The 71,163-nt window shown below is 52.8% G+C and overlaps 1 pseudogene; it reads left to right on the top strand.

Moving 5' to 3' along the window:
• Positions 1-57,789: 57,789 nt before the first annotated feature.
• On the top strand, positions 57,790-64,597 carry LOC116570874 (annotated as a pseudogene).
• Positions 64,598-71,163: the final 6,566 nt, after the last annotated feature.

Here is a 71,163-nt window from a genome sequence, read left to right as displayed (position 1 = left end):
CCACATCACCCATGTGGGGACCTCTCCACGCAGTTCCCCAGGAGGCAGCATGGTGAGGTCCTTAAAGCGGGGGGCAGGCTCTGGACTCAGACATTTCTGTGCGCCAGCTCCGCCGCCTACTAGTGGGACCAGTTGCCTCAGTTTCCCCATCGGTACATGGGACTGATAGCACCACCTCCTGCCCATGTTTGCTGAGAAGGTCACATGCGAGATGTCTGTTCAGCGCGCTCTGTCTGCCAACGTTATCAGCAACAGCACAGGAGAGCCAGGCTGGGTGAGACTGCGGATGGACAGCCAGGCCCTGGGCTCTGGTCCCAAGGTGCCACCGACTTATAGGTTGATTCTGGACAAGGCTCAGCCTCTCACCAGGCCTCAGTTTCCCCATTGGTATAGTCAGGCCCTTCTGATCCTGGCAGCCTTGGCCTTTCCCCAAGCCCAGGCCAGACCTGCACACACAGTGTCCTCTCCCCAGACCTGCACACAGCCCCGGGGGTTGCCCAGAGACACGCAGGCACATATATACACACAGGCGCCCAGAGTGCACACATGCCCACGTGTACAGGCCCGTAAGTGGGCACACAGACACACGCATAAGCACGCACTCATGCAGGCACATTCACGCTCACACAAGCAGACACACAGGCAAACACGCACGCACATTTACACACATACCTCACAGGCACATCCCACACTAAGCACCGCCCCCGCCCCCATGCCCTTGCCCTTGCCCAGGCAGCCACAGCGGCTCACCCTCATGCTCACCCTCACTGGCCCCCCTTCCCCCCCAGATCTGCTGTGCACCAACTGTTGGTGAGGGAGGGGCTGGGAGTGGGAAGGAACAAAACCCACGACTCAGCCGGGGAAGAGGGGTGCGGGGTGGGGGGGGGTGGTGCGCGGGCGAGGGAAATGACAGCCCGCGGTCCCCCTCGAGTCCCGGCTCATGAATATTAATGCCGCGGTAATTAAAATGCAGGGACGCAGCAGGATGGATGCGGCTGCCTCCGGAGCGCTGGGGAGCGCCGCGTCTTCGCAAGCGCGTGGAGCCCGCTTCTCGCTGGCGAACGCGGGATCGGGGGCCGGGGGCCGGGGTTCGGGGTTCGGGGCTGGGGGAGGTGGTTGGCGGCGCCCCCCCCCCGCTCCCCCTACTCCCACCAGCGGCACCCCTCCGCGCTCTGCCCCAGGCCGGGCCGCCCGCCAGGCCTCCCTTTCCCGGAGCCGGCCCCCTCCCGCCCTCGCGGCCCGGTGATGTCATCCGCACAAAACTTTCCGCTTCCCGGCCGGTCTCGGGGCCCTGAGTCATAGCCGCTACCAGCCCGGGCCGCGCCGTCTGCTTGAGCAGAGCTGGGCCCCGCTGGCCCCGGCCTGACGTCAGACTGGCGGGGCCTGGGACCGCGTGGGGCCAGTCAGCCCGGAGCTGCGGGCCTCTGGGGCCGTGGACGGCAGTCCTAGGGCGGGGAAGTAGGCCCGTATGAAGGGCACGGCCTGGGCTGGTGGAGTCTGAACCCCGCACCCCGGGTCACCTTATGCAGATTACTCCATCTTAGGCAGGTCCTTCGAGCTCTGGGAACTTCAGTCTCCTTATCTGCTAAATTGCAGATGCCAAGTCTTCACCGCCTGGGAGAATGAACTGTGCAACTGGATGAACCCACACTCAGAGATGGAAAGGGACTTGGCCAAGGTCACACAGCAGGCAGGCTGCAGGGCTGGGTTCCTGGGCCCCAAGTTCCAAGTTTTTTTCTGCTGTGCCACATGCTGTTTCGGTTAAGGCTTAGGGCAGGTGCAAAGAACCGCCCCCCGACCGACCAGAGGTGGCGGAGTTCCATTTTCCTGGGGGAGTGTGTCCTCCAGCAGTTTCCACCCCCCCACAACACACGCACACCAGCACTCTCCCAGTGCCCCGCCGCAGGCCACACCACATACAGGCACAGACCCAAAGGCGCGTGCGCGCGCACACACACACACACACACACACGTGCTCTCACACACACTCCAGATGCCATGGACTGCAGACACACATCCCCCATGCACGCCACACAGACGGCTCGTGTACACACACCTTACATCCTGTGACCACACAGCACGCACACTCATTCACATGCAGACTGTATGACACGCATCAAGGCTGTATCTGCCCGCCCCCCAGACTCCTTTAGCCTCTAGTTTTGACCCCCGAGTCCCATCATGGTATTTATGCCCCCAGTGAGGGCCAGGACCCACCCTTTTCTTCTCTTCCCTTCCACACAGAGCCTTCATCAAGTCTCTTGCCATCAGTGGCTGGACCTCTGATCCCTCGCCTGGTCACAGTCCCACCTCCATGGAGGCCCCCTCAAATAGGTATGCATCCTGTGTCTGCCGGGGGTGGGGGGCTCTCCTTACTCCTTGGAGAGCTGCTCCAGGCCCCAGGCCCTCCTAACCCACAGGGCACACTCACCTGGGTTTTGGTCAGCCCCCCTCCCAACTCAGGCAACAGCTACTCGAGAGGAAGGACTGTGTCCAGCCGCCCCTTGTCCCCACACTTGCACCCCCACCAGCCCCAGCCCAGGGCCTCAGGAATATTTGGTGACTTGAAATGGGCCAGAGCTTTAAAAGTCACTTCTCTCTGGGGCCTCAACTTTCCCATCCGTAAAATGGAGTCACACTGAAAGCACCTTGCAGAAACTCAGAAATGTCACGGTGACTGTCATTAGTACAGCCATCGGGTCCCTGCTGGGCTGAATCTGTAGCTGACCCGAGCTTTGGTGGGTGCGACTCATGGCCTAGGTGAATCCCTTCTTCAGGTGAGTGTCCTGGTCATGCCCTTCCTGCAGCCTGGGTCCCTATGGCACTCGGTAATAAGCCCCAGAGATGGGATGTTTAGCTGGGGTCCCTGATAGATAACGGGGTGGGGGGTGTCATCTGTTTCAAGGACCACCCCTCAAGGGCAGCAGTCCCTCTTCAGGCTGAGTCTTTCAGGATGACAGCTGGCCTCCCCAGGCCTTGGGGGAGAGGGAACTGGGTTGGAGCCTCAAGTCTCCTTCTCCAGCCAGCAGAGCACCACCCCCGCGCCTGGCCCTGTTGGGTTGGGAGACACTTGTCCAGTAGGAGGGTGAGCCTCTCCTGGGGGAGGACCTGAGTCAGGAGAACAGGGAGGGCAGATGAGTGGCGTGGGGAAGGAGCAGAGTTACCTGCTTTCGCCAAGGCGGAGGCATTTCTGGGAGATGGACGAAGATGAGTCGTCCGACATCCACACATGCCCCCTTCATCTTTGCTGCTCCTGGGGTCCTGGGGGCCCTCCCTTGGCCCAGCAGGATCCCAGCAGCTCACTGGACCTCTCCCCCTCCCCGTATGCAGAGATGGAGACCCATAGGCCAGGGTGGGGAGGGGACAGGCCAGCCCCACAGAAGGGCAGGGTGGAGCTGCCATCTGCTGCTTGAAGGCCTTCATTCACAGGTGTTCACCAGAACCTTCCATGCGCTGGGTGTATGCTGAGGGACGAAACAGCTGATTCTCCAGGCCTTAGCGGCAGGCAGAGTCAGAGGGCCACAAGACGCCAGTTTAAAAAAAAGGGAAAAAAATGGCAGCAGGACAGTCAGCAATAGCGGGGGTGGGGTAGGTGCTGGGAGGAGAGGGGAGGGGCCCCCACGCTCCTTTACAAACATTTCCATACCTAGGCCCATGTGTGTGTCCCAGGGTTTCTCCCAGAAGGTTTCTTAGTTCACTCAGCCTTGTCCATGCTTGCAGTTGGAACACCTTTGTCTGAAGCAGGGGGCAGAGTAATTATGAGAGAGGTCCAGACTCCTCTTTCTGGCTGTGTGATTTGGGGCAAGTCACTGTCCCTCTCTGAGCCTCCATAGCATGACGTCCGCTACAACATGGGTGCATATCCTGCAAGACTGTTGTGAAGGCTCCTCGAAATGATGTGTGCCAAACTCTTGGCATGGGGACCCAGGCTTGACTCTCTGCTGCAAGCACCCTTGCCCCCCTGATGGCCCTGCTTAGGCCCTCTAGGCCTCTAGTCCCTGCCTGAGCCCCAGTACCTGACAGCCCAGCTCTGGAGGGTGTGAGCAGTCCCTGTGAGATGGAGGCCCAGCGCCAGGTGGCTGGGACGGCGAGACTGCCAGGGACAGTTTGGTTACCCAGCTGTGTACTCGGGGGCTCCTGCCTCTCCAGGGTGGAAAGTTTCAAATGGAGAGGAGTTCTAGAAACACAAAGGCAGTTGGCTGGGGGGAGCCCGGGGCCCCAACTCCTGCCTGCTGGGATGTCCTGGTTAAAAAAGGGAAACTGAGGGGTGCCTGGGGGGCTCAGTGGGCTGAGCGTCTGACTCTTGATTTCAGCTCAGGGTCCTGGGATTGAGCCCCATGTGGGGCTCCCTGGTCAGCGGGGAGTCTGCTTCTCCCTCTCCCTCTGCTTTCCCCCTCAGCTTGCAGTACTCTCTCTCTGTCTCTCTCCCTCCCCCTCTCTCAAATAAAGAAATAAAATCTTTTCTTAAAAAAAAGGAAAATTGACCACAGCCTCCAAATACTGATCCCCCCCCAGAGATGTGGGCCAGGTGCTGTGAGGCATTCCCACAGCCCCCTCCAGGCTTCTGCAACTCAGATGAGGCACAAAAGATAAGGAAACTGAGGCTGGGAGAGGGAAGGTCCATGCCTCTGGCCATGTGATTGCTGCGTGTGGAAAAGCCAGAATTTACCCTCTTCTGAGCCTGAAGCCTGACCTCCTACCCACTAGACTGCCCCCTGCTTTTTCTTTCTTTCTTTTTTTTTTCTTTTTTTAAGATTTTATTTATTTATTGACAGAGAGAGGTCACAGGTAGGCAGGGAGCCAGGCAGAGTGAGAGGAGGAAGCAGGCTCGCCGCTGAGCAGAGAGCCCGATGTGGGGCTGGATCCCACCCTGGGATCATGGCCCGAGCCCAAGGCAGAGGCTTTAACCCACTGAGCCACGCAGGCGCCCCTGCCCCCTGCTTTTGTCTCGTCAGCACAGAAACGGGTTTGTCCAGCACCCACCTTGCCTAATTCATACCCAACTGTTCTCCATCTGCCCAGCTCCTGGGCATTGCCCTTAGGACTTCAGAGAGCCTTGGCCATGAGACCTGGGAGGGGGACTGAGAAAAGACACTCACAAAGGGCAGATCATCAGGAGGAACTTCCTGGGAAGGGTCCCGAGACCCCAGGATGTCACCACTGGAAGGGACCTCGAGGATCATCACTTTGGCAACTTTTCTGTATACTGTGCATATAGAAAAGCTTCTACTCAGAGAGGGGGAGACACTGGCCTGGGGACCCACAGCAACATACTGACCCAGCTGGGGCTAGACGGGAACTAGATTTAGGAACTAGATGGGGGCTAGATTTGGAACTCAACTTCCCAGGTTGAAACCTGGGTCGGTTGCTTGCTATGCTGTTAGCCTGAGTCTCTGAACCCTGGCGCCTCAGTGTCCTCCTTCTGCAAAATGAGGAGAATAGTAAGTCCTATTTCAGAGGTAGCTGTGAGAAATAAATGAATGAACACACGTACCATGCTTACAAACCGGGCTGGTACTCAGTAAGCATGCAATAGACACAAACGGTCATCTGTCATTGTCAGTTTCCGGTTTCTAGTCTAGTACAGACCCATCTGCCCAGTGCACCTTCAGTGAAACGGGTTCTGTCAGCACCAAAGACCTCTCCTGGTGCTCACAGTCCAGCTCGGAAACACCTGAGACCTGCAGTTGGCAGGATGAGGGGCGCAAAGCACAGTCCTGGGCAGAGGGAATAACATGCATGAAGACCTGGGGCAGAAAGGACATGAAGCTGCCCAGACTGGAGAGAAGGTCCGCACGGCTGGAGCTGGGGACCAAGGGTGAACTTCACGCGAGGGGAGGAGTGGTGGAGGGGGTCAGACATCCGGCGCCTGGGAACAACAGAGAGCCTGGAGAGCCAGGGATGGTTAGAAGGGAAGGAAGTGGTCAGGCCCACATTTTGGAAAGATCCACTGGCTTGACCTAGAGGGCACGTGGCGGGGGGAGAGGGGGCAGAGACAGAGCTGGAGTCCCACCTGGACAGGGGCCGGGAGGCTGTGGGGTCAGGATGAAGGGATCTGATTCCTTTGGATGGGGAGCTCCTTGGGTCTGAGTAAGCACTGAGCTAGCGGTTGGGGACAAGGGATCCAGGATGGACTTGGGATCTGGCCAGGGTCCAAGTGCATGGCTGGAAGTGATGGTCAGGAGTTAAATTCAAGGAAGAGGAACGACCTTGCATCCAGCTTGGGCTACTCCAAGTGCAACAGCACCCAGGGACCTTGGTGGCTTGAGATCCAGGCTTTAGGGAGTGGCATCCCTAGCCTTTCTCTCAATATGCCCTTTCTCGTGGGGCAAGGAATCCTTGTGACCAAGATCCATGATCTGGGCACCTGAGATCCCCAAACTCCCTGCTCAGTGGCCCCCAGTGTACGTCCTGGGTCCATCCTCCTGAGGATGGTGTGAGCTGGCCATTTGGACACCCTTGATCTCTGGAGGTGGCCAGGAGGTGGCTCTTTGCAGGGGGTTGTGGACAGATTTATGTACACAGGCTGAAGTGTCCGTGCCTCACAGAAAAGGGCGAGACCTGGGCAGGGAGAGCCTGAAAGAAAAGGCAGGCCCAGTGGGCAGCTGCTGGCCAGGGCTGCCTCTCCCCATGCTGTTACTTCTTGCAGGAACCCCAGGAGTCTGAGAATTCTGACTACAAACCCAGCCTTCCAGGTGTATTTGTCCTCAGAAAGGCGTATTTGTCAAGGAAGGAGGATGAGACATATTTTATTTAGCAGTTTGTTACCTTGATTTATAACTTCTAAATACCTAGACCTGAGGTATGTGGGCCTCTGCTTGTACTCCTGCCCCCCAGGACTGCCCAGAGAAGAGCAACCTTCCTGGCCCCTGCGCAGGCATCCAGTGGCTGACCTTGACCAGCAGGTTGACTCCTGGGGATCCTTCAGGCTTCGCTCCCAGCTTCCAGACCCCATGGGGCTCCATCCAGTCCTCTGCATTAGTCTGCCTTGCCCTTCTAAAGCTCACCTCCAGCCCTTCCTCCTCCAGGAAGCCTTCCCTCCCTGGAGGCCCTGGTTTTCCAGTTTGGGGGCTAGGGTTTTGGTCACGTGGTGTGTGGTGGTATAACTGGCTAGGACTTGAGTCCTCACCCTCCCACAGGACCAGGAAGGTCCTAGAAGCTCCTAGAAGCAGCTGTTCCTAGAAGCAGCCCCTCCCAGCAGAGGCAGTATCTCGTGGAGGGTAGGAGTCTAGCTCAGAACACACACAGACTTGAGGTCAAATCCTAGCTCTTTTTTTTTTTTTTTAAAGATTTTATTTATTTATTTGACAGAGAGAGACGCAGTGAGAGAAGGAACGTAAGCAGGGGGAGTGGGAGAGGGAGAAGCAGGCTTCCCACCAAGCGGGGAGACCGAGGTGGGGCTGGATTCCAGGACCCAGATACCATGACCTGAGCCAAAGGCAGATGCTTAACGACTGAACCACCCGGGCGCCTCTCAAATCCCAGCTCTGCCTCTCAAATCTTTCTTGCTGTGTGACCTTGGGAGGCGGCTTCGCTGCTCTGAGCTGGTTTCCACTTCTGAAAACCCATAATCATAACTGTACCTCTCGCAGTGAGGAGGCAATGTGGAACGCAGAGCCCACGTGTGCCCAGCATTTGGCAAGTACTCGGGGAAGGAATCAGGAAAGGCAGGAGTTACATCATTCACTCCTTTTCACAGCTGAGAAAACAAGCAGAGGAGGTTCAGCGAGGTGGGGGCGGTGGCCCAAGGTCACATAGCCTGTATGGGGACAGGGGCTCAGGCCTGGCTGTCCGACCTGCGCTCTAATCACTGAGCCCGCGGGCCCGGGCCTGCCCCACGTTACCTTTCCCCGGTCTCCGTGGACCTTGGGCGCCGGAAGGCCGCGTGGGGCCGCGGAGAGCAGGGCAAGGCCAGGGCCTAGCTCGCGGGGCGGGAGGGGTTAACGGGCTCCGCCGCATTGGGCCGGCCTCCGGGCGAACCAGCCAATGAGCGCGCGCCGCGATGAGGTAATGCCGGTACCGCGAGGAGTGGGCGGGACCCTTGCCTTGCTCCTGTTCCTTCTCTCCCCTCCTACCCCTCACCTTTGACCCAGATGTCCCCTCGTCAGCCTTACACCCGCGTTAACCCGGGTGCTGGAGCCGAGGGTCTGGGGCGGAGGATGGAGAGGGGGCTGGGTCCCTTAAGGTCTTCGGCAAGAACGCGGAGACGGACTTGCCTCATCTGAGCCTCAGTTTCCCATTTTGCAAGATGGGAGCCGCTGATGGCTAAAGGCTAGACCAGAGCTGAACGTCCTTGGATTCCAAGGCAGTTTCCAGCCCCTCCCAGCCCTTGGCCCAGAAGTCCCCGGGGCCCAGCGGAGGGAGCCTCGAGGGCCCAGTCACACCCTCCACGTGGCCCTGACCAGTCAGCTACGCCCTCTACCTTGGGTATCCGCGCCTGACAACCCTCCCCAACCCCACCCCGTCCCCATGTCCCTTCGCTGCCACTGGGCCCCGAGTTCGCGGCACAAGCAGCTGGACCTGGCGGGTTCATAGTCAGGGGTCAAAGTTCAGTATTAATGGAGCGCCGGCTACCTGCGGCTCAGAGCCTGGGGCTGGGAGGCGGCCCCGCCCACCTGCAGGGCTGCGGGGCGACCCGGCTCCTTCCCCGGCCGGCCGAGCGCCCTTCGCCGTCGGCCGTCCGGGCACGAAGCGGTTAAAGCCTTTCTAGCCGAGCTGGCACTGCTGCCGCGGCCCGGGCTTATTAGTCAGCTCGCGGGGAGGGGGCGGTGGGGGAGAGGAGGGGCTGGAGTTGAGAACCGCAGAAAGCTATTCTCAGGGGCTCCCAAGTGTGGGGAGGGCGGCTCAGCAGGAGCTGCTGCTTCCCAGAAAGTTGATTATTTTTAACCCAGGAAGAAGAAAGGAAGGAGGCGAGGGAGAAGGACTCAGAAAAAAGAGAGGATTGCAGAGAGGAGAGGAGAGGCTGGGGAAAGGGAATGGGGAGGGGGAGGGGAGAGGATGGAGCAGAAGAGCCGGCCGGGAGGGGAGGGACGGAGAGGGGCTGGCAGGGGGTGCTGGAGGGGAGTGGAAGGAGGGGCAGGGCCCGTCCAGTGGAGGCGGCCAGCTGGCCGGGGTCTCTGGGAGGGGAATGGATGTAGAGGGGGCTCTGGGGGGCTCTCCTGCTGGCCCCACCCCGGGCGGCTGAGCTGAGAGCGATGGTCTGTGGGGTATCACCAACCCAGGGCTGTGCAAGGCACCAGGCTGGGAGAGTGGGGGGCCTGAGGCCACCGCAGCCATGCCCTAGGGGGCCGTCCAGCTGATGCGCAGCAGAGGGACGAGTCCTTGCCTGTGCGGTGACCACTGGGGGAGGGGTAGGAGCGCGGCCCTGAAAAGCCCAATGTCTCCGAAAGGAGAGGTTTCTGGAGGAGAGGGCAGAAGGCACCTAGGGCTCCTTTTCTCCAGCCTTGGGGTGGAGCCGGACTGAAAATCGAGCCCAGCAAGAGGCCTCAGGGAGGGTGTTGGGACACAATGACAAACAAGACAAGGCTCACAGTCCCCCCGGAAGAGCAGAGGCTGCACTAGCCATTAGGGATAACGCATTAAATAACAAGAGGGCAGTGGGCTGGGTGGGAGGGAACAAGCAAGGAGCTGAGACGGTTGGTCCCAGGGGCCTGATCTCCGCTGGGAGCGGGGCAGGGTATAGGAGGGCCCCCTGAGGACCAGGAGTGGCTAACTAGGTGAAGAGTGACCGGTGGAGGGGGTGTGGATGGGGTCCGGGGGCACAGACCTGAGAGCCTCAGAGAGGATCAGTGTGACCCGAGACCATGGCCCTTGTCCCAGAAGTGGCCAGATGTTTGGGGAGTTCCACAGAGCAGAGGGAGGAGTCCAGCTCGGCTGGAGGAGGGGGTGTGTAGACTGATGCAGGTCTGGGGCCCCCTGCAGATGTGAGCGAGTGAGCGTGTATCCCTTGCACTGAGTGTCCTGCCCTCCACTTGAGGCAAGACCCAGGGGATACATCCAGCCCCTCTAGAACCAGGAGATGATGGATGAGGACCACCTCCCTCTCCGCTAGAAATCCAGCACTACCCCCTTGATCCCTTGTGTTACTCTAGAACCCAGGACCAGCCTCTGAGGTTCTCCCCTTGGAGCAGGAAGGGGTTCCTGGGCTGTTGGCTGGAGGAAAATTACTGTAGGTGCCGAAGAGGCCTCGTGGCATCATAGAATCACCTGCACCCACTTCCCTCTCGGATCCCTGTCTGTCCTCTCTCAAGATGGGAGGACAAGTCTGCTCAGCCTGTGGGGTGAGTGGCTCAGCCAAAACCTGATTCCAGGCCCCACCTGGGGGCAGAGCTTGGCCACCTGCCGCTCTGACCCTCCCTGCACACCCTAGGTCACGGGGCCTGTGGCTTTCCCATCAGCCCTGCCACCCATCATTAGCACCCCCTCCCCCAGGTTGGGGGACATCCTAAAGTCATGATCAAGATGAAGGGAAAGAGCTGAATCCAAACCCATTGCTGACTGCCTGTGAGCTCTGGCAAGGGGCTCTGGCTTCTGTGTGCCTCAGTTTTTTCATCTGCAAAGTGGGGATAATAATGACAATGGCAGAGAAGCAACGGAGGTCAGGCTCTTAGCAAAGAAGTAGCCCCCCGTCACTTGCAGCCCTGAAGTCTCTGTGTCGGCGTAATGAGGGGCATGGGCGGCAGACCTCCCAAGCGGGACCAGGCAGTGGTAGGACTCCTCTTTAGCAGATGAGAACCCTGGGGTTCAGAGCGGTGAGGACCTGGTCTAGTGCTGCACAGCAGGAAGGTGGGGAGATGTGAGTTTGCATTCCCTGCCTGCTTCTCCTGGGGGGTTGGAGGCGGACTCCGTTCCCACTGCCACTGCCCTCCAAATAAACAAGCGTAAAATGCATCCCCCATCCAGGACACGGTCCTCTCCCTCCCCAAAAGCCACACAGTGACCCTGGGCTGGCCCTCTGGGCCCAGGAGGAGCCGCGTGTCCCCGTCGGGCATCTCTGAGCCGTGCTTTCTCGGTGGTGGCGCACAAAGGAGCGTAGCCGGGCAGAGAAAGAGGCCGACAGGCGAGGAGCCGGCTCCGCGGGCGCTTTTCTCCCCGCTTTCTTCCTCTCCTGGCTCTTTGTTAAGCTCCCTTTCAGCTGAGCCGGCAGAGCCTGGGTGTTCGGAGCTGACAATAATTGCTGCGTCTAGACAGTGTCTGGTATGAGGCCTCCCTCTCCCGCGCCTCCCCGGCCTCCCCGAGGCTCCCTTTCCCAGGCAGTACTGCCCGGCTCCACGCCCTCCGTTTCCCACACCCTTCCCCTCTCTGGCTGCCCCCCGCCACTCCTGCCTCCCTCCTGCTCAGGCCTCCACGGGCTCCCTCTCCCCATCCCACCTTGGGGCAGGCACACACTCACCCCCTTCCTTCCTCAAGGCCTGCAATCCTGGGGGACAAATGGGGTTTTGCTTTTGGCTCTGGCTGGGAGACTCTGGAGGAGGCTGTAGGCCCCCAGGACTAGGAGGCCACTCACCTTGCTGGACTTGGGGCTGAGCCGGGCAGCTCTGGGACCCCTCCTGCTCCTGTACTCATCTCTCCATGGGGACCTGGGTGGGAACCCGTAGGAATCAGCATAGGAGGGATTTAGGGTAGGTACAAGGAAGAACTTCTTGGCACCTCTGACCACCAGACTGGGATGGGGTGGTTGCAGGAGGTGTAGGGAGTGGGAAGTCACATTTCACAAGTCCTAAGGCCTGTTCCCGCCCCAGCTCTGATCAGCAACTCAGGATGATTTCCCCAGGAGCTTCCTCAAGGTTTTCCTCCTCGTGGTGTCAGAACGGACGCCCTCGGGCTGTCGAGACAGTGATAATCAGGGTTTGCTCAGCCCTTTCCCTGCTCCAACCACTGAGCAAACTCTACAAACATTCATTTACTTAACCTCCCACAGGTTATTTAATCTCATACACTATGAGAGACAGAGAGAAAGGGAATGAGCCTGTGATTTGTCCCATTTTACAGATGCGGAAACTGAGAACTAGAGAAGCTTAAGTAATTTGCCCATGGTCGCAGAGCCAGCAAGTGGAGGAGCCTGGATTTGGAGACACAGACTCCAGCCCTATTAATTACCAATAGTACAAATATTAAACGCTTAGTGAATACCTGGGGCTGTGATCAGCACTTTACATGTATTGTTTTCTTTAGCCTCGTGACAATGTTAGACAGGACCCAAGGTTATATCCATTATACAGACTAAAAGAGCATGGCCGAGGGCTGTTGGGTGTGGCCAGGTGGTGACCTAGCTCCATGTCAGAGAGGCCTAGGAACCCAGAACCCTTCCATGGCCATCGCGCTGCATGTAAAAACTCGACATGAAGTAGAAGTTTCTGTGCCATTTCTTACTTCTTCTCTCTGGGCTTTCTCAAACACCTCCTGGGCACACAGCCTTGGCCAGCCTGGGGCAGACAGAGGCCAAGGTTGGGCTCTGTCTTCACCAGACCATGGCCTAGAGGAGGCTGGCTAGTTAGTCAGTTTCTGCCCCGAATTGGAATTATGATGATGCTCGAGGGCCATGGGGCCTCTGGGAGTCCAGGGGAGGGGCCTAAAGCCAAGAGGGCTTCCTGGAGAAGGTGGAATCAACACTGCCCCGGAAGATGAGTAAGAGTTAGGCCTAGAAGGGAGAGAGAGGTGTTCTTGGGAGAGGGACTCACACATAAGAAGGTCCCAGAGTGAGAGAAACATAGGGTAATCTCAGAGGACCCAGGAACCCTGAGCAGCTTTGTCAGGCTGAACAGGAGTGAGGGCCAAGGAGGGAGGTGGGGGGGCGGAGCCACGAGGCTGGAGTCCACCTGATAGGAGGGGCCTCGATTGCCAGGCTGGCCGGGAGCTGGCATTTATCCCACGCAGGCAGGCAGGGCTGGGATAAGCAGGGGGACGGTGTAGGGGGCAGGCTGGGTGGTTTGGAGGGGCCCGACGTGTTGTACAAAGATGGCCTTCTCCAATGTCGGGGACTGGCCTCCGAGTGTGTCAATGCTCTTCCAGAAGCAGCGTGGGCAAGGGCCCGGAGGCGAGGGTAGCCTGGCGCGCTCCCGAAGGCAACAGAGCCATGCACTGGATGACCGGCGGAAGCAAGCAAGGGATAGGGAGCCGCGAAGGTCTGGTGGCTCCGGAAGAGGATGAATTGGGAAGATTAACCTGGAACCTTCGCAGGATGGCTCAGAAGGGCAAACCCGAAGGCGGCGAGGCTGGAAGGAGGCCACCGCTGAGGGGGTTTTCCTACCCGTCCAGGCAGCTCTGTCCTCTTCAGCCCCTCCTCCCTTCTGTAGAGTCATTTTGATTCCGTACCTACTCCCTCCGCGTGGGCTGCCACCAGCTCCCTGCCCCCACCCCCAAGCCGGAGAGGGACAGAGGATGCTGGCCATTCATTCCTCCTCCAGGCCATCGACGGTAATGTCGGACCTTGTAACCGAACCTGTGCCCGAACACCTCCCGTGGCCACGGGGAGCTGACGCTGGCCCATCCACTGATGAGCTTGGCACCCGCCACCACTGGGTCTGCCCCAGAGCGATGCGGCCACAGGCGTGGGTGGTGGCTTCTCCAGACCCAACCCCGAGGGCACAGCATGGGCCTAATAGGGAGCTGGGGGCAGGCGGACACAGGACCTCCTGCCTGCAGGCAGCCACGGCGTGGTGCTGTGCACTGTTGATGTGATGCTCGGGGATCGCGGGCTGGTGGAAGAGGAAAACAGGATCAGGCAGCGGATGTAAACCAGAGAGGGGGATGCTATGGGGGGGCTGGTGGCAGAGACCTGGGTGGCACCGGCCTATCGTCTCTGACCCCAAATCCCTGGACAGTTGGTTTGAGAACACGGACTTTTTCCAGTGCTGGAAAGATGATCTGACACAGATACCGCCCATTTCCTAACGCCCCCCCAACAAGGTGTGGGGCCACCCCTGTAATCAAACACACTCACATGTCTGCCCAGAGCACACGAACAAAGGTGATGACACCTCGCCGAATCCCAGGTCCTCGTCTCGCCACCGGGGCCATGGTGCCAGGCTCCCAGGGTGGTCCTGAGAATTTGATGCCTCCCACGATACATGCCTGCCTGCAGCGCCCCAGACACGGGTGTCCCGCCCCCGCCCCTCGTACTTGCTGCTCCTTTCCAGAATATTCCTTTCCAGGATGGCTGTTTCACTTCCACGTGGGCTCTGCTCGAAAGCCACCTCCTCAGGGAAGCGCCCCCTGGCCATGCTCATCTTCTCCTGCCACCCCTGCACTCTTCCTCCTCTTCCTTCTCAGCGTCTACCACCTGACCTACAACTTAGTCAATAACTCGTTTATCAATTGCCTGCTCTCCCTCCGTGGAGTCTGAGCTCCTCGAGGGCATGGCTCCTCGAGGGCACGGCTCCTTTCTGCCGCCTGCTATGCCCGCAGCACCCAGGACAGTACCGCATGGGCAGGGGTGGGGGCGGCGGGGGCCCTGCCAGTCTCATTAACGTCTGTTCGAGCACCCGGTACATCAGAAAGGCTCAATAAGGCTGAGCTGGTACCATCCTCATTACTGACGTTACTGATGCTTCTGTTCTTTCTATTATTATTATTATTATTATATTGTGATGTTCCTGAGCTGATCCCGGACCTTGGTTCTCCAGCCTGTGAAATGGGCATCCTGAGGAATGGGGCACCAGAAGCCGCCCCGGGGCCGCTGCAGCAGAGACAAAGAAAGCCACCCACCCACCTGGGGGAGCCTGCGCCCCTCACTGGAGAGACAGGCCCAGGAGAAGCTTGGAGAACGCCAGCCCCAGCGAGCAGGGCTGCCAGAAGGCCATACATAATTCATTGCCAAATGGGGCTGCGGGCGGCTCTCGGCGCCGTGCGCTGGGGGCTCACTCTGCGCCTGGCACTTTGCTGACTGCTCCTCACACGTCCCCTCATTGCATCTTCGCGGGTTTGCCGGGTGCGATCCCGCCCCTCCCCCGGCTCACCGAGGGGGAACCTGAGGTTCAGAGGATGCGGTGACCGCCGGAGTCACAGAGCTTGTCAGGGGCCAAGCTGGGCCTCAAGTCATCAGACTGGATTGCGATCCAGCAGCCCCGGTCCCCGCCTCTCTGTGGAGGGAAGAGGCAGCCCTGGGGAGGGCCTGGGGGGACAGAGGCGGACATCCGCGTGCAGGGCAGGTGAGGAGAGGGGGGAACAGGCTGGATAACAGCAGGGTCTGCCATCCAGGGGCAGGCATTGTGTCCCCAACCGGCAGCCCACCTCCCCGTGCCCTCCTCCCCTTCTGCGGCCATCAAGAGCACTGGCTCTGAAGTTTCAAGGGCTCAGTTTGCTCAGCTGTACAATGGGAATAGTAAGACCTACCCTTGGGGGGGCAGCAGAGGGACGGACAGACGGGAGCCGGCTCCAAAAGCAACATCTGCCGAGGGGAAAAGCCAGTCCCCAAAAGTTACATACTCTGCAATTCTGTTTAGGTTGCATTTTGGAAAATGGCCACATTTTAACAATGTAGGACAGATGAGACATTGTCGGAGATTGGGGTGGCTGGATGGGGTTGAACTGGGGTGTGGTTCTAAGGGAACAATAGCCGAGAGCCTTGGGGGGATGGAAATGTTCTGTGTCCCGATGGGATGGAGGACACAGAGCCCTGTGACAAAACTGTACAGAACTCAGGACATGTGCCCAAGAGGAGGACTAGAAGCCGGGGGGAGTGGGGATGCATTGGCGTGACCGAATCCCAGCCGTAATGTCGTCCCTGGTTTTGTCAGACCTTTCTATGGGGGGAAATGGGGGGCAGGGTGCCTGGGCTCTCTCAACATTACTTCCCACAATGGCATCTCAATCTACACTTAGCTCAATAAGAATTTCGATTATAAGATGTCTCCTGGGTGCCTGGGTGGCTCAGTGGGTTAAGCCTCTGCCTTCAGCTCAGGTCATGATCTCAGGGTCCTGGGATCGAGCCCCACATTGGGCTCTCTGCTCAGCAGGAAGCCTGCTTCCCCCTCTCTCTCTGTCTACTTGTGATCTCTCTCTTGGTGTCAAATAAATAAGTAAATAATCTTAAAAAAAAAAAAAAGATGTCTCCTGCTGGGGCACCTGGATGGCTTGGTCCATTGAGCATCTGCCTTCGGCTCGGGTCATGATCCCCAGGTCCATGGATCGAATTCCACATCGGGCTCCCTGCTCAGTGGCGAGTCTGCTTCTCCCTCTCCCTCTCCCTCTCCCTCTGTGATTTCTCTCTCTCTCTCTCTCTCTCTCTCAAATAAATAAATGAAATCCTCTGGGAAAAAAAGAAAAGCCTCAAAAGGGTTAAGGGCGTTGTTGCAAGCAGTACTCCCAGCCAGGCTAGGGACCAGGGGGCATTTGCCAGGCAGCTGGAGTTTTCCTCAGTGCATTGTTCTTCCTGCCTCACTCTGAGCGTCCCCAGTCTTCATTCCAGAATGTTCCTGTCTTCTTCCACCTTCCCATAGACAGGAATTCAATACTGCCCCATGAGACTCTAGATTAGACTCTGAAAGAGAACAAGGAAGGCCTTTGTCATCAGTCCGCCGTCTGCATCAGGCGGGGAACCCCGGCCATGCTCAGAGGCTCTCAGTCAGGATTGTGAGAACAGTGACCTCCACTCCTCCCCCACCCCCACGGTATCCTGCCTCCGGGAGAGTTAGGGGCTGTGCAAAGCACGTTGAGTATCAGGCAAGTGGGTCCTAGACCTAGCCGAGCTCGCTTTGCCAAGTAATTCTAGACAATCCCTACTCGCTCTTTGGTACTTAACTTCCTCATTCAAAGCACAAAGAAATTGGACTAGATGATCCTTAAGGGACCCCAGGGCCCATTATGCTGGCCAAGGAGGACTTTCTTTCACATTCTATGTACCTAAATGAGAAGAGCTTGGCCTCACGCCTGCCTCTGGTCCTTCCTGTGTGTGACCTTGGGCCCTCCCTGCTCTTCAGCATCAACAGAGCCAGAGGGTCACACAGCTCAGGTCATTCAGTCATTCAACAGACAGCCACGGAGTTCTTTCTTTGCCAAACAGTGGCACAGACACTGGAAGAAAAAAAGTGGGAAACAAAATACTGTCCTGGCCTTCGTGGAATTTGCAGTCTAGAATAAATCAAGAATTGCAGCTAAGGTTACACCAAGAAGGAGGGTGCTTGTCGGGGACGGTGTGCTTTAGGCCCATTGTGAGGGCTTCCCTGAGAAGTGACAATTAAGCTGAGATCTGAGCGAGGAATTAACGCTAAGCCAAGGGGGTAGCCACGGGTAGTGGCTGCTCCCAAACAGGGGGCAGTGGTAACTGGGGGCCTGTGCAGACAGACAACAGAAGGGATCCTCTGAGATACAACATGAAGGGGAATTACCAGACTGGACTTGCATTTTGAAAATCTCCTCCCGTTTACCAAGAGGAGATGGGGAGCTCATGGGCCCTCATCATTGCCTTGAATGATTTTCACCATGGCGTTGCTTCAACGTGGGCCAACATAAAACAAGGCATAAATTCCTTGTAGCTCTTGGACAACCATAAAACCGAGACAAATTGATCAATCAAATACAAAATCAATTCAAATCCGATTAATTTTATGTGACATATTATACCTTTTGTTTGAAACCCTGTCCCCGGCTACAGTGGGAACATGGCCTGGCCACAGCAGCTTCTGAGTTTGTGGGGCAGAGCACAGTGACCTTTTGAGTCCCGTCAAACTAGGCAGACAACTGAAGAGAAAAACAGAGGAGGAAATACCAGCAGGAAAGCACTTCACAAGAGAGTATCCCAAGGCCAACAAAGGCAGGGAGAGGCACTCGGCTTCATGACTCCCCAGGGAAAGCCCAGGACCACAGTGGGCTACCACTTCCGGTACCGGCCTGGCTAAAGTGAAGAAGACTGACAGTATCGAATGTTGGTGGGCATGTGGAGCAACCGGAACCCCCCCCACACCCGGTGGGAGTGTGAATTGGTTAAACCACCGTGGGAAGCGCGTCAGGAGCATGCCCTGCCCTCCAACCCACCACATCCACCCCCGGGCAGAGACCTAACAGACGTGCTTCCCTTTGTCCACCAAAGGATGTGGACTATTCATAGCAGCCCTATTGGTGATAGCCCTTGACGGAATGAACCCAGCTGTCTCACGGCTATAGGAAAAATGTAGGATACAAGAAGTGTTGACTATTCATAGGATGGATACCTAGCCAGCTTTCAAGATGGATGATCCACTGCCATACACAACGATATAAAGGAAGTTCACGGCCTTATGTACAAGAGATGTCTTTTATATAAATGACAAAAACAGGTAGAACTGGTCCCTGGCGTCAGGCATCAGGAGAGATGGAGAGTACCCTCATGGGGAGGAGGGGTAATGACGAGGGATTTGGGAGGAGGAGAAAACCAATGGACTAGACAGTAGGGAAGTTGCTAGAAACAGCACTTTGGCTCCCCAAGACTCTGAATTCAACTGAGAGGCCAGATGTGGGGCAAGGGGAAGGGCCTAAGAAATACAGCCCGGGGTCCCCTGGTCCCCCTTTCCTTGTCCACACGGACAGCCACCTAGCAAGAGGTAACCCAGGCGTATAGCCCACCCTGGGCAGACAGAACCTGAGGCTCCTCGTCCTCCTCCAGCCCCACGACACTGTCTTGCTGTTCTGCACTGGTGGGAGCCAGGGGTAAGAAAGGGGCTGAGCTTACAGGCCAGGGATCCTCTGGGGGAGAGGCCTTGCCTGCAGTACTGGATGTTGGTAGGCAGCCCCTGGCCCCAGTTTCCAGGGAAGCATGACTCATCCACATTGGCACAAGCTGCCAGCCCCTACAAGCCTCAGGCCAGCTCAGCTCCAGCCCTGACTTTGAGGAGCCATTTGTTGGTGTCGTCCCCTCCCCTCCCCTCCCCTGCTGCTTTAGAGCAGGTAAACAGGGAGGGCCATTCCCTGAGCGTGAAAAGTAGACAAATAACCCACTGCAGCCACCCTCGAGAAGGGCCGCGTCTGTCTGCAGGAAGCTCATGCTCCACAAAGGCCGGGGGGTTGAATGCTCAGCAGGGTAGAATGCTGTATAGACGGCCAACCGGGGCCTCTCCACAGGAAGCTCACGGAAAGGCTTCCCAGAAAACAGGATTGTTAAGAAGCACCCACTGCGGGCCCAGCCCTGGACACAGAGCATTGACGCACAACCTCATTTAATTCTCCCACGCACAGACCCCGAACCCAGATAAGACTATTTTTAAAATCAAGTCTGAGAGTATCTACCTTTTGGTTGGAGAGGCTGGTCCTTTTACATTAAATGTGCTTCATGTTGGAACTGGGTGTATGTCTACCACCCCGCTGTTTATTATCTATTCGTCCCCGCTCTTCTCCTTGCCTCCTTCACTGCCTTCCGTTGGGCTAATCGAGTATTTATAAATACTCCATTCTGTCGGTTTACCTTTTAGCTACCCCTCTTTATATCTTTGGTTGCTCTAGGAGGGGTTCCAATACATATTCTTCAATTATCACCATTCACCTTCCAGTAATAAAACACCACTTCATATATTCTGTAAGAACTTTACAGAAGTAGAATTTTATTTTAGCCTCTCTTGTCTTTTGTATTATTGTGGTCATATATTTTGCTTTTGTGTGTTATAAATCCCAGACCACACTGATATTTTTGCTTTAAAGAGTCCATCATTTTTAAAGAAGTTCAGAAAAGAAAACTTGTCTTCTGTATCCACTCACCTCTCATTACCCATGCCATTACCCCATCAATCTGAAATTCTATCTGGTAAGCCATTTCCCTGAAACCTAAAACCAGGGCACCTGGGTGGCTCAGTCGGTTAAGCGTCCAACTCTTGATTTCGGCTCAGGTCATGATCTCAGGGTTGTGGGATTGAGCCCCAGGTAGGATTTCATGCTGGGCATGGAACCTTCTTAAGATTCTCTCTCTCCCTCTGCCCCTCCCCCTCTAAAAAACAAATGAATAAATAAATAAATACATACATATATATGTAAGTAAGTAAATAAATTACTTTAAAAAAAAAAACCCTAAAACCTTTCTTTGGCATTTCTTTTTCTTCAACAAGGGATTTGAACTCACAACTCTGAGATCAAGACCTGAGCTGAGACCCAGTCCACACTTAACCACTGAACCACCCAGGCGGCCCTGTCATTTCTTATCATATGGGTCTCCTGGCAACAAATTCTCTGCATTTATTTAACCAAGAATTTAAATCTTTTTCCATTTGGAAAAACATTTCACTGATAGCGTTCTGAATTAACAGGTTTTCCTTTCACCATTTGCTCCATTGTCTTCTGACTTACATTATTTTTATGAGAAGTCTGTTGTCTCTTGCATCATTGTTCTTCTGTGCATAATTTTCTTGGGTTTTTTTTTTTTTTTTTGGTTAGTTTTTTTCTTTTCTTTTTATTTTTTTCAGCTGCTTCCCAGATTCTCTCTTGATTGTGGTCAGCAGTCTGACCACGATGTGCCTAAGCATGGTCTTCTTTGTAGTTATCATGATTACGGCTTAGTGAACATCCTTGACCATTTTTTCAAACATGGAACATTCTCAGCCAATATTTTTTCATAACATATTATTTTCCTGCCCTACTATCTCTCTTTCTTCCCCTGGGACCCCAGTTACATGTGTGTTAAGACTTCTCAATCCCATCCTATAGGTTATGGAGGTTCTGTTCATTTTTTGTTAACCATTTTTCTCTTTGTGCTTCAGTGTGGTTTATTTCCATTGATCTGTCTTTAAAGATTTATTTATTTACTTGAGTGAGAAAGCTCATGAGCAGGGGGTGAGGTAGAGGGAGAGGGAGAAGTAGACTCCCTGCTGAGCAGGGAGCTGGATGTGGGGCTCCTTCCCAGGACTCTTGAGACCATGATCTGAGCCAAAGGCAGGTACTTAACTGACTGAGCCACCCAGGTGCCCCTATTGATCTGTCTTTAAATTTACTTGTCCTTGGGGCGCCTGGGTGGCTCAGCTGGTTAAGCACTTGACTCCTGGTTTCAGCTCAGTCATGACCTCAGGACCATGACATTGAGCCCCCAAGTTGGACTCTGTGCTCAGCAGGGAGTCTGCTCAAGATTCTCTCTCTCCCTCTTTCTCTCCACCCCATACTCTCTTCCTCTTGCTCTCAAAATAGATAAATAAATTTTTTTAAATAAATCTTTTAAAAATATAAATTTACTGGTCCTTTTTGTTGGGTCTAATCCCATCCAGTGGATGCTTAGATGGCTTTTAATCCCATCGAATAAATGTTTGACTTCTGAGATATTGGTGTTACAGTTTAGAATTTGATCTGATTCTCTTTTTTTTATGATTTTATTCATTTATTTGACAGACAGAGATCACAAGTAGGCAGAGAGGTAGGTGGGGGGGGGGGAGCAGGATCCCTGATGAGCAGAGAGCCCGATGCAGGGCTAGATCCCAGGACCCTGGGATTATGACCTGAGCCGAAGGCAGAGGCTTTAACCCATTGAGCCACCCAGGCACCCCTTGATCTGATTCTTTTTTTTTTTTTAGAAAGTTTCCTTATCTCCTTTGTTATTGTTTGAAATATGCTCTCCCCCCAAAAGATATGCTGAAGTCCTAACCCCCAGAACCTCATAATGTGACCTTATTTGGAAATAGGGTCATTACAGATGTAATTAGTTAAGATAATGTCACACTGGAGTAAGGTGGGTCCTCAATCCAGTATGACTAGTGTCCTTGTAAGAAGAGGAAAGAAGGACACTTGGGTGGCTCAGTCATTTAAGCATCTGTTTTCGGCTCAGGTTGTGATCTTGGGTTCCTGGGATTGAGCCCCACATTGGGCTCTCTGCTCAGTGGGAGTCTGCATCTCCTTCTTCCTCTTCCCCTCTGTCCCTTGCTCATGCTCTCTCTCTCTCAATTAAATAAAATCTTTAAAAAAAAAAAGAAAGAAAGAAAAAAGAAAGGAAGGAAGGAAGGAAGGGAGAGAGAAAGAGACAGAGAAAATACCTTGTGAAGAGGGAGTAGAGATTGGAGTGATTCACATATAAGCCAAGGAGCAGCATCAATGATTGCCAGCCATTACCAGAAGCTAGGAGATAGGCATGGAACAGATTGTTACTCAGGGCCCTCAGAAGAAACTAACCCCATCAACATCTGGATTTCAGACTTCTAGCCTCTGGATCTGTGAGAAAATAAATTTCTGTTTTAAGACACTCAGTTTGAGGTACTTTTTTCTGGAAGCCCTAGGAAACTAATGTACTCCTAAAATTTCTCATGTCTTCATCCATTATAATTGCCTTTCCCCATAGACTCTTTAACCAATGTATTATAATGATTTAAACGTTTGTTTACTGGGGTGCAACTGGGGTGGTGTAGTTGGTTGAGTGTCTGTCTTCTCTTGGTTTCAGCTCAGGCTGTGATCTCTGGGTTGTGGGATTGAGCCCCATGTTGGGCTCCACTCAGCACAGAGTCTGCTTGGGATTTTCTTTCCCTCTCCCTGCCCCTCCTGCTTGCGTGCTCTCATCGACTCTCTCAAATAAATAAATACATCTTTAAATTTAAAAAAAGATAAAGTTTTCTTACTAATTCCAACATCTGTGTTGTCTTTGATCTGTATCTACTGACTTAAAAAAATTTTTTGTCTATGTGTCACATTATCCTGTCTCATTCCATATCTAGTAATTTTTAATTTTATGCTGGACATTGTGTGATACAATGTAGAGGCTCTGGGTTGTGTTATCTTCCTCTGAAGAATTCTGCATATTGTTCTATCAAATTTTTGGCCCTTCACCTTGGTCTTGTGGAGGCTTGGTGTCAGGCTTCATCAGGACAGACTTCATTAACACTTCTAAGTTATTGTCTCCCAGGTTCTCACTGAAAAGCCTGTGTGTTTTACAAAATACTCCAACTTGATGAAATTTGAACTAGAAAATCTGTTTCCTCAATGCCAAGTAGCTGCAGAAATCTCTGCTCAGCATTTTCAGTCTTCCAGCTGTGTTTTCTCCTTGGAGTCAGGACCCATGCCAGAGTCAGCCAAGGATTTAGGGGAGTTTTCTCCCTCTGTGGCTCTCTTTTCTGGGATGTTTCTCTCTCAATTTCCAGCTTCTCTAGAGGTTCCAAACTCCAATTTCCTACTCTTCAGCTAATTCAGTTTCTGATTTCTGCTTATGTTCAATTCCCCTATGCACTGCATCAACCAGAGAATGTCTTCAGGGGAAAAGCCAGATAAATATGTCTCTCATCAGTATGGTTTCCTTGTTTCAAGGGTCATATCTCTTCCAGTTTCTGCCTGCTTCTGGTCACTCTCCAGTTGTTACAAACAAATCTCTTTTATATATTTATCCAGATTCTATCATTATTACCAGCAGCAAGTTAATCTGATATAAGATTCTCATCTACTATCATCAAGTCTGTGCTTTGTAAATCACTACATTATGTTAAGACTTATAACTTAGCGCTCATGTTAGGTCTAGTTTTAGACTTGACATTGGAAGCGATATGGTTTAGTGGGAAGCACAGCCTGTTTTGTTGTGGTCTGGAGCCAGCTAGCCCTGACATTGAGCCTCGACCCTGATACTTCGCTGGACAAAGTCCTTTATCTCACTGAGCTTCAGTGGCCTCGCCTGTGTAACAAGAATAAGAGTCTCCATCTTACAGGATGAGGAATGGAATTAACGGAAGGGAAAGCCCAGCACCAGGCCTGCACATGATCAAGTATTCCACAAATGGGAGCTATTATTACCAGTGAATTACATGATTTGGTTTTTATAAGTAAAGATCCCCAAATGACCTGACAGTCAGCTCGACCCAATATTGCCTTGAGTAAGTTCCCACCCTATTCCATTGATAGATTTTTAAGATACAAGGTGATGTCCTCAAGTTTGGTCTTCACAGTCAATGTCAAGGGTGTATGGGGAGACCTGCACTATCTGGGATGGAATGAACCACACCTTCTGCATCAGAGAAAGTCCCCATTTAGGGCACCAGTGAGGACCCCTGCTAGCTCATGTCTGGGCTAAGTCAGGTCCTGATTGAACGGGATATGCTGGGCAGGGTGACACACACTCATCAGTGGTGACATGCACTCACCAGGCTTAAACTGCAACCCAAGTACGTAGAAATCAATATACTTGGTATTTAAGGGGATGTCCTCTGATGCAGCACAAGCTGCTGACACAGAGGCCCAAACAGGTGCCTTGGCAGCGGGGCCCACTGTCTTCATGCTGAGCTGCCGAGCCAAGGCTGCGTTCTGGATCAGTTCTGTGGCTTGGGCAAGTCTCTGGCCCTCTCTGAACTTCCTCCACTAAGACATGACCTCTGAGCTCCCTCTTGACACGGGATCAGATCCCTAGTCACAGACTTCCCTCCAGCGGGCCAAGGGAGGTTGGGCACCTCACTTACAACAAATAGATAAACCAAAGCAAACCAAGCAACCGAGCCCAAACTCCCTCTGCCTCAGTTTCCCTGTGGGTAGCCCAGGATGCACATACCCTCCCCTCTCTTCTGCACCAGGTTGTCACGGGGCCCTTGAAAATGACCAAGTACTTGGAAGGCCAGAATAAAATGCACATATTCCACCCCAAATCGACAGCCTTCCATTGTGCTGGGCAACCTCCACAGTCTTTATAAGGGCAAGGAGGGGAAATGGAGCCAGCCCCCCTTGGGAAAAAAAAATGAGAGCTTTCAAAGAGAGACAAATAACTTGCAATTTAAATGCATAAGAGACCAGGCTGTGTCACCGCATATGCAGATTGATGCAAATGATATGCAAATGGCCCAGAGTCAGCTTGGGTTTGCCAATGTCCTTTGCCAAACAGCCAGTTATGGGGTTCAGCCAGGACCAGTCTGTGCCAGAAGCTCACATCTGGGGCCCAGAGGCCTTGGGGTGAATATCTGGTTGCACTTCCTCCCGAATGCTTTCCAAGACCTAGCAGGATGCAGCCCCTCCCTCTGCCCCTCAGGGCTTGGATCCTACCTCCTGATTCTCCGCAAGGGTGGCACCCTTGCTCCCTTTAGACTGTGAGCTCCGGAGCCCAGAGGCTCCCTCTAGCTCCCCACCACACCCCCAGCCTGGGGCAGAGCCTGGCACCTAGCAGCCACTCAGGGGCCTCAGGCTGAGCCAATGCAGGAAAGCACGATGGGTGGGGGAGATCATTCCTTTGTGTTGTTGTTTTAAGATTCTATTTATTTATTTGAGAGAGAAAGAGAGTGCAAATGGGAGGGGGAGAAGCAGAGAGGGAGAGAGAGAGAATCCCAAGCAGACTCCCCACTGAGCTTGGGAGACATGGGGCTTGATCTCATGACCCAAGCCGAAATCATGAGTCGGATACTTAACCGACTGGGCCACCCACGCACCCCACGGGGGAGTTAATTTCTAAGTCCTGCTTGAACCAAGAAGAGGCTGAGCCCTCTTCAGAGGCTCTGGGTGCTGTCACCCAACAATCCAGCCTCAGTTCCCTGTTGGCAGTGAAGATGAAGGGATTGACGTTTGCAAGTGATTTCCCTAATTTGTGAATTAGAAAAGGTTCCACATGGCTGATGTAAGGACATCTCTACTCCTCTCTTTCCTTCTGTCATCCTTTCTGGGGGGAGCCCAGACCTCACCTAGAGGTGGTGTACAAGAAGTATTGGTTGACAACTGAATGAATGCACGAGTGCGTTATGAACAAACAAGGTGTCTCCTGGCTTTCCAGAAACCGCCCATAATCCGAAGCCCATTCTACGCCCCTCCCAGACGTTCAGCCACTGATCTTTGTCTACTGTTGCAGCAATTATGAATTTTCTTTGGTGCAATGTGGTGGACAGTCCTGACCCGTGCTGACGAGCGTGCCACCTCAAGCAGATGCTTTTCGGCCTAAGTTATTTTTCCAAAGCCTCCTGAAGCCACCAGCACAGCTCAGAAGTGTGGGAGAGGGGGCGCCTGGGTGGCTCAGTCCGTTAAGCCTCTGCCTTCACCTCCGGGTATGGTTTCAGAGTCCTGGGATGGAGCCCCGTGTCGGGCTCCCTGCTCAGCAGGGAGTCTGCTTCTCCCTCTCTCAGCTCAGGCTCTCACTCTGTCTCTCTCAAATAAATAAATAAGATCTTAAAAAAAAAAAAAAAAAAGAAGTGTGAGAGAGTAAAGGTACCCTTAGCGGCCTCTTGCCATGGAGGGCAGGAGCCATTGGACAGATGTTCCCACCTCCCATCCTCTGGGTGACAATTCTGGAAGGCATTCCGTATGCTGCCAGGGTTCCTGGCTGCATATGTCTCTCCTTTGCCTGCAGCTGGGCAGGATACCCACGTTGATCCTCCTCCAAGCCCAGCCCTGCTTTCCTGCCTCCTGGGGTCACGTCACTCAGGCTCTGCTCTCAAGGGACCCCAAATTAGGACAGGGTCAGTTCCCCAAATCTGGTCACACCCATGGCTGTGCAATCTCATGGAAAGGCTACTCATGCAAAGGTAGAAAATAGACGGAGGGCAGCTCGCCTTCACGGCCAAAGCAAACGATTTCATTTATAAACCAATGCCAAGTGTGTTGAACAAGCACTCATTCATTCATTCGTTCAGCATAGAATTCTTGGCCTCCTGCTCTGTGCAGGATACAGCAGACAAGGCCTCCCTCTGCACTGCTCACAGCCAAAAGAAATAGGACTCAAGAGGTGCCTGGGTGACTCAGTCATTAGGCGTCTGCCTTCAGCTCAGGTCACGATCCAGGGTCTTGGGACCAAGCCCCACATCTGGCTCCTTGCTCAGCAGGAAGCCTGCTTCTCCCTCTCCCACTCCCCCTGCTTGTGTTCCCTCTCTTGCTGTGTCCTTCTCTGTCAAATAACTAAAATCTTAAAAAAAAAAAAAAAAGAAAGAAAAGAAAAGAAATAGGACTTGAGTCATGAATGCAAACCACATAGGTAATTTAAAATTTGGGGGCAGCTTCATTAAAACGAAATTTAAAAAAACTGGTGGCATTCATCCCAATAATATTTGTATTTAACCTAATATATCCAAAATATTATGATTGTGACATGTCACAAATATTAAAATTATTACCGGGATTTTTTTTTTATTCATACTTCGAAGTCTTGGAAATCTGGCACGGTTTAACACTCAAGGCACATCGAAATTCAGACCAGCCACATTTCAAGTACTCGCTCAGTGGCGATTAGGTGGCTAGCGGATGCTCCCCTAGACAGCGCAGGCAAGCCCCGGCCTGGTGTGACTTTGGGCAAGTCCCGCCAGAGTGTGTCCTCACCAGAGAGAGATCTCAGAGGGAACACGCTACATAAACACTGTGAGTCAGCAGCTGCAACCATTTCAGCCATCTACGAAAGGACCCCACAGGTTTGGGGAAACACACCCTCAGCTTTCCTTGGGCAAAAAGATCTCTCTCCAAACATGGAACATTGGAACCCCAGTCCACCAGGAGAGGAGGGGAGAGTTGGAGAAGGAGTCGGTGACCAAGTCCCCCCCCCACCCCCACCCCCGCTCCGTGCCCCCCACAGCCCAGACAGGGCAGCTCAGCTCTTGGGAGGGCTAATTAGAGTCCATTTGTTCCCAAATGACCTGCCACCTCCCTATTAAAATGCCAGAGGAGAGTTCCGCTCCTGCGGGGCAGGGCTGGTGTCTGCCAGGCAGAAGGGTGGCTGAGGTTCGGTTGAGTGATGGGGCTGTAACAGCGGCCTTAATTTTGTGAAATCCGAGGCTGCCATTCGGGGCTGGTTGTGGGGGAACGCTGGCGGGTTCCTTCACACATCAGACACACATTTACCAACGCCTCGCATGTTTGTGCTGTGACCGTGAGGATGCTGGAGACACAGAGAGAAAACAACAGGGCCTGGGGCCCGGAAAGGGTAAGTCTGGTCTAACAGGCCCGTCCACAAGCCAGCGGACACAGCACAGCCGGTGTAGGAGGCAATCAGCAAGGTCCGAGAAGGGTGAGAGGGAGGGATGCCCGCAGTCTGGCTGGACATCAGAGGGTACCACAGTAGGCTGGTCCCAGCCCAGGCTAGGTCTCGAATGTTCTCTGAGACTCCTGCTCCGAACAGCAGGACGGCCTCCGGAACCCTGACTCGGTTTTGCTGGGGCCTTTGGCAAAATCACCAATTAGCTGAAAACACAGCAATGGCATTTCTTTTACTCGGGCCTCTCGTGATGCTCTGCTGTGGGTAGTCAGAGATGCAAAAGAGGTTGGAAACAAACGAAAACCACAGGCCTCCCTTTCTGGTAGAAATGTGAGTTACCCAGCAGAAAACCCTCCTGCTACAAAATACGACTTGGAGATGGTGGTTAAAATCTAACAAACATCCTTCTAAATGCATGGCTGAGCCTGCAAGAAAGGAAGTGAGCTCCCCAGGGATAAAAACAAAGACGTAGCTGAAAACCAGAGCAGGAATCAGGAGGGCTCGGCTGGCTGCTGGGCTGCACAGAGGGGAGGTATGACGGTGGGGGGTGGGGGGGAGGGGTGCAGGGCTGTGGGTCTCAGCAGCCTGGGGACTGGATTTTAGAGTCCTCATGGGGACAAGAAATAAGACTTTGGGCTCCACAGAGCAGGGAGTTGTAAATGAGACCCACCTCCAAGCCAGCCTCTTCAGACTTATACTCTCGATGAAAAGGTAGATGAGGATTAAAAACAAACCAAAAAAACAACTCTCCGCTCACACAAATTACCAAGAAACTCTCTGCCACAGCCTGGACTTAGGGTAGGACACAGACTGGGAATGTGGAACCAGAGACTTAGCCTCCAGGGGGCTGGAATTTAAATTTACCCTTCCCAGTGTGTTCCGGAGACCCAGAAGGCAAGAACTTAACACCCACAGGGATCCCTGGCTGGAGATGACCTGTGCACGAGGCAGAGACAAATGTGAACACTCACCAGAGGGCCTTGAACGTCAACCCAAGCTCAACGCACAGACAAAGGTCCCTGCAGATGAGCTCACAAAGAAAAAATTACAAAACCATGGCAGTAATAAGACAAAGTCAATGATAAAACCAACAGGAGGTTTGGACACCCTCTCTTCCCCCAACCCCAAATCTGCCACAACCTCACACGATAGATCCGTCCAGGAAAGAGACTACAAAACAGCTGTGATTAAAATGACTAAGAAGTTCTGAGAAATATCAAAAAGAATTAAATATAATGAAAAAAGAGCCAGGGTTTCTGGTTAGAGAAAGCAGATCAAACACAGGCATGTATCGCTGCTCCCTCCTGAAACTCCTTTAAAATGGCAGAAAAGGAATTCTTCAAATGCTGCAGTGGCGAAGAAAATGGGGTAATTTTGAAATTGGAAAAGAGATCTATGAATGGGAACCAACTTAATGGATGCGAAGAACTGAGTCCTGAGGCAGCAGTGAGGAAAGTCTAGAACTCCTCAGAAGCTCAGGAATCCAGTACCAGGTACTTCTGGCACCAGGGGGGCAAGAGCAGGGGTTTTGTTGAAAGAGAGTTTACAGAGCAGTTAGTAACCCAGAGCCCATCCCCCAAGCTGACCGCCCTTACTACACCCCAACAATCACAAGAGAAGACAGATGATTTATTCCCCAGAGTGGGTAAAACCAAGGGACTCTGTACTGGAAAAAAGCAGACCCAGCTAGGGCCAGGGGCTTCTCACCAAAAATGGGGGAATGAATGAAAGTCTTCACGTCAAGTCTCCATAGTCCCAACTGGCAAACAGGCTTAGTATGAACCTCCGGGCAGGAGACTGAAATTTCTGAGAAGCCCAGGAGGAAAGACCTAAAGACACAGACATCTGAAGTTTCCCAATATCAGATCACTCAGCGGTGGATTTTTTTTTTTTTTAAGATTTTATTTAATTATTTGACAGAGAGAGAGACAGTGAGAGAGGGAACACAAGCAGGAGCAGTGGGAGAAGGAGAAGCAGGCTTCCTGCTGAGCAGGGAGTGTGATGCTGGACTCGATCCCAGGAACCCGGGATCATGACCTGAGCCAAGGGCAGATGCTTAATGACTGAGCCACCCAGGCGTCCCTCCTGTGGAGTTTTTGGTGGGCAAACCAAACCTCAGCTCTGAGTTTCTGAGCAACCTCTGTGTACAGAAGATAAGGATCACCAGGCCCAGAAGAGAAGCTCCTAACCCGGAGCCAAACAACAACAAATAGATAAAAAGCAACTTTGGAGGGAACACAGATGATGATGACTAGGAGAAGAAAAATGAAAAAAAAAAACCAAATCACCAGTATCATCAAAGACATGAGACATATAGCACACATGAAACAAGTCCAGTACGTTATTAAAAAAGAACATTCTAAGAACAAAAAAATATCTCTTGGGTAGAATAAATGAAAAGCTTAGTGAAAGGATTGGAAGAAAAGTTTGCAGATGAGGTAATAACCCAGAAAGCAGAGGAAAACACAAAGGAGAGAAAAGACATGAAAATTAGAGAATCATCCAAATAAGAGGAGTCCCAGAAAGAACAGAGGAAATAGAAGAGAATGGTAATCATCAAATAAGTCATTAAAGTAAATGTCTCTGAATTAAATGACATGGGTTTCCAGATGGAAAATGCCCACTAAGTATCCAACCAAGTGGATTAAAATATTTGCACACTGAGACACATCGTTGTACAATTTCAGATCACTAAGAATAAATGAAAAATCATATAAGCTCTTAGAGAGTGAAAAGTTAGGTTTTACACAAAGCATCAAGAATCAGAATGGCATCACGCTTCTTACAGCGCCACTGAAATTAGACCAAAATGGAGCTAATGCCTTTAAAATCCTGAGAAAAATGTATTTCAAACTTTAAGTTCTATACCCAGATAAACTATCAATTAATAGTGACGGTAGAGTAAAAACATTTTCAGAAATGGGGTACCTGGGTGGCTCAGTGGGTTAAAGCCTCTGCCTTCAGCTAAGGTCATGATCCCAGGGTCCTGGTATCAAGCCCCACGTTAGGGTCCCTGCTCCACAGGGAGTCTGCTTCCTTCCCTCTCTCTCTCTCTGCCTGCCTCTCTGCCTACTTGTGATCTCTCTCTCTCTGTCAAATAAATAAAATTTAAAAAAAAAAAAAAGATTCTCTCTCTTCTTCTGCCTCTCTTGCCACCCACCCACCCCTGCTCACATTCTCTAAATAAATAAATAAATAGAATAGAATACTTTTAAAAAATCAACTCCAGGGGTGCCTGGTGGCTCAGTGGGTTAAAGCCTCTGCCTTCGGCTCAGGTCATGATCCCAGGGTCCTGGGATAGAGCCCCGCATCAGGCTCTCTGCTCAGCGGGGAGCCTGCTTCCTCCTCTCTCTGCCTACTTGTCATCTCTGTCTGTCAAATAAATTTTTAAAATCTTAAAAAAAAAAAAAATCAACTCCTGCTAGCATTTATACCTCTTGACCCCATTGTCTTCCCTGTGGCTGCTGGTGCTTGAACTGCCATGGGATCCGCTCAGCTCACAGGTGTGTGCAAGACAGTGCCACAAGATCAATCAGTTGTGATTAACATCAACAAGTGGCCAGCACATTTATGTACCTTCATACTCGGTCTCTTTCCCTTCTTTTCTCTTGCTCCAGCTTTCCATGGGTTGTATTCCCTCAAGCATCAGTGGCACTTGACTTCCACCTGAGTTCTGTTTACTGAGGCCCCAGAAACCAGACCTTTGGTTAGGATTTGGTGTTGGGTTATTCACACATCATGCTTAATTGGGAAAGACCAGATGTTTTCTCTTTAAGGTCAAGAACAATAATGTCTCCCCTCACTACTCTTATTCAACAGCCAGTGCAGTAAGACAAGAAAACAAGACATATAGCTTGGAAAGAAAGAAAGAAATCTGCTTCTATTCGCACATAAATAATTGCCCAAGTAAAAAATCCCATAGAACTAATACATTTAGCAAAATTACATAAGCCAGTATATTAAAAAGTGTGTTCTTATATACTCATAATTAATAATTGGAAATGGGATTTAAGAAATAGTATTGGAAGAGTGTCTAGGTAGCACAGTTGGTTGAGCATCTGACTCTTGGTTTCAGCTCAGGCCATAATCTCAGTCATGAGCTTGAACCCCACATCAGTCTCCATATTCAGTGCAGAGTTCGCTTAAGACTCTCTCTCCTTTTGCCCCTTCTTGCCTCAAATAAATAAATAAATAAATAAATGTTTAAAAAAAGAAAGAAAGAAAGAAAGAAAAAGAAATAGCCCTGGAAAAAATGAAATACTTGGATATATCTGTATGCTGAATACTAATGAAAGAAATTTTAAAACATCTCAATAAATGGAGAGCTATACTGTGTTCATGGATTGGAGGCCTCAATTTTGTTAAGCTGTTATCACCAAATTGATGTATAGATTCAATATAATTCCAAATAAAATCTTTATGGGCTTTTTGGTAAAAGCCAACAAGTTCATTCTTAAATTTACATGAAAAGGCAAAGGAACTCAAATAACAAAAACAACATCAAAAAAGAACAAAGTTTCAGAACTCACACTAGTTTTCAAGATCTTCTATAAGGCTACTGTAGTTAGTGTGGACATTTCATCCAGGGACATTGTTAAATTCACTTATTAATTCTAATCATTTATTTACTAATTTGTATGGATCTTCTATCAGTACCACGTCTATGGATAGTGACAGTTTGTTCTTTATTTCCAATTGTTATACTTTAAATTTATTTTTCTTGCTTTATTGGAAGTCCCAAACTTTCATCAACAGTAGAATATATAGCCAATTTGTGGTATATTCATGCATTGAAATATGAACCAATGTTAAGACTGATCAAATTAGGGGTGCCTGGGTGGTTCAGTTGTTAGGTGTCTGCCTTTGGCTCAGGTCATGAACCCAGGGTCCTGGGATCGAGCCCTGCATTGGGCTCCCTGCTCAGCAGGAAGCCTGCTTCTCCGTCTCCCACTCGTCCTGCTTGTGTTCTCTCTCTTGCTCTGTCTCTCTGTCAAATAAATAAATAAAATCTTTAAAAAAAAAACAATGATCAAACTATTGTTATGAAAGACATTATGAACTTCACAAACATAATGTTGAATAAGAGAAGTCAGACACATGGGCACATGGCTAGCTCAGTAAGTAGGGCATATGACTCTTAACTTTGGGGTCCTGAGTTCAAGCCCCACTAAGAGCATGGAGCCTACTTTACAGAGAGAGAGAAAGAGAAAGAGAGAAGTCAGACACAAATGAATATACTGAATATCACTTATAAAAGGTAATGGTAGGGGCACCTGGGTAGCTCAGTGGGTTAAGCCTCTGCCTTCGGCTCAGTTCATGATCTCAGGGTCTTGGGATAGAGCCCCACATCGGGCTCTCTGCTCAGCAGGGGCCTGCTTTCCCTTCTCTCTCTGCCTACAGATCTCTGGCTATCAAATAAATAAATAAAATCGTTTCTAAAAAAGGTAATGGTAATAAAAGTTAGACTAATAATTATCTTTTTGGAGTTACTAACTGGGAAACAAGAGAAAAGTCTTCTGGGATGCTACTAACATTCTAATTCTTGTCCTGGATTGCAATTACAGAAAATATGTTCACTTTGTAAAAAAATAATTAAACTGAACATAAGATTTGTGCTATTTTCTATGAGTACGTTGTTAGTCTTTAATAAAATGTTTAAACAGTTTTGGTTATTTCATATAGATGTCACATTTTAAAATGCGGTAAATACCAAAATGCATAGAAGAGAATAAAAATAACCTATATTCTCCCACCCATGTGTAACTACTGTTCACGTTTTGGTGGATTATCCCATACAGTGTTCGTAAGTTCCAAGAGCCTCACTGAAGGCAGAATTTCTGAAGCTATAGATCAAATATAGGGCCATGTGTCATCAGTCCTCTAGTCTTCTAACAAATGGTTACAAATCTAATGGGATGAAATAACATGTTTAACATCAACACACAGTATATGTGGGTCCAAAGTCTAGGCAGAACATAACTTTTTCCCCACATTTAGGGTCTCACATGGCTGCAAAGTGTCAATTAGGCTGTGTTCTTTTTTCTTTTTTTTTACGATTTTATTTATTTGAGAGAGAGCATGAGGGGGGAGAAGGTCAGAGGGAGAAGCAGACTCCCCACAGGGCTGGGAGCCTGGTGCTAGACTCGATCCCGGAACTCCAGGATCATGACCTGAGCCAAAGGCAGTGGCTTAACCACCTGAGCCACCCAGGCATCCCAGGCTGTGTTCTCATCCGAGGCTCAACTGGGGAAGAATCCACTTCCAAATTCACTCAGGTTGTTGGAATATTCATTTCTTGGCAGTTGTAGGACTAAGGGCCCTGGCTTCTTGCTGGCTGTTGTCTGGAGGCCACCTTCAGTTTCTATAGGCCATCCACAGACTTCCTATAATTCCTTGCCACAGTTCTTGCCTACTCTTCCTTTCCCAACAAAACCACATGTTTCCTCAGTCCAGCAGGCACAATCTCTTCAGCAAAGCTACTAGCAAGACAGAGTCTTCTGTAACAATGTAATCACAACAGTAACACTCCATCACTTTTGCCATATTCCATTGACTAGAAGTAAGTCACAGGTACTGGCTACACTCAAGGAGAGGGGGTTACATAAAGGCATGAATGCCAGAGAGCATTAAGGGGGTGGGGGGCAGAGTACTTAAGAGTCAGATCAGCGCAACAGGCAACAAACTCAACATTTAGGAGATAAGTCACTACTGTCAAAATTCAAACGGTAGAGGGCACCTGGCTGGCTCAGTCGGAACATATGACTCTCGATCTTGGGCTTGTGGGTTCAAGTCCCACGTTGGGTGTAAAGATTACTTAAATAAATAGAACTTAAAAAAGAACTCAAATGGTGGAGCCCTTTAAGAAATGCTTTGAAATAAACATGCTTAAAATCCTCAACGAAATAAGGAGAGGAAAAACTGAAATAAATAAATAAATAAATAAATAAATAAATAAATAAAACATATAAATAAGCAGATACGAATCAAGAACAAAAGGGTATAACAACGTGATAACTACTGACATAACAGCTCAAGAAACAGCAAAAACCCTCAACGAGATACAGAGAGATTCCCCCTCCCCAAATAAAGACCAACAAAGGCCATGATACATAAATAAAAATAAAAATTCCACCAAGATACCTTGTAATTCAGAATATCAAAGATGAAGAGAAAATATTAAAAGCAGGCCTAAGAGGGAAAAGAAGTTATCCAAAAAAGAAATGATATATAAGCCAGTAGGAGAAATCTCAACCACAAAAGAGGCAAGAAAAGAGTAGAATAATACTTTCAGGGTATTGAGGAAAATTAATTATGAACTTAGAGTAATATACCTAGCTAAACTGTCAGTAAAGAATGAAAACGAAAACAACTCCAACTTCCAAAATCGCAGAATTTTTCATCCGTCAAACTCTTGGTGAAAAAAACACCTAAGGGATGTTCTCTGCTAGAAGAAATATAAACCAAAAGGGAAAGAGTATCAGAAAACAACAGGGAACAAATAAGATCGTCAACGATATTAGTAAATCTATTTACTGTATTAGGATACAGGTTTGGCTGATCCAACCAAGATCTAAGATACTAGTGGCTCACCAAGAGAATTTTATCTCTCCCTAAGTAACAGTATGGATGGGAGTAGCTCACATCCCAGCTTCAAGGTGTCAGGGACCCAGGCTCTTTCTGCTTTGCTGCTGCATAATCCCTGTGGTGCTCCTGTATCCAGAATTCAAGATTGCTGACCATTGTGTCTACTTCCTGGTCCCAGTGGTTTCCCTTTAAGACCATAATCTATAAATTGCACACCTGCCATTCCTCCTTGCATCCCATAGCCCACAGCTACTTCCAAGAGAGGCTGAGAAATGTATTCCTTCACCCTGAGATGAATTCTATCACATTGCAAGTAGAAAGAACGGATATGGGGGGACAACCGGCAACTTCCACCACAACCATTGCCTAGAAAAGCCATCTAATCCTAACTAAACTTTTTTTACATTAAAAAATATAATTAAATCAAGAAGGAACTAAATATTTCCAGCCCCCCCCAAAAAAGCCTGCAATAAGTTGTTTTGTTTTGTTAAGATTTTATTTATTTATTTGTCAGAGACAGAGTGTGTGCACAAACAGGGGGAGTGGCAGGCAGAGGGAGAAGCAGGTTCTCCTCTGAGTGGGGACCCTGATGTGGGACTCAATCCCCGGACCCTGGGATCATGACCTGAGCTAAAGGCAGACGCTTACCCGACTGAGCCACCCGGGCGTCCCAATAAGTTGCTTTGAAGGGATGATGTGCACAATTTGAAACTGACACACACACTCACTCACTGTCAAGTGTCTGCAAGAGAATGAAACGTCCATCTAAACTCAAAAGAGTCCATCTGGGACACAGCAAGTAAAGAGTGACACTTCCACAAAGATGGAAGACAGAGCAAGGGGCAGCGTTAAGGACTAGGCTGGCAAGCTGAGCTCTGTCAAGTCCGATTTAGCAGATAGATCATGATCTCAGGGTGGTGGACAAACCCCTGCATCAGGCTCGGCACTCAGTGTGGAGCCTGCTTGAGATTCTCTCTCCCTTTCCCTCTGCCCCTCCTGCTCGTTGTGCCCACTCCATCTCTCTCATGAATAAATAATAATAATAATAATAATAATAATAATAATAATAACCTAAAAAGGTGGCATTGAAATTTCAGATAATAGAGGCACCCAGGTAGCTCAGTGGGTTAAGTGTCTGCCTTCAGCTCAGGTCATGATCTCGGGGTCCTGGGATGGAGCCCCATGTCGGGATCCCTGCTTGGGAGGGGAGGGGGAGTCTGCTTTTCCCTCTCCCTCTGCCCCTCCCCACAGCTCATGCTCTCTCTCTTACTTTCTCTCAAATAAGTACAATCTTTTAAAAAGAGAAAGAAAGAAATTCCCGATAAAAATAACAACGAATTTATTTCAAGACTTATGAAGATGCTACATACATAATCAGGTCAATGGGATGTTGGCTTCAGGTCAGACAAAGAGGTCACTGGAGCAGAACAGGGATTCCAAAAACAGACCCCCACACACTGTTGATCGATATCAGCGAAGGCATCAGCATAAGACAACAGGGAAGACACCTTTCAGCACCTGGTATGAATCACAGGATGTCCACCTGGAAAAATAAGGAGTCTCCACTCCCACCTCACACCTTACGCAAAATCTAAGTCGAAATGGGTCATAGGCCTAAATTTAAAAGGCAAAACAAGGAAACGGTTAGACAAAAATATAGGAGAAAAGTCTTCGCCATCTTGGGGACTGCAGACTTCTTAAAAGCATGAAAGCATACGCAGGAAGTGAGAAAATTTTTAAACTTTCACTCTTCAAAGACACCCCTGAGAAAACAAAGAGACAAGCCCCAGACTGGGGGGGTGGAAATACTCACAACATAAACACCTGACCAGCCTGGGATCTGAAGTACTTAAGGAACCGCTATCTGTGCTCAGTAAGAAAAAAGGTGAATAACTCAATCAAAAGATGTGAACAGAGGAGCGCCTGGGTGGCTCAGTCGTTAAGCCTCTGCCTTCAGCTCAGGTCATGATGCCAGGGTCCTGGGATCGAGCCCCGCATTGGGTACTCTGCTCAGCAGGGAAGCCTGCTTCTCCCTCTCCCACTCCCCCTGCTTGTGTTCCCTCTCTCGCTGTGCTTCTCTCTCAAATAAATAAATAAAATAAAATAAAAAATAGATGTGAACAGATATTTCACAGAAGAAGATATGCGGATTTCTCCATGTGTATTCTTTCATCCAATACGAGAATATGTACATTTTTTCATCCGCATGAAAAAATGCTGAACTTCCCTAGCCATCAGGGAAAGGTAAATTTAAAACCACAATGAACTAGCAATTCACACCTACTGGAGAGGCTAAATTTAAAGAAGGCTGACCAGGGGCGCCTGGGTGGCTCCATCGGTGAAGGGTCTGTCTTTGGCTCAGGTCATGATCTCAGGGTCCTGGGATCGAGTCCCTCCTCAGGCTCCCTGCTCAGCAGGGAGTCTGCTTCTCCCTCTCCCTCTGTCTCCCCACAACTTGTAATCACTCTCTCTCTCTTAGAAATAGATAAAATCTTTTTGTTGTTGTTTTGTTTGTTTGTTTATTTTTTAAAAATTTTTATTTATTTATTTGACAGAGAGAGAGATCACAAGTAGGCAGAGAGGCAGGCAGAGAAAGAGGGGGAAGCAGCCTTTCTGCTGAGCAGAGAGCCCGATGTGGGGCTCGATCCCAGGACCCTGAGATCATGACCTGAGCTGAAGGCAGAGGCTTAACTCACTGAGCCACCCAGGTGCCCCAGATAAAATCTTTAAAAAATAAAAATAAAAATAAATACATAAATAAACAAAAAATAAAAAGACTGACTATACCAAGCATCAGAGAGGATACGGAAGAGTTAAAATTCTCTGACAATACAGAAAGGGACGTAACCCTTGGGGAAACCATTTGGCAGTCCCTCACCAAGTTAAACAGAACTACCCTACAATGCAGCCAGTCCACTTTCGGGTGTTTATTTATCCAAGAGAAATGAAAACCTGTGTCCACCCAAAGACTCAGACGCAAATGTTCACAGCAGCCTGATTCATGGACAGCCCCAACCTAGATGGAAAGAACCCCAATGGCCTCCAACGAGCGAATATGAGACAGGCACGCCCACACCGTGGAACACCACTCTGCAACACAAGGAGCAAAGTAACAAGCCACTGCCACGTGCCATAACCTGGCTGAGTCTCGAGAACGTCAGGGTGAGGGAAAGAAGCCAGATACAAACAGCACATACCGCGTGAGTCCGATTATGTGAGTTTTGGGGGAAGGCAAACCTAATCCAGAGTGAGAGCAAAAATCAGTGGTTCCGGATCTTCCCTCCTGTGGCGCTTTCCCGGGTATAACCGTGTCTCAAAACGCATCAAAATTGCATGAGTATTATATGTAAATTATATATCAATAAAACTGATATTTTAAAAGAACAAAATAACAAGGCAGAGGGGAAGAGGCTTTCGGCACACACCGAAGGGAGGCTCTAGGGCTGTCTTCTCCAGGAGCTGGATATCTTAGACGTGCAGTGTCCAACCCGGCAGCCACCAGCCACATGTGGCTACTGAGCACTTGAAATGCACACGGTCCCAGTTGAGATGGGCTGTTACGTGTAACATACATACTACATTTCAAGATTTAGCACTGAAAATACAACATGTTTCATTAATAATGCTATACCGATCACATTTTGAAATACTATTTTTGATGTATAATGTTAAATTAAACATATTACTAAAATTATTTCCACCTTTACTTTATGCTTTTTTTTTTTTTTTTAAGAGAGAGCCCAGGAGTGTACCCCTGTGCATGCGTACACATGAACGGGGTATTGGTGAGAGGCAGAAGGAGAGGGAGAGAGAGAACTTCAAGCAAGTTCCACACCTAGCACAAGAGCCCCAGGCAGGGCTCAATCCCACGAACCCTAAAATCATGACCTGAGCCAAAATCAAGAGTTAGAGGTTTAACCGACTGAGACACCCAGGTGCCCCTCTTTTTGCTTTTTAATATGGTTACTGAAAAATTTAAAATAATATGTGTGACTCACATTATTTTCCCACTGGACAGCGCTGCTTTAGACATAATTAAGAAAAGAAATGTCTAGGTATCACTATTAAAAATTTAAGGGCAATTTGGGGTACCTGGCTGGCTCAGTCAGTACAGCACGTGACTCTTGACCTCAGGATTGTGAGTTCAAGCCCCACACTGGGTGTAGAAATTACTAAAAATAAAATATTTTAAAAATAAATATATAGGGGGGCACGTGGGTGGCTCAGGTTAAGCCTTTGCCTTTGGCTCAGGTCATGATCTCAGGGTCCTGGGATCGAGCCCCACATAGGGCTTTCTGCTCAGCAAGGAGCCTGCTTCCCCCTCTTTCTCTGCCTGCCTCTCTGCCTACTTGTGATCTCTCTCTCTGTGTGTCAAATAAATAAATGAAATCTAAAAATAATAATAATAAAATAAATATATAGGGGCATCTGGTGGCTCAGTGGGTTAAGCATCTGCCTTTGGCCCAGGTCATGTTTCTGGGGCCATGAGATGGAGACCCACATTGGGCTCCCTGCTCAGCAGGTAGCCTGTTTCTCTCTCTCACTCTGCCTCTTCCCCCCACTCAGGCTCACGTGCTCTTGCTCTCTCATTAAATAAATAAAATCTTTGAGAAAAGGAGGTAAAAATTATTTAAAATTTTAAAAAATAGAATAAAATCCTAAAAACAAACAAAAATTTTAAGAGCAACAAGTGAAACAACAGAAACACATCTGTACTTTCCAAACTATCAAAGAAAAAAGGAGAGTAGAGATTTAACAGACGACAGAACAAAAGACATAATTTTAGAAGATGGGGTATATAGGACAACAGAATAAAATGGTAGAAGTAAGTCTAAATATATCAACAATCATTATAAATGTAAATTGATTTCATTTGTCTCTTAAAAGACAGAGACTGTCATACTGGATCAAAACAAACAAAACAGAATGCAATATTATGCTGGTTAGGAGACACCCTCTAAAGCAAAAGAAAAGAGAAAGGTGGAAAATAAAACAAAGAGAAAAGACACACCAGGCATATGTGCATAAAAAGAAAAGCTGATATAGTAAATATTAATATCAGGCAACATACACCTAAGGCCAACTAACGATAAGAGATAAGGAGGGACCCTATAGAATGACTGAAGCAACAACCCAACAAAAAAGATGCAACATGAATTATGTTTTCTAGACCTCACTACACAGCCTGAAAATAAGTAAAGCAAAAACTAGAAGATTTGCTTTGAAAAGTGGAGAAATCCACAAAAGAAATGGGCATTTGGGCACTCCCCAGAAACTAACAAGCAGGCAGAGAAAATTTACACATCTATGAAAGATGTGAACGACAGAATTAACAAGTCCGACGATGCGTCCATACAGTCGCCTGCATGGGTCTGTGCGTCTCTCCCAACCAAGAATGCACAAGTCTGGGGCTGACTCGTGTCTCCCACCCCACCCCCCAATCTTATGTTGAAGTCCTAACCCCTAGTACCTGAGAATGTAACTGGACTTGGAGGCAGAGCCTTTACAGAAGTGACTGAGCTGGGGCACCTGGGTGGCTCAGTCACTAAGCGTCTGCCTTCAGCTCAGGTCATGGTCCCAGGACCCTGGGACTGAGCCCCGCATCGGGCTCCCTGCTCAGCGGGAAGCCTGCTTCTCCCTCTTCTGCTCCCCTTGCTTGTGTTCCCTCTCTCACTCTGTTTCTTTCTGTCAAATAAATAAAATCTTTTTTTAAAAAGTGAGTGAGTTAAGATGGAACCTTTGCGGAGGGGGGTTGCTCCTCCAGTCCGGTCGGTGTCCTTATGAGCAGAGGAAATCTGGACACAGAGAGAGACACCGGGGATGCGGGAGAGAGGGTGTGAAGACACAGCCAGAAGTCCAGGACATCGGCCTCCGAAGAAACCACACCTGCAGACACCTTGATCTTGGACTTCCAGCCTCCCGATCTGAGAGCCAGGGACTCTCTGCCTTTGGAGCCCTCCAGTGTGTGAGCTCCGACCCCCGCCCCCAGCGGACTCCCACACCACGTGACTGTCAGGCACAACGTGCACATTTCTAAATACGGACTTGTGTTGGGTCATCACGAAAGCGGAAAGGAATTTTGGAGCGGATGTAAAGCAGACCCCATTCTCTATCCACAATGCGGCAAAATTACAAGTCAGCAACAACAGGGTAGGCGGATTTAAAACAACAACATCTGTATCTTTGAAAACCGAAAAGCACACTCCCAGCGATCTCAGGGGTTCATCGTGAAACGGTTGCAGGAACATTTCTTTCCTGTCCTGACCTTTCCTCCTGTGTGGACGGAGCTGAATGAGTGTAACACTCTGAGACTCCCTGCCCAGAGGAGGAAATGACAGCTGATCGGTCAGTGAGGGGAAGATAAAGCGGGTTGCTCCAGGGGCCCTTCTCTGAAGGACCTGCCTGCAGGCCGCGGTCTTTCTCTCTTCCTGGGGGCCGGGGCGGGGGGGGGGGGGGGGGGGGGGGCACAGCATCACAGTGACTCAGTGTGAAGGCCACCAAATCCCCATTTTCAGCGTTGGGACACCCATTTAGCTGTCACACATACCCTCATCCTCCAACCTTATCTTTAACAGGTTTTTGTTTTGCTTTTTTTAGTAGGCTCCATGCCCAAGGTGGGGCTTGAACTCAAGATCCTGAGATCACGGGGCACCTGGGTGGCTCAGGTCATGATCTCAGGATCCTGGGGTCCAGCCCCGCATCAGGGTCTCTGCTCAGTGGGGAGACTGCTTCCCTTCCTCTCTCTCTCTCGGCCTGCCTCTCTGCCTACTTGTGTACTCTGTCAAATAAATAAAATCTTAAAAAAAAAAATTCTGAGATCAAGGTGATCTGCCCCACTGACTGAGTCATCCAGGAGCCCCATCTTTAACAGTTTAAAAAAAAAAGAGAGAGAGAGATGTTTCTCCCCTGCCCCCTACCCTTATCTCTCAGTTCAGAATCTGAAGCTGACCCCCTCAAAGACATCAACAGAAATCACAATGGGAATTATGAAATATGTGGTACTGCGGATAAAAAGATAAATGCAAAATTAAATTTGGAGATTGGACCTAAACTGACATTTATAGAGAAACATATAGTCTTAAGTGCATTTACTCTAAAACAGGAACGACTTAAACATACAGGAGTAAAGCTTTCAACTAACTAGAGAAGCGTAAACAAAAAAAAAAAAAAAAAAAAAAGGAAAGAAAAAAAGAAAGAACTGGAAGGAAATAAACAGTAAAGATAAAAGCATAAATGAAAAGGACATCAACAATCACAAAAATGATCAACAAAGCCAGAAGCTGGTTCTTTGAAAAGACAATAAAATGGACAACCATCTAGCAGGATTAATCAAGGAAAAGAAGAAAGGCACAAATACCTAATATTAAGAATGAAAGGAAGGTAGAACTATACAGATACGGTTGAAGTTTTAAGACTCATAAGAGACTACCATGAGCAACTTTATGTTGCTATATATGAAAATATATGAAATAGAGAATTTCTAAAAAAATACAGATGATCCAAGTTTACTCAAAAAAAAAAAAAAACTAAATAAGTCAACGGCCATGAAAGAAAATAAATCAGTGTTTTAATAATCACCCCTCTCTACCTCCCCCCAAACCCCCTGTGCACAGGCAAAAGCAGGAGGGCAAGAGTAGCCAGAGATCTGGAGGAAACTGACTCCCTTGACCCAGTCCTCACTGAGGTCCACTCCACTCCTACCCTTGCTGCTGTCTGGTTTCTCACACGAGTTCATAAGTTCTCCTTTTTTCCTAAGCAAATTGAGCTGGGTTTCTGTCATTGGTGTAACCCAAATGGAGGTGCCCTAGTGTCATGGTAAATTTCAAGAAATAGAAGCCTCGGGGCACCTGGGTGGCTCAGTCGGTTAAGCATCCCACCCATGAGGTCGTGAGCTCAGGGACTTGGGATCCAACCCTGCACCCGGCTCTGCTCTGCACAGGGAGCCTGCTTGGGATTCTCTCCCTCTCCTTCTTCCCCTCCCCAAGCTCTCTCTCTCTCTCTCTCTCTCTTTCTCAAATAAATAAATAAATAAATAATAAAGGAACAGGTAAAACTTACATGGTGGGAACAGTAACCAGGCTACTGGGACCTAGAACCTTTCTTCTGGAAGAGTCTGGCAGGCGTGATCAGCCCAAGTCAGCTCCTAGCATGGAAGGAAACTCCTGGAAGGAAGCAGTAGCGCAGAGAATGGACAAGATCTGAGGCCCATTCAGACTGCTTAGAATCGATGGACCCAGCAGTCTCCCTAGCTCCTCCCTGCACACGGTCAGGGTGTGAACACACCCAAGTTTCTAATGCCCTCCGGTTGTATATTTCAAGCGCGGTGACAACGGGGGTTAAGTCACATCAGTAACCCGGTAGCTGGTTGCCTGTGTGCAGTAAATATATTTTCAGTCAATGATAACTATTTAATCTGGGCTTAATTAATTAATGTTCACAGAGCATTGGAGATGCTTGGGTGAACGGCCCGCTGAAAGGGACAAGTGTTATTATTCTGTTAGTGGTATTTTAAGACATTTGTATTCATAGGGGTGCTAGATCCAAGAAGATTAAATTCGCTGAAAGTGTACATGAAAATTAGTGTCCTGGTGTGACCCCGCCTCTCTCCACACCCATTCTTTCCTCCTTCCTCCTTCCAGAAAAATCACACTCGGGTGTGAATAAGGCACTCAGAGACTCTAGCATTTGACTCTTCTGGCTGAGACGTGAAACTTGTACCGGGAGCTCCATGAGGGCCGGCACGGGTCCCCCTTACCCCCAGTCGCACCCCAGTCCCTGCACAGGGCTGCCTGCACCAGCCTGAGCCGTATATATATCTCAGTAAAGCGAAGGAGGCCCGGATGTTAAGACTCACTTAATCAGAATGTGATGTTCCCGATCACTCACTGTTAGCATTACACACTGTTGGCCTCCCAGGATCCGAGGACCTAGAGAGGTAAGCAGCACCCAGATTTTTTAGGTGCAAAAGTGAGGAGCTTTGGTGGGGGGGCACTGCCAAGCACCTGTAGGTTGCTGGAGGAGAAGGAGAAACGGTGCGCAAAGATTCTTGTCTCCAGGTTTTCAAGGGACTCCGAGCAGGGAAACCAACGGAAGCCCTTGTTCCCAAGGGCCCCAGAGCCCCTCCATTCCTCTGCCCTGCCCCCACTACACTCTCCATTGGGCCAGGGAGGGCAAGCCAGCTCTGGGACTTGGGAAGACCTCGAAGAACGAAGAGCGGCTGTGACCTTGGCTCATTCAGGCTGCATTCTTCCCCTCCCCCACACTCTCCCTCCTCCCACCCTTGGAGAATTCCAGCATGAAATTTTGGCCGGAGAATCAAGGGAGTTCTCTCTTGGGCCCCTGGAGGAGAGCCTGGTCCCTTTGATTTCACTGTTCTCCCCAGTGCACCTTGCATTTCCTCTCAAATGCTCCATGAAACTCACAGGTTCAGGGTCATTGCTTCCTTGCGGAGGGCGTGTAGCCCAAGATGATGCTTCAGTGTGTGGGCAGACCTGGGTCCTCTTTGGGCCACCGTTTCCCTGTCTGGAAAATGAGTTTTGAATTAGAAGAGCTCCAAGACCCCTTCCAGCTCCCATAGGCGAAGATTCCCTTTTTCTTATGGACTCCACTCCTTAGCAACAGGGCCTTGGGCAAGTCTCCAAAGCAGAGCCCCAGCGGGCTTCTCTGTCAAATGGGTACATTGCCTCAGGCAGCCTATTGGCTAGACTGGGATTTTCACTCCTTGCTGGTGGTTTCTTGGGTCCACCGGTGGAAGTGGCTCAGGGCACTTAGTTAAAACTGAGTTCAGACTGTGGTGTCCAGCAAGGCTGGCTTTGGGTTCCAGCTACACCCATGACAAGCACCTAAGATCTCTGATCTTCAGCCTCCTCTTTGGTAAGAAATAGCTGAACAGATCCTCACATCCTCAGATTGCTGGGAGACCATACCTGCCGCCTCATGTCAGGTGCCAAGTGATCACTCATTGCCGACTGTCACTTTGTGGTTGGCCGAGAACTTGAGGGTGGGGGGGTCAAGGCCACCACTCTGACCTGGAGCAAGTCACCAGCTCAGAAACAGACCCAGAACCCCTTTGGATGGCAAACCAGTTCTTGAGGCCGTAGGAGTGACACCAAGGCACAGTGAATTCAGAATGTTCTCGACCCCACCCCCCTTTCCCATTTGCCCTTGGATCATTTTTGGAGAGGGCCAGGACCCCATGGGCCCAAAGCTTCTGGGAGGGCGTGATTAATCTCTGGAGGGAACCTGCCTCCCTCTGTGGTCTGCCTCTTCCCCTGGCCTGTCACCCCTGGGCTCACAGAAGCCAGGTGAGAGAAGAGCTAGCAGATCCTACCTGCTGCTTTGATCCTTCAGAGACAAGCTGCCCCAGCTAGGCAGAGGGCGGTGCCCTCCAGGGTTACAGCCCTCCTGCCAACTCCCTACCCAGCCAAGGAACCAAGCTTCCCCAGGCCCAATTAAAGAACTGCAACCTTGACCTTGACTGATCCAAGTGTGGGCGGTGCCTTAGGGAAGTCAGGCTTGGGATCTTTAGACATGTTTACACCTGGAGTGCCAGGATCCACCCACCAGCCCTACCCTAAACAGCCCGCTCAGGGTTCTTCTGTTGACATTCTCACCATGCACGAGGCTCTGATTACTTGTGGCCTTCTTTATAGTCCTAAGAGTAATAAACTATTTCGCCGAGTGAGGGCCATTGTGCTCCTTGCCAAGAGCTACTGAGGCTGTCCCTTTAAATCTGCCAGCCAGACCCCATGAGTGGCCCTTGCTGCTCTCCCATCCCTGTTTGACAGCTGGACAAACGGAGGCTCAGTCATTTGCTCAAGGACAAACACAGCCAGGAAATGGACGAGCAGAAACCCAAATCTACCAGACCCCCAGGTCCAGCTCTTAACCTGAGTTCCCTGGGCAGTCTCCCCACGTTCCCTGGAGGGCAGGGGCTGCTTCCGGTTCAGCCCGGGCTTCCCCCAGGGCCAGTGCAAGGCCCCTCATGAATACAGCGCCTACTGACCGAATCAGTTCAATGTGAGAGAGACAGAGACATCGGAGACAGAAGGAGAGAGGGAGACAGGGAGAGAAAAACTCAGAGTAGATGGGGGTCTGTCAGAAGCCCTTCAACTCCCAGCCCCAACGAGACAGGGGAGACTGCAGGTGCTGGAGGGTTTTGACATCACACCCCACCCCCGGTGCTGGGCAAGACCCAAGGGTGTAAACTCCAACGTAGGGGCGGTAATAGGGAGCCGCAGATGGTCTGGGAGCAGGGGAATGACGCAATGCGGGGGCGGGAGGCGGCGGAGGGGGGCGGGTAGCAGAGGGACACTGTTTACACCACGTAATGCTGGAGGCAACAGCCCAGTCCTTCGAGAGAGCTGAGCAGAAGCGGCGAGGCACGAGGGAAGGCGGGGACAGATGCCAGTGGCAGCCCGCCTTCCCAGCGAGAGCGAATGCGACCTATCTAGCCAGCCCTGACGGCGGCAGGACCCGGTGCCAGCCATACGCCGGGCCCTCGCGGGGGCGACGGGGACAGTCAGGGGGGAGGCCCGGACACGACAACTTGGGGGAAACGAGGCCCTTTCAGCTGCCCTCTAAGGGAGGGAAGGGGAGATGCGAAAGCGAGGCGACGCCCCCTAAGAGCACAGGCTGGGGCGCGAGGATCAGAGCGGCTCTCGCTGGGGCGCACGGGCTGGGGCGCAGGGACTAGGGCGCACGGGCTGGGGCGCACGCACCGGGGGCACCCCTCGGCCAGGCCGGCCCGCGGCGGACGGCGGCAGGAGGCTCCCCTCGGAGGGGCCGCGTGTGACGCCGCCGTGCAACCTGATATTTTTCTGCCCGACCCCCAGAGGAATTTTTCCATTACCCAGACAGCGCCGAGCGCCGCAGCCTTTTCTCTCCCCCGGCCCGGCTCCCCGGCCGCCCCGCGCCGCGCTCCCGGCTCCCCGCTCCCCACGACCCCCCCCACCCCCACCCCCACCCCCTCCCCGCAGCCCCTCCGGGCCGCCTGCGCCGCGGCACTTTGTGCAAATGTAACCTTTCCGCAGGCCCCGCCTCCGCCAGGAAGCCGCGCGGCGTTGCCAGGAACGCGGGGCGGCGCGCTCGGAGCTGGAAGGCGGCCCGTTAATCAGCCGCGGCTGACAGAAAATCAGGCAGCCCGGGCGGCCGGCCGGCCTCGGCCCCTCTCCCTCCCGGCGCCTCCGCGCCCGCTCGCTGCGCGCTCGCTCTTTGTCCCCCCCCCCCCCCGCGTCCCCCCTGCTCGCCCGCGCGTCCCTCCGCCGCCCGGAGCCGCTCCATCACGCCCCCTTCTCCTCTCCGGTTCTCGCATCTTCCCCCCTTTTACCTCTCCTCCCGGGCCTGCATGCCCCGCGCTCTCCCTCTCCCGCCAGATCGCCTCAGGCTCGCTGCCTTTCCTTCCGGAGAGCAGAAAGTACCAGAAAAGAGGTCCCTTCACACCCCTCCTCGCCGGCCTGTCGTGTGCGAGCCCCACTGGGCCTCTTGGTACCTACCCTCTTTCCCACACCGGCTCCCTGGGAGCTCAGGGACCTCCCGTCCCCCAGAGTGATGTTAAACTGAGCTTTATGGGTGATCTTGGGTTGGAGGGGTCCAAGAAATCCTTCAAATGACACGTTCCACTTTGTGTGCGTTGCTGGGGGAGGGACCCAAAGGTTTCACGGGTTTTTCAAAGAAGTTGGAGATTCAGAAAGATTAAAAATCACAACCCGAGAGATGCTTCCCACGCATCTTTCAATTAATCTATTAAACCGATATTTATTGAGACTTACTATGTGCCCAGCGCATGCTAAGTCCTAGAGATGCAGCCAGCCATGAACTCCAGGATGAGCCTCCAGGGACAAACTATAAATAAATGTCATTACAGGCACTTTGGGACTTGGAAGGAACTGAGGAGAGCTGGGCAAGAAGGACAGGTGAACCCAATCTGGCCTGGGACAAGGGAGTCTCTGAGGACTTCACAGGTTCCCCAGACACCTACCCAGCCTGCACGCCCCCCCCCCCGACTCCCAGCACATTCCACAACAGCAAGGCCCTTCCCCATTCTGTTCCCACAAGGGTGATTGACAGTGCTCAAGGCATACTTGGGGGAGGGGGTGCTCCCTGACTTCTGCCTACCCTGTGCTCTCTCCAGGGCAGTGGCACCTAGAGAGTGACCAACCCAAGGTTCACTGTGTTATTTCTAAACAGGCTGGAAATGTGTCTGTGTTTTGTAGTAAGGACATTGGCTAGCACTTTCGCAGAGGTTGCTGGGCAGCAGGCCCTGTGCTGAGCATTTTACATGCATCGTCTTTCTTTCTTTTTTTTTTTTTTAAGATTTTATTTATTTATTTGACAGATGGAGATCACAGGTAGTCAGAGAGGCAGGCAGAGAAAGGAAGGGAAGCAGGCTCCCTGCTGAGCAGAGCGCCCAATGTGGGGCTCAATCCCAGGACCCTAGAATCATGACCTGAGCCAAAGGCAGAGGCTTTAACCCACTGAGCCACCCAGGTGCCCCCATGCATCGTCTTTCATGACTCCTTTGCCCCTACAACAGGTGTGTTAGGAGCCCCTCCTCTCGCCAGGCACCCCACCAGATGCTGGAGATACGCCACCGGGGAGCCTGTTGCCCTCATGGAGCTCACAGTCTGCCGGAGAAAAGAGACAACAGACAGACAAATGAATTAATGAATGTCATAGCCTGTGACAAGGCCTAGGGATAAAATAAGCCAGACAATGAATGGAGGGAGGGAGGCAGCAACCAGTGAGCATGGCAGGAGGTGGGGGGCTAGCTCTTTCAGGTGGAGGTAGTCAGAGAGGGCATCCCTGAGGCGGGGGCATTCAATCTGAGACATAAAGGGTCAGAGAAGGAGCCTGTCCCCTGAAAAGCTGGAAAAGAATCGCCCAGACAGAGGAACAGTCTGTGAAAAGTTTCCGCCATTCTCACAACTGCTATGTGCCCATTTTACAGACTAGGAAGCTGAGGCTTAGAAAAGTAAGATTCCTTCTAACCTGGGGTCACCCCACTAGGCCTGAGGGAAGACCTGAGTTAATCCTGTGTCTGCCTCTTCCAAGCAAAGTGACCTTGGGTGATTCACTCACTGTTTCTGAGCCTCAGTTTCCTCCTCTGTGCAAGGAGGATTATAAAGGCATGCCTCTCAAGAGGTTGTAGTCCAGGGAGGTCAAGGACATAGAATGGAGCGGAGGGCTCCAAACCCAGAAAGCGCTCAATTTGATCTTAGCTGTCGCCGGACTGAATAAAGTGTTGCTTGAGAGATGGTTTTTATAACTTGGCAAAAATTAGACCAGATTTTTTCCTTGCTGCTGGGCAACTCAGGAATGGCAATGAGGGGTTGCCTCGATCTTATGCTAAAGGGTCTGTGGCAACACTGGCGGATGCTCCCCCCTGGCTCACCTCCCCTGCCACCTTGTGTCTGTCTGTCTGTCAGTGTACAGCCCTGGTGGGGGGTGGGTACTCTCTGCAGGTTTACCCTTGGAGAGGTGAGTTTCTGTCCTCAGCCCCCACCGAGCTCCTGGGCTGGGGTGCAGGAGGGATGAGGGACAAAGGCTGCTCAAGGATGGGGAACCAAATGCTGAGCCTGGGAGAAAGAGGAAAGCCAGGGTCAGTTGGTGGTCCGTTTCCGGTGTGGGCCTGGAGTCGGGCAGACCTCAGGTCTCTTGGCTGTAGTACAGGAAGGATACTAGCACGTTGTAAAGGCCTTGGTCAGCTCCGGGCCCCAGGGAGGGCTAAGCTCTGTTGGTGAGCCCTATCACTGTGGTTTTTCCAGCCTGGGAGGTTGAAAAGACTTGATAGAGGAAGCACCACTGAGCAGAACCTTGTAGAACAAAGAAATGGAGGACTCAAGCAAAGGGAGTAGCAGGGGAAGGGGCATCTGGGAAATGGCAAATAGGCAGGTGAGAGCTGGTGAGGAGCAGAGGGTGGCCAGGATCAGAGCAGTCTCAAGGTCACACAGGGCAGACCAGTCGGACAACTGGCTGGCAACTGGCGGATGCTTCTGGTTGCCAGTGGTGAGCATCCTGACTCAGGCTGGTATGATCAGTAAGGACACCTGAAAGAAACATAACGGGCAGCCCAGGGTTGGCAGGCAGGGGAGGGGGGCTGCTATCCCTTCTGCAGCAAAAGCTTAATCCTCAGGGCACAATGGAGGCCACCTGCTGGAGTCCAACAGGAGGGAGAGAAGGCATCCTGCAGCCATTGGTCCAAAGTCCCTCCCTTCTGAATGTGCCAGCACCGGTCTCAGGAGATGCTGGACACTAGTCGGCATAGAACAGAACTCCTGAACCAAGCTACTGGTGAGGAGCTGGCTTGCAGAAAACAAGCTCCACCCTTGAGCTGGGGCAGTTCCAGAAGAGTGCTGTCACATACTGGGGAGGTGCGGGGGAATGGGGATGGCGGCAGGAGTCAGATATCTCTCTCTCTCTCTCTCTCTCCCCCAGACTCAGAGCACGAGGGGCTGAGTCCACCTCACCTGAATGACCAAGACATCCAGCACAGGGCTGGGCATGGAGTGGGAGCTCCAAGAGGGTTTGTTAAATAAATGCTGAATGGTGCTCCATTCCCTAAACTCCAAGAGAATTGTGAGAGCGAGCAGCCATCAGTTAAATAAACAAACCTTCAGCTGAGGCCATCAGTTAAATAAGCAAACCTTCAGCCCAGGGTTTTCAGGGGACTCTCAGGACCTGCTACACTAGAACTGCTAGGGGAATAGGCATGAGCCAAAAAATTTTCCCTGAAGACATCCAGATCAAAATGGCTGGAACCTGTGAATGCTCCCTTACAAGGCAAAAGGGGCATGGAAGGCAGGATTAAATTAAGGATCTCGCCATGGGAAGATTATCCTGGCTTGTTTGGACAGGCCCTGAGTGTAATCACGGTGTCCTTATAAGAGGAAGCAGAGGGAGATTTGCACAGAAGAGAAGGGGAGGCGAAAACAGGCAGAGGCTAGAGTTAGGTGGCCATGAGCCAAGGAATGCCAGCAGCCACCAGAAGCTGCAAGTGACAAGGAACAGATCCTCCCCTGGAGCCTCCAGAAGGACCCAGCCCTCCCAATACCTTGCTATTTGCCCCGTGCGACTCAGCCTGGGCTGTGGCTTTTGGAGCGGTGGAAAAATACATCTCTGTTGTTTTAAGTCACCCAGTTTGTGGTCATTCGTTACAGGAGACCTGAGACACGGAGACAAGGTGGTAATTTAAATGCGGGTGACTGGGTCCCATCCACAAAGGCACCGGACATGGGGCCAGAGACTCTGCATTTTAGGCAAACTCTTCCTGATGGTTGCACAGCAAAGTGTGAGAAGCAACTGCATTAGAACAGAAAGATGATCCAGGCATAAGCTACACCAGGAAAACACTGGTGAGAATTAACTTCAGCTCATGGCAGTCTCTTTGGGGCCATGAGGACCCAGTCCTGTGAGGCTCACCAGTTCTCTGTCCAGCCTGGCCCAGACCTAACTGTAGCTTCCCCAGGCTGTGAGCCCCCTCAGGGCAGGCCCAGGCCTATCCTGACCACCAGGTGTCCCCACTTGGTTATTATTCCTGACACCCACAAAGGCTCAGTAAACACTGGAAAGAGCCACCAATGTCACTGAACTTCTTTACCCTCAGAGCTATCGGCCTGCATCCTTGGGCCCACAGGGCAGAGCTCAGGAGTGGGGGTCCCCCTATCCTGTCGGAAGGCCAAAGTCCAAGTGTTTGCTTTGAGCACTAATGTCTTTTGTGGGGATGCGTACTCCCCAGTGTGGGAGTGGGGTGTGCTGCTCCCCACTGTTAGCCCAGCCCCTACCCCAACTGGCTGCACTTGCCCAGCTACGAGGACTTGTGGGTCTTCCCCCACTCTGCTCCCAGGCATAAAGCAACCTTGCACACCGAGACTGCAGTTTCCCAGCCTGTGGTAGACTGATGGCAAACAGGTCAAGTTCAGCCCTTCTTTCTACCAACCCAGGCTCAGCTGCCACTGCTGGCTACCTCCATATCACTCCCCTCCCCACACACCCTCAATGGCTCCCCATCGTCTACAGCTGCGAGTTCCAAACCTCTCGTTTTCGCAGGGAGTTTCTCTTCACCTGTGATTATAAAACAGTTGAGGGGCGCCTGGGTGGCTCAGTGGGTTAAGCCTCCGCCTTCTGCTCAGGTCATGATCTCAGGGTCCTGGGATCCAGCCTTGCATTGGGCTCTCTGCTCTGCGGGGGGCCTGCTTCCCCCTCTCTCTCTCTGCCTGCCTCTCTGCCTACTTGTGATCTCTGTCTCTGTCAAATAAATAAATAAAATCTAAAAAATAAAATAAGAAAATTGAATGGTTGAATGCTGGGCTGCTCAGGCTGAGGCAGCAGTAAGGGGCAAGGCCAGACTCCACCCCACTCTCCCCTCTTCTAGAAGCGCAACGGGGCTGGCAAACCATTAGCCAAACGATAAGAAAGGTATGAACGTGGCCCACAGGTCTCCTACCCTTCCCTGGCTCCCACCCCTCTTTGGCATGCCTCCTGGGCCAAGGGTCACGGCTGCAGGAAACCTCCCCAGGGGAGGCTGCCCTTCTGAGCCCAGCAGGGTCCCCAGCACCCTGCAGACGCACCTACAACTGTTTGATCACCACTCCAAGCCATGCTAGGCACTGGGATATGCGAGGCAGAAGTGCCTGCCTTCACAGAGCTTGAAACTTCCAGTAAGGGCCTCACACCCAAGAAGCAAGTACAGGGCTAAGACGATTGCAGATGGCAATAAGCACCACGAAGCCAACAAAACCAAAGAAAGAAGGGTGCTGCAGCTTAAGTAGACCCAGTGGTGGGCCAGGGCCTCTCTGGGAAGGTGACAGTGAAGCTGAGACTTGAAGGGTCATTAAAAAAACCCACCATAGAGGTACACCTGGGGGGTTCAGTCAGTTAAGCATCTGCCTTCAGTTCAGGTCATGATCCTGGAGTCCTGAGATCAAGCCCCAGGTCAGGATGGAGTCCGCTTCTCCCTCTGCCCCTCACCCTGCTCATGCGCTCTCTCTCTCTGAAATATATTAATAAAATCTTTAAAAAAAAAAAAAACCCACTGCACCAAGGACAAGCGGCAGAGCATCCCAGCAGCAGGAAGAGCATGTGCAAAGGCCCTGTGTCTCTGTATGCGCCTAGTCAGGAATCAAGGAGTAAACAAGTGTCCCATCAAGTTCTTCCCTCTCTGCCAGAAGACCAGAGCAGCTTCATTTCCTCAGAGCCCGGGACCAGAAGGGACTGGCATGGACAGGCACAGAAGGGACAAACCATGAAATAAACTGAGCAATGAGAAAGGACGTCTTGCAATGAAGTGGTGGATTCCCCAAAATACCAGGCTGAGTAAGGGGAGCTCCGCCGGCAGAAGCACACATTCCCAGGACTTTAGTGTCAGGGCCAGACCGTCTACGTGAGGGAGGGCAGACTAATGGTTCCGCCTGGGGTGGGGTCAGGCCTGGGGAGCGGCGGACACCAGGGAACTTTCTGGAGCACTGGTCCTGTTCAAGATCCTGTTCAGGGCGGCGGTCACACAGATGCAAGACTTGGTGAAGCTGTACAACAAAACTAGAGGACTGGATCGCATGGAAAGGGCCCCTTGAGCAGGTCCTGAAAATAAGATAGAGCCCAGGTTGCCTTCACTGGAAAGAAAGAATCCCACCTCAGCCCGGCCCACCTCAAACAAACCCGGAGGCGCCCAGCAAGCTTTGTCTGAGGTCAGATCCAGGGCAGAAACCAAGAGTCGGGGAGCTCCCTTACTGCAAATACGACCCGAACCCCACCTCCGGGTCCTCTACGTGAGCAGGCGGGGGTCCGTGCGGGGTTCCGTCCTGCCCCCCCCAGCCCCGCCCCTTTCCAGCTCCTCCCCCTCCCTCCTGGGGACTGAGGCCCGCAAAGTGGGGGTTGGGGGGGTCCCTGGGTGGGGATGGGGTGGACCGGGAGACCCGCCATCCGGAATGTCGGGCAGGGAAGGGCCGACTCCCCCCACCCCCGCCTCCCCCCACGCACCGAGCAGCTAGGCTGTAACCCGAGCCTCCGGTTAAGCGGATTTCTCCCGGGGCAGGACCCCCTCTGGTTCTGGAATGCAGCCTGGGGTGTGGGGGCGGGGCCGGGAAGGGGTAACAAAGGGTGAAGCCGCTTTGAAATTCTGCTTCCTGCCCCCCCAACTACCCCCCCAACCCCGGCCCAGCCCCAGCGCTGAACAAACATGCCCTCTCCTCCCCGCCCGGGTTTGTAGGGAGTTGTGGGGGGCGGGGGGGCGGCTCGGCCCTAAGCTGCCAATCCAAGCAGTCTCGAGCCGGCGGGCGTGGCACCGGCCGACACCCTAAGCCCCCCACCCATCCTCCGGACCCTCCTGCCCCGACTGGCCGGAGCGGGAGACCCAGCGCCTTTCCTCCAACTTGCTGGGGACCCTAAGGTGGGGCGCGCCCCTCAGGGCCCACGCGCAGTAGGTGACTGAAGTCATGGGGTGCCATTACCTGACACCCTCTGGGGACCCGCGCCTGTTCCCTCCTCGCTCCCGCCGGCCGGCGGAGGCCGGCTTGCATGGATTCCATTCTCCTGCCCGGACAGGCTGAGACAGGGGCTGTGCACCGACCCCGGTGTGGTATAGGTTTTGTTTAATTTCAGTAAGAACAGGCGCCTTCATCCAGGCCTTTCCCGGGGCTCCCAGAGCGCAGTGGCGCTGGGACGAGGCTGTGGCCTCTGGGGTTCCACCTTCCAGCAAGAACACCGGGGAGCCGATCGGCCTTAGTGATCTCCAGCCCCGCTCCTCCTTCAGACTTCTGGCAAACGGAGGAGGAAGCCGGACACACCCTCCCCCCTGGGGAGAGGACAGGGGCCCTTGGGAGGAGCCTGCCACCGGGAGGCCCGAGAGTGGTGACACGGTGACCTACACACAAAATGACGCAGACAGGCCCCCAGTGCAGCGGCACCTGGCCCCAGAGAGCTCCCGGGTCGGTGCTGCCCACCACGGAGCCCTCTGCATGTCCCTTCCACCACTTTCCCAGGAGACACCCTGCCCTTCCCACCACCCCCCTGCAGCCGTCCCAGCCTCGGGGGACCGTGTCCCATCTTCCCAGGCACAGTCTGTTTCCCCCTTTCTCCCGGCCTCTCCTCCCTGCCCTCCCCTCTCACCCTGAGAGCCCCCCTCCTTCCAACCCCCTCCTCAGCCTCCCACCGCCCTTCTTGCCTTCCCACAGGGGAACCCCCCCCTCACACACTCCCCCATTGCCATCTGTCCTAGCACATGACTCCCCCAAGCGCAGGGCCGGGACCACCAGATGACTGCGGGAACCTCTCCATCCCTGGAGCCTCCTTCCCTTGGATGGGACTCCCCCCGCCCCCTTGTGCACCCACTGGACCCCAAGAGGGGACCCTTCTCTCCCCTCTCAGCTTGCACTTCAGGCCTGCCTCAGCCCCTCCTCATCCTGTGGTCCATGGGATGCCCGAGGACTGCCCTTGGGCCAGGCGCTGGGGGGGTGGGGGGGGCAGCAGGGTGGCCAGCCCATTGGAGGAAATCCCCAACCTAGCCTGTCTATGAAAAGCCGGCCAGGGTAGAGATGGGCTCAGACGTCAGCGTCATCCTGGCAGCGGGGACTGTGACAGAGGTTGGGGCGGGGTGGGGCCCAGGTGCTGACAGGCCCCCCACAGCGCACCACACCTGCTGCGTGTGGCCCAGCGACAGGGGATCTGCGGAGCCATCTGACCGGTCCTTCCCGGTCTCACCCTCTCCAGGAGGCTTTGTCCACTTCACGGAGCTGAGTCAGGGGATCTCCTCTGCTCCCCCAGGCCCTAGCCACAACACTGACCGCTCTGGGCAATCCTTGTCGCCACTGCTCTGTCCTTGCGCCAGCTGGAACTCCAGCATTCTGCTCATCGACAGGCACAGAGAGAAGCGAATGAATGTGGGGATGGATGGATGGGTGGTGGCCGCATGGATGGATGGACACATGGATGGATAAAGGGCCCCTCCACCAACTGCTCCTTACATGCGTTACTCCTGCAGGTGCTGCCCACCCTCTGGGAGGAATTTCCTCCCCCGCGGCCTTGTGCTGCCCATTAACTCAGTGCCTGGACTTTCCTGGTTAATGAATAATTAAGTTGGACAGGGCCTGACCTCAGGCTGACCTTGAGCCTCCCCCCAGGTCTTCCCCTAGTCTGGTTCTGTGACCGCTTCAGAGTGACCCTTCTCCTCTTCCCTGTTGTTGTGCTCTGAATCCTGGGGAAGCGCCAGGCACAGAGAAGTCCTTGGCCCCAAGCCTGGAGAGCCCCACCCTGCCCGTGAGGCCACCCCCTACCAGGACACAGGGAGCAGGGAGTCCTTTTCCTCCACACTCTTTGCCAAAGCCCAGAAGGGCAGAACTGAGAACTGCCACGTAGATCTTGAGCTGGGCTTTGTCTCTAATGCACTGAGTCCTCTGGGGTCCAGCTGTCCCCCACCTCTCCCCATCCCTCGGCCTCAGTTTCCCCACCAGTCAAACAAGGAGGATAGGTTCAGCATGCCTACAACTCATTCCACGATGCTGGGGACACATGTGGGTGTCATGACAGATCCGGATGAGACCTTGGAGACCTCTTCGCTAGGTCCGGTGATGGCCTGGATTCAGCAAGTTGGGGCAGGAGTGGAAAGAAGATACAAGTCTCTTGAGCCATAGTCTTGGCCTCCCTCCCTCTCTGGCCATTTTTCTATTCTATTCATCCATTCATTCCTTCACTTATTCCTTCATTCAGCAGGTATATTGGGCAGGGCTCAGCAGGAGGGGCCAAGGTCTCACCCCTAGGGAGGCCCAACCGAGGGGACACAGTCACCCCAGGCAGCAGTGGTCCAAAGCAATTCGTGCTAAGGGACAGGTTTGCAGAGGCCGGAAACACCTTCCCCTACCTGAGAGGTGAGAGGGCTTGCTGGGGCAGGTGTCACCTATGCGGAGACCTAGAGGAAAAGTAGAAGAGAAGATGGCAGGAGCCCCTGGCAGGAGGAAGGGCATGAGCAAAGTCCCCGCAGAGAGAGAATGGCCCCCTGGGAAAATACAGGCAGTTCCGTTTGGTTGGCCGTACCAAGACCTGATGAACCACAGGCAGGAGCTGGAAATCAACCCAAAGACAGGAGCAAACAGGTTTGAAGCTGGGGCAGGGCACGGTCAGACTACAATCGAGAAAGATCAGCTCCAGGGGCACCTGGTGGCTCAGTTGCTAAGCATCTGCCTTTGGCTCAGATCATAATCACAGGATCCTTGGATTGAGTCCTGCATCAGGCTCTCTGCTCAGTGGGAAGTCTGCTTCTCCCTCTCCCACTCGCCTTGCTCTGTTTCCTCTCTCACTGTGTCTCTCTGTGTCAAATAAATAAATAAAATATTTTTTAAAAGAAAGGAAGGAAGAAAGAAAGATAGATTGATCAGCTCAGACTCTGCTGCATGGAAAAGGATTTTAAGGGAACAGAGACCTAGCCCTGGGTGACTATGGGTGTCACCCCAGGTGGGAGGTAATGGGGTCTGGAGCCATGACAGGGGCTGGGAGAGAAGTCAACAGATTCAAGAATGATTAGGAAGTAGAATTGCCACACTTGTTGACTGACCATCACTTTGGGCCAAGATGGAATAACAGGCCAGATTTACTATCACACTTGAAACAACCAAAAAATTCAGAAGAAAAATACATGAGCTAGTGGCTTTTGAGAAGGAACCATCTAAAAGGATGGAAGAACAGGCCTGTTCCCACCAGCCAGACTGGAAAAGTCACAATTCACAGGGTAGGGGGTGGAGCACTCAGGAGGGTCTTGCCTCAAAGGTGGAGAATCAGCCCCAGACTGAGCGTTGCTAAAACCCACCCAACAAGTCATAAAGCGAGACCCAGAAAGATGTGTTAGTTCCCAAGTAATCTAACTGATTCCTAAAACAAAGCTCAAGAAGATTTATAAGAATAGAAAAGATGCAAAATTTATGATGTCTGGTATCCAATAGAAAATTACCAGACACCACCTTCTCTGAGAAAACACCAAATGGCGGGAGGGTGTGGAGGACCCAGGTACCCCAGAATGGGAGGCCAGTGGCTTCCATGGAGGCTTTAGCAGTGACATCCAGGGCCAGAGTCAAGGCCATGGTCAGAAAGGTCACAGATCTCTCAGAGGCACGGCTGAGGACAAGGAGTGGATCCCCAACACCAAGCTGGGTCACCGGCTCAAGGTCACAAAGATCAAGTCTCTGGAGATCTAGCTCCTCTCCCTGACCATCATGGAATCTGAGATCACTGAGTTTTTCCTGGGGGAATCCTTTAAGGATGAGGTTTTGAAGACTATGTTGGTGCAGAAGCAGACACGTGCTGGCCAGCAGACTGTGTTCAAGGCATTTGTTGCCATTAGAGATTATAATGAACACATCTTGGCCTGGGTATTAAGTGCTGCAAGGAGGTAGCCACTGCCACCTGTGGGGTCATCTTCCTGGCCAAGCTTTCCACCATCTTGTGCAGCAAGAATACTGGCAAAAGAAGATTGGCAAACCCCACACTGTCCCATGTAAGGTGACCAGTCGCTGTGGGTCTGTGTTGGTGTGCCTCATCTCCAACATTAGAGGCACTGGCATTGTCTCAGCCTCTGTGCCCAAGAAGCTACTGATGATGACAGGTATTGAGGACAGCTACCCCTCAGCCAGGGACTGCACTGCCACCCAGGGCAATTACGCCAAGGCCACTTTTGATGCCATTCCCAAGACCTACAGCTGTCTCACCCCAATCTCTGGAAAGAGACTGTGTTCACCAAGTCTCCCTATCAGGGATTCACTGACCATCTTGTAAAGGCACATGCCAGAGTCTCTGTGCAGGGGATCCAGTCTCCAGCTGTGGTTTTATACAAGAAAAATAAAAGGAATTAAAGGCCTGTTAGAAAGAAAGGAAGAGGGGGCATCTGGGTGGCTCAGTGGGTTAAGCTTCTGCCTTCAGCTCAGGTCATGATCTCTGGGTCCTGGGATCGGGCCCCGCATCGGGTTCTCTGCTCAGCAGGGAGCCTGCTTCCCCCCCTCTCTCTGCCTGCCTCTCTGCCTACTTGTGATCTCCCTCTGTCAAATAAATAAATAAAAATCTTTAGAAAGAAAGGAAGAAAAAGAGAGGAAGGAAGGGTAGGAGGGAGGGAAAGAAGAAAGGGAGAGAGAATCACGACATACAAAGAAGGTGGAAAACATGACCCATAAAGGAAAGAAATTGATCAAGTGGAAACTGACCCAAAACTAACAGGATGTTAGAGTTAGCAGAGGCCGATTCTAAAAGTTTTTATAACTGTATTCTATATTTTCAAAACGTTAAGTAGAGACATGAAGATTTAAAAAAACAACAACAAATTGACCTTGAAGAGTTGAAACTTACAATGTCAGAGATAAAAGATACATATGGGGCGCCTGAGTGGCTCAGTTGTTGGGCGTCTGCTTTTGGCTCAGGTCATGATCCTGGCATCCTGGGATCAAGCCCCATGTCAGCAGGGAAACTGCTTCTCCCTCTCCAGCTCCCCCGTGCTTGTGTTCCCTCTCTCACTATCTCTCTCTGTCATAAATAAATTTAGAAAAATTTTTTTGAAAAAGAAAGGTACACGGAATGGGATGCATGACAGATTAGATAAGACAGAAGGAAAGATGAGTGAGCTAGAAGACATAGCAGTAAAAGAAAATGATCCAAAATGAAGCAGAAAAAAAAATATTTTTAATGGAAAGAGCACCAGCGAGCTGTAGAACTTTTCCAAACAGCCTGATATATGGGTAACTAGAGTTCCAGAGGAAGGGAGAAAGAGAACAGAAAACAGATGGGACAAAAGAGTGGCTGAAATTTTCCCAAACTTAATAAAACATATATCCAAGAAGCTCAATGAACCCCAAGCACAGACACTTGGTAATTGACGGGATGGATGTGGAGGGTGAGGAGGAAGAATGGGGCAAGGGTGATGCCCCAGCTTCCTTCCCTGGGTGGGAAGGCCCTGTGTGGGCTGTGGGTACTCAGTGGCAGCAGACACAATGGGTCTGGCGTTGAGAAGGCAAAGTGGAGATGGAAGTCTGGGAGGCCATGGCCAAGGGGGACACCGCCAGGGAGGGCTGGGGGTCAGAGGCAGAGCCCAGGACACACCCCCAGGTCATCAAGAGGCAAAGCCAGGAGAGTCAGCTGGGCAGATGGGACACACAGAGAGAGCACAGGGAAACCAAAGGCGTGTGGAGTCTGGGTGCATTGGTCACCATGCTACATTGGTCCAACATAGCAATGCCATCACCTACACGTGAAGGGTGGTGAGGCTGGCTTGGGTTCCTTCAGGTCCTGGGCTGGCCCTAGGGCAGGACTGTCCCACCATATTGCACAGGAAGTGACAGACAGGAGGAGTCCAAGGGAGGGGTGGGACCGGTAGGACAGAGGGGCCTGGAAGAGGGTGGCAAGCGGAAGGCACTTCTTAGGAGAGAGAGGGCTAGCTGGGCAGGAGGTGGGGTGCAGGCGGGGATAACTGAGTTTCCAACTTCACATGCAAGCAGTGGCCAGGTCGGAGCGGACCACAGTGCCAGGACAAGTGGCAGTTCCTGGGAAAGACAGGAGAGTGGAAAGGAAAGGCCAGCATGTTGGCCAGGGGGTCCTCATGGTGTCCTGGAGGGAGGGATACTCCAAGCAGGGAGAGGAGGCCCCTGGGAGGCCCCAACGTCTTCTGAGAATGAGGACTTGTACCCAGGGTGAGTAGCGACCCCAGGGGACAAAGGTGCAGGATCCACAAAAGGGCTGAGCGAGCTGGGGCGGGCTGGTAGGTGTGTGCGCACAGGGAGGCAAGCTGTGGTGGGTGGAGGGACATCACAGACTTAGGTTAGGGATCAGGGTGAGCTGCAGAGGGAGGGAGTGGGCACCTGCTGGTCATGGAGTCCATGGAGCCCAACCTGAGGAAGGCGCAGAGGGCAGCTGGGCAGTCCCGGCTGGCTTCTGCCTCCTTCTCCGGTGTCCTCTACCCAGCAAGGAGCAGCCAAGGCCAGCCCTGCTCTCTCTCCTCTTCAGCTCTACTGTAACATCAAAAAGCACCCGCCTCCTCCGGCGGTGTGCTGGGCTCCCTGGTGAGTGTGGGATGACCCCGATGTGTGCTCAGAATGAGCGCAGAGGCAAACACAGACCCAGGCCCGCCAGCGCGAGCAGCCTCGCCCATGTACCAGGCAGCAGCTTCCTGGGCACGTGTGCATGCAGAGGAATTACACATGATCATAACGCAAGTACGGAGGGAACAAGCCACAAAGGTGCGTAGGCACAGCACAGGCACCTGCCCAACTTGTATGCCAATGCACACGATGCACCCGGCATGCCAACCTGTATCAGACACATGGGCACACACCACCATGTCACACACACCCATGCCACTCCAGCCACCCATGGAAGCCTCCGTTCCAGTGTGTCTAAGCATTCACAGAGAGTTCCCCCACACAGAGATGTGTGCGGAAACCAAGGACGAGCAGATACACAAGGCGCACATACGAACACGTGCGAAGGCACGCACATGCAGAAGCGCATACATGCCTGGGGGCCAGAACACAGTGCGTATTCGGAGGTACTCACGCTTACACATATGTGCACGCAGGCTCGGCAACCCGTGCACACATGCATGGTCATGCCCATGGACGCAGTACACACTCACACACATACACAGATGTGCACGTGTCTCCCTACATTCCTACCTGCCTATGAAAGCCTTCCATGAGGCCCTCTCCCACATTCCTGCGGATACACACACACAAATGCACATTTGCACACTACACTGGCCAAGGCTTCCAGGAGCCTGCAAGGGAGGGGGTATTCAAGGCCAGGTCACTCCTTGATTTCACCTTCCTCCCCCCTCCCCCCTTCCTTTCCCACTCACACTCACCCACTCACCCACACACGGACTGATGTAGTCAGATGCTGTCTGAGGGGCAAAACATAGGGCAGGAGGGAGAGCGGACAGAGAGAACACGTGGCCTTGAGGCTGCGGGAGGCAGGTCTCCTTTCAAATCTTGCCTCTAAGGACTGGGGGACCTGGTGAGATTGCTGCTTTCTCTGTGCCTCAGTTTTCTTTTCTTTTCTTTTCTTTTTTCTTTCTTTCTTTCTTTTTTTTTTTTAAAGATTTTATTTGTTTATTTGAGAGAGGGAGAGGAGGGAGGGGCAGAGGGAGAGGGAGAAGCAGGTTTCCAGCTGAGCAGGGAGCCTGATGCAGGGGTTGATCCCCAGGACCCCGGGATCAGGACCTGAGCTGAAGGCAGATGCTTAACTGAGTCATTCAGGTGCCCTGGAGCCTCAGTTTTCTTACCTGGCTAGGGGGAAGATGGTTTGGATGCTTAGGCATTACTGTTTGTCCTCTCTCGGTGGTCCCTCTAGCATGAGGGGTCCTGGGAACCTAAGAACCTGCAGTGGGTGCTCTTCAGGCCCCGGGGAAGCTGGCCCTAGGGCCCTCACCAGTACATACAAACTGCGTGCCCTCTGGACCCATAGGCAGGTCACAGGGTGAGGACTTGATTCTCCTGGGACTCACGGAAGCACACCCTAGGTGATCCGCTGTATGAATCTACAAAGTGAACCCACTTGTATAACCAGCATCCAAATCAAGAAATAGAACATATCCCACTCCCTAGAAGCCAGTGAGAGTTGGTTTTGATTTAAAGCAATCCCAGTTGCCACAGGCCAGCATGTCTCTCTGTAGCTTTGTCTTTCCTTGTAGCCAGCAAAGGGACACTGAGGCACAGAAAGATCAGCGACCTGACCAGGTCCCCCAGTCCTAACACCCAATTCAGGACCCCTCTGCCCCAGGCCACCTCACCCTCAGCTCCTCCCATCAGTCAGGGTCCCAGCAGGGTCCCACACGGATGAGTGGCGGGAACTGCCAGCCAGCCCCCACCCTCCGGCCAGCCTAGGGGCCACCACCTCCCCTTGGACAGGAGACCTTGCTCCAGATCTTGAGCCCACCTCTCCATTTTGGGAGCCAGAAAAGCCAGAAGGAAGGGGGCACAGAGCTCTCGAATTTCTATACTGCCCCAATCCTTCCCTTGAGCCCCTTATTGATATGGCTCAAGGTCCCACAGCTTGAAGGCAACACTCGAACACAGGGCTAACCCACTCCAAACCCCATAGCTCCTTCAGCAATGGAGATCATTACTATCATCTTACGGATGAGGAAACAGGCTTAGACAGACCAAGAACAGAGCCGGGACTCCCATGCAGGAGTTTTGAATGTCAGGCTTCCAGTTGTGGGGCTGAACTTGACCCTGGCATTTCCCTGCTCTAAGCCCTTCACTGGGAACCCACCTCCTTTGTAGGTCTGCAGCCCTCCCTGGTCTGACCCTGCCAACCTCACCCTCTTCCCTGCCCAGTAGCGCACTGGTGTTCCCCAGACTGACCACCAAGTGCCTTTTGGACTCCAGGTATCCATATGTGGCTGTGTCATGACTTGCTCAGTACCTATCTTGCTCCAAGAGAGCAGGGACAGGGGCTGTCATGCTTTCAGCGGTGCCCACTGTGTCCAGCACAGTTCCTGGCACACAAGAGGTGCTCAATGGAGATACGCTGGAGGGGTGAAAGAGGCAATGGCAGGCAGGCAGGGGACGGGTAGCAGAGGCAAGGTGGGTGAGCCCAAAGGAGCCTTGGGGGCACAAGGTCTAAGCCTCTCTTTGCAGGAGGCCTGGGGAGGGACCAGGACCGGCCTTGCCCAAGGTCACACGCTGGTGAGTGGAGGGTCAGGATTAACACTCAGAACCTCCTCACCCCCACAAGCCTAGTTCTGAGTTGACCACACCCCCAGCACAGGCTCTGGGGTATGTCAGCAGCCCACTGAGAAGACCCCCTGACGTCTCCCCTCTGAGAGCTGGCTTTGTAGAGTCCTGGGGCCACTAGCTCACTGTGTGACCATAGATAAAGCGTCGCGCCTCTCTGAGCTTAGTTTTCTCATCCATAAAATGGGGATATGACACAGCTCCTAGAGGCTTTGCGGTATAAGGGCGAAATAAATCCCCAACGCCCTCCCAGGAAGCGGCCAAGCACAGGCACTTCTCTTGAACCCTCTCACTGTACCCTCGTGATAAGCAAGATGTGGGAACCTCCCTGGTTTATAGATGAGGCTCAGAGAGGTCAGGGCCCCAAAGCCCGTCTTCTAGGGGCAGAACTGGCTCCCACCCTCGGCACCTGCTGCCGTCTCTCGGCAGGAGCCACCCCGCCCCATCCACACCCCCCACCCCCGCGTCCATCCTTCCTCAGAGCCAGCTCGCGGGTTCCCCCGGAGCAGGGCCCGTGGTCGGGGTGGTCGGGTGATGGGGGTGGGGGGCGCTGGCGGTGGGAGGGGGCGCCTGTCTGCGTCGACCGGCGTGGGTCGATACAGCGGCGGGATGAATGGGAGAGGAGAGCAGGGCGGCGGGGGGAGGGGGGAGGGCTGTCGTGGGGGGCTAGGGGGCAGGAGAGAAGGGAGAGGGCCGCCCCCCGCCCCCGCCCAGCGGGCCCGGCCCGGGCGTGCAGCCGTCAGCGCCGAGCGCGGCCCCGCGGCCCCGCCGAGGGATCGATAACTAATTTCACCGCAGCAGCCGCCCCAGTTTTTTCCCGATAATTGTGCGCCGGCAGCTGCGAGCGAGGCCCCCAGCCCGGCGCGCGGCCCCCGCCCGCGCCCGATCAATTGACACCGCCACCGGGCGGCAGGAAAACTCATTTTTCTCTCCCTCCCCGGCTCCCGGTGGGCGCGGGCTAAGCTCCGCCTCGGGCCGGGGCTGGGAGGGGCGGGGCGAGGGGGAGTAGGGGAGGGCCCAGGGAGGGGGGCGTGGGCCCGTTCACTGTCAACTTGGGTTTGGGACCCTGGCTTCCAGGGAATCAGAGGAAGCCGGAGGTGGGTGGGGTGCGGGGGGGGGTGTGCCTCAGTTTCTCCACTCTACGCGTAGGGGCGTGGCCGAAGGCCTCGGAGCAGGACTTGCCCCGCCCCCTCGGTCCCCCACCGTCCCCAGCAGGGGGGCGATGCCAACCCGCGCTGCTCAGAGGAAGGTCTGAGCGCGCAGGCGCCGAGGTCTGGACGGGTGGGTTCGAATCCATCCCCCGCGCTTACCACGGTGACCTTGGACTCGTCCTTCCCTTTGGGCCCTTCTTCTCTGAGCCTCAGTTTCCCCATCTTCCCAGAGGGGCCCGACAGAGTCCTGGGCACACAGAGCTGTGGATCAGAGACAGTGAGGTGGTTCCCCAGAAGGCGCTCCGTAAATGGTGGCTCTCAGGGGCTAGCCAGTGGGGAGGAGATCGTCATCCGTTACCCACTGAACACCTACTGTGCGCCGGGTCTGTTGTAGGCGTTGGGGACAGACCAAAATCCCGGCCCCGGTGATGCTGAAGTTCTCAGGAGGGGATGGCCGATAAACACCTGATTAAGGGAAGTAAACAGTGAGAAGCTGGGAAACGCCGTGGGGGAGAAATAGAGCAGGGCAGGTGGGATAGGGGATGGGAGAGGAGTGCACGCGCAGTGCTCCCGCGGGAGAGGCCCCTTTGCAAAGCTCCGAGCTCCCGGCTCTGCTCTCAACCTGCTGGCTGCTCAAGGTCGCGGGAAACCTGCAGACTTGGCATTCTCTGAGGAGGGTGGTCAGGAGGAGGGAGAGAAAGAGGAGGGAGAAAGCAGGATATGTGAGCGGGGGAATCAGAGGGGGGCCTCGGAGGGGGGCCGGAGAGAAGCCAGAGTGCAGGCCGGAGGGGGGCCAGAGAGAAAGGGGCTGCAGACAGAGGGAGAAGGGAAGATCGGAGTTCTGATGGCCAAGGAGTCTAGGACGGTCGGGGTCAGAAGGGACTCGGGTTGCTGACCCGTCCCAGCTGCGCTATGGAGGCTCAGAGAGGGGTAGGGGTCTGCCCTATGCCATTTATGTGTGGGGGACAGAAGTGGGCTACTGGGCCCTGTCTCCAGACCCTGGAGGGGAGAGAAGAGAGACTCCTGGAGGGGAGGGAGTGGTTGTGCGGGGAGCAGCCCATAGTCTAGGTCAGGAAATGCTCCAGAGCCCTGCCCGGCCTCTCAGGGGCCAGCCGGAGCTTCCCTGGAGTTTCACTGGTCGCGTTAGCACACCTACAACTTCTTCGGAAGGATTCAGAATGACTGGTTGGGGCTCAGGGAACCCCATCTGCAGACCACATCCTCCCCCCCACACCCCCTGCCCCCACGACCTGCCGGGCAAAGGTAAACAGGTTACCAAAATCTGACAGAGAAGTCCTAAGGCTTCTTGCCCACAGGGGTAGGTGAGCCAGGCAGGGGTGGGGACCCAAGGCTGCTGGGGGAGTGGGGGTGCGGCAGGATTCTCCCCCTGCCTTGGTTTTCTCATCTTCAACAAGGTCAGGCAGCTTGAGGCTCCGAGGCTCTGTCAGTCTTTCTTCCCTCCAAGTTCCTGGCACACAGACCCGGCAAGGAGTTGAGAGCAGTGACTCCGCAGAATTGAAAGGGAGATTGCTAGCAAGCAAGGAGGGGTGCGTGGGGCTGGCTGGCTGGGACTCGGAACAGTACAGGCTCACCGGTTTGTCGGCTGTTTCCCCCACTCACCCACCCAGACACCCAGACATTCAGCTCAGTCAACCAGCGCGTACTTAGTTCACACCAGCTGTATGTGAGGCCCTCTGGAGGGGAGTGGGCATTAGGTCCCCGCCTGTCCCAGTCTCCTCCTCTCCCCATGACCCCCACGTTTTCTCTTGGAGTGTGTTGGTAGGAGCACTGGATTGGGAGTTAAGGCTGGACTCAGGCGCCCGTGGTGGCTGAGGCAGGCTCCTTGGGCTCTCTGTGCCCTAGTGTTTTGGGGTGCTGGGCACAGAACCGACAGGGGGTGAATGGTGCCAGGAACCAGCTGTGGTCGCAGGATTGCCCCCCTCGGTTCCTTCCAGTGCTGCCCCGCCCCCGTTGGAATAGAGCTTCTCCTCCTGCAGCTTTGGGTTGAAGAATCAAAGGTCCTGGTTACCTTGGCTGGGGGAGTGAGAGGGAAGCGGGGAAACCAGGAAGCCCGGAACAGGGCAGATCTCCAGGAACTCGGAGCCGGTGACTCCATCTCACCGCTCTGGGGTCCTTGTGCCAGAGTTCATCAGGCAAAGAAGGGAGTCACTGTTCAGGTGTGGGCAAGCGACCCCAGATGCAGCAAATTGTCTGCATAACATCTTCGGGGGTCTGCAGGTAGCCAGCAACTTGAAGGGGACTCCACCGGCCTGGACCCCGTGGAGGACAGGGACTGAGTTGAGTGCCACAAGGGGCAGAGAGAACATCTCCTGCATGACTTCAAACCCCTTAATCCACCCTGGGGCTTTCCGGACACCCCTTGTGGGCACCCTTCCCTGGCCCAGGAACCCACTCAGCAGCCACCCAGCTACAACACCCTAGGGGCCAACCCTTGATGGGGGGGTCGGGAAACAGAGCCACGGGGTAAAAGCCTCCCCCTCTCTTCTTCAGGCACATGGTCCTGAGACATACTTCGTAAAAAATCTCAGATAGTCCCGGGGGACCGGCCACCTAGACTCCATAATGGCGAGCTCAATCCTGTACGTTTGTATCTGCTCCTTCCTGCTGTACTCCCTGCCTCCCCCACCCCTCACTCTTGCTCCTGGGAATATACTTGCAAACGAACTCCCAGGCCCTTCCTTTAGCCTGCTTCCAGGGAACCCAGACCAAAAGAGGCATCATGGACAGCATTGGGAACCCCCCCAATCCATATGGCAAAGTCGTAACCCCCAGCAGCTCAGAATGTGACTCTCTGCGGACATAGAGTCTTTAAAGAGGAAATTAAGGTTCAATGAGGTCATCGGCGGGGAGGGCCCAATCCAATACGCCTGGTGTCCTTTAAGAAGAGGAAATTAGGACACAGACACGCACAGAGGAAGGAGCATGTGAAGACCTGGGAGAAGAGGGCTGTCTACCAGCCAAGGAGAGAGGCTTCGGGAGGAGGAACCAAACCGGCCCACACCGGGATCTGGCACTTCCAGCCTCCAGAACTGTGAGAAAATACATTTCTGTTGTGTAAGCCCCCCAGTATGGGGTACCCCGGCTGCCCTGGCAAACTGAGACACGGGTATGTTCTGTCATCATCCCATTTTTACCACCAAAGAAACTGAGGCTTCGAAAGGCAAAGAACTTACCCAGGATCACACGGCTGGCAAGTGGCAGGGCCCAAATTCAAACAGGGGTCCTGGGCGGCAGAGGGCCAGCCTTCGACGCTAGGGATGGTGGGGAACCAGGGAGACCCTCTGGCCCAGAACTCCTCCCCTCCTCTCCTGAGTTTGGGAAACCCCTCCCTCCCTCTAGGGCACCCCCACCTCCACCCCCACCCCCAAAACACAGGCTTTGATTGCACTGCCCTTGTGAAGGCCCCTGGAGGTCCCTGCCTCTGGAGCCTCTGGCTTCACTGCAGCTGTAGTATGGAGCCTTTCCAGCTCATTCCTTTCCTCCCCTCCTCTGAAGGCTCTTCCACACCAGCTCACTTGTTCACAGTGCGCGCACACACACACACATACACACTCTCTCTCTCTCTCTCTCTCTCTCTTTCTCTCTCAGTGCTCACCTCCTGTTGACAGCTGCTCTGAGGCTCTTTCTAGCACCTTTCCTAATGCCTGCTGCAGGCTAGCTACAAAGTGGCTTTGGGGGGGGGTCCCCCGAAACCACACCCTGTCCCTCCCTGTGCCCCTGGTGCCCTTGGGCCCTCTCCTGCCTGAGCAGCATACTCTACTGAGCTCCATCCTGAGCACCGTGGGGGAAGGGTGCGTGCGTGGTCTCACTGACGCCCACCCCCCTGTAGCAGGGACCAGTGTTGTCTTCACTTCATATATGAGGACCTGAGGCCTAGAGAAGGGCAAGGCTTTGCCTAAAGACACACAATGGTGAGTGGTTACGGCTGGAATTCATCCTGGCCAAACTCAGAGAATGGAATTTATCCAAAATGTCAGGGCTAACACAGGACCTCCCCTGAGAGCAGGCTGAAATTTGGGGCAGAGGGCAGGGCTGAGCAGCGCAGCCAGGGGGCACCCCGCCCCCGGCCGCCCACGCCACCTGCCTCTTTGGAGCTCCATTCCCAGAAGGATAAGTATGAACCTCCACCCAGTCCACACTCATTCCTCTGTGGCCACCTGCCCCTCAGGCGCCAGGGTGCTCCGCAGAGACCTTCAAAGACCCCATGCAGGGGGAGGGAGACTGGCCATGACCTACCTAATGTGAGCACCCCCTCTGTGCCACGCTCTACTGTGTCGTAGGGGTGGAAAGAAAGGGGAGCCAAGCCTGGCCCGGCCACTTGGTCTAGTGGAGAAAACACACCCTATTACCCCTCCAGCAGCTATCACTTGCTGATTCGGGGCACCTGGGTGGCTCAGTCCTTTAAGTGTCTGCCTTGCGCTCAGGTCATGATCTCGGGGTTCTGGGATCGAGCCCCACATCAGGCTCTGTACTTGGTGTGGGGTCTGCTTCTCCCTCTCCCTCCACCCCTCCCCCTGCTCATGCACTGTCTCTCTCTCAAATAAATAAATTATACACACACACACACACACACACACACACACACACCCCTTTCCGACTCAACAGATGCTGGGAGGGATGAAGGCAGTCACTAATGGGAGTGGCAGGTCTGGAGAAGGAGTAGAAGTTACCCAGGTGAAGAGGGTGAGAACAGCATGTGCAAAGGGCCTGTACAGGGAGGCTCAGAGAAGCAGAGAAGGCCTGTGTCCTGGAGCTGGTCGAAACTTCTGGAAGAGGCCGAAAGCACCCCCCTCCCCGGGCTGGGCTGTGCAGGGCCCCATGAGCCACATTAAAGGCTCTTGACTTTATTCAGCAGAGATCTGTGTTTTGAAGACCCCTGGCCCTGCTCTTGTGATGGAGAATAGGGTCAAAGCATAGAAGCAGATAGAAAGGCAAGAGGTTGGCTTGTGTCCAGGTGAGAGAGGGCTTGGGGAAGAGACAGCTGGCATGAATATTCAAAAAAAAGAGAGAGAGACCCAAGACTCAGCAGAGTAGCAACACAAACACCCAGCCTGGGTTTCAAAGTGGGAGGGCCCTCAAAGATTCCCAGTTTGTGGACACCTGGAGGCTCAGGGAGAGGAACTGGCTTGTCCCCGCACGACTCTGCCGGTTCATTCATTGGACACTTACTGAGCACCTACTAGGTGCCAGGCCCTGTGCTAGAAGCTGGGGATAGTACAGAGGTGAATAAGGCGGGTCAGGTCTGTCCTACTGTGCCAGCGTGCACCAGCACCAAAGGACATGGTCCTGAGGGCTGGGAGGGAGGAGGAGGGAAGGGAGAGCCCGGGAAATGACACCGATGATGACAAAAATATACTTACTGAGCATTTTCCGTTGCCAGACATTGTGTCAAGCCTTCTGTAACCATGATCTCACTAATTGCTGCACGACTGCAAGCAAACGCTGTTGGGCCATTGCACGGACGGCAGGATTAAGGGTCCGAGAGGTGCAGTGACCTACCTGATGTCACACCAGGGCAGGCAGGGCCAGGCCCTCACCCCACCTTCCCACAGAGCCTGCTTTGCCTGCTTCTGGGCCTGACCTGAGCTCCTCCCAAGGCCCCAGAACTGAGGCTGGGGGGTTAGGGGGAGGTGGAGGGAAGGATGCACACAGAGGGGGATCCTGAAGTCCTTCCCCATAGGAACAGTGGCCACGGCCCCTGTCCCTTCCCCCATTGGGTGGAGGGGCCCGGGCTAGCTGGAGGTCAGAGGGAGGTCAGGGAGGAAGGAAGGAGTGTCAGCCCCAAGCTGCAGCCCTCCCCTTCCCACTCACTCTGCTCAACCCTCCCCTTCCAACAACAAAGCAGCCTCAGTAAGTCCACTCAGCACAGGGGAGAGGGGACTGGGGTCGGGAGCTGCACAGTCTGGCCCCACCCCTGCTCCAGCCCCCT

This window comes from Mustela erminea, chromosome 12, assembly GCF_009829155.1.
Source record: "Mustela erminea isolate mMusErm1 chromosome 12, mMusErm1.Pri, whole genome shotgun sequence".
In the NCBI taxonomy this organism is placed as follows: Eukaryota; Metazoa; Chordata; class Mammalia; order Carnivora; family Mustelidae; genus Mustela; species Mustela erminea.
This window is presented reverse-complemented; position numbering and strand designations above follow the sequence as displayed.